The sequence below is a fragment of the Nelumbo nucifera genome, chromosome 2 (genome assembly GCF_055504915.1).
Source record: "Nelumbo nucifera cultivar China Antique chromosome 2, China Antique-T2T, whole genome shotgun sequence".
In the NCBI taxonomy this organism is placed as follows: domain Eukaryota; kingdom Viridiplantae; phylum Streptophyta; class Magnoliopsida; order Proteales; family Nelumbonaceae; genus Nelumbo; species Nelumbo nucifera.
Window position 1 is genome coordinate 40,519,778 of NC_142650.1, and position 72,089 is coordinate 40,591,866.

The following is a 72,089-nucleotide window of genomic DNA, read 5'->3' on the forward strand; positions in this document are numbered from 1 at the left end:
TTTTGGGCACAGCTGTAATTTTATTCTTCTTTCCCTTTCTCTTTTTTCTCTTTTTTTCCTTTATTGGGGCTCAAACTGTATTCGGAAGATAGAAAGTTTGTCTTCCTAATTGTAATTTTTATTGAAATTACATAATGAATTGTGTTATTGATCAAAAAAGAAAGATTGGAGAAAGGTTGAAGAGAAGGGTATTTTTGGAATTTAAAATGTTTTAAGGTGCATATGACATCATGCTATCAAAATAACTAATGGACTACTAACAGTTAGACCTAAGTGTATATTTTCCAAAGTTTAGGGTACTAAGATGTCAAACTTGAAAGTTTGGGCCCTTAAGTGTCACTACCCCCAAAGTACAGGGTGCTTGTCTATGATTTTCCCTTTTTGGGGACTATTTTTTGTCTGTCACTGTAATTCCCTGACATTATACTATATCAGAACATTCACTTGAAATGCAGGAATAGAAGAGGCTTATCTATGTTACAGTTGTTGGTTTGTATTATTTATATCTATGGACTACTATAAAAAGTGTGAATAGACCTTGTGTTTCTGGACCTTTTCTTGACTAAGATACCCCTATTTTAGTATTTAGTCCCTCTATTATGAGGGAAGAAAATGTAATGTGGATTGCTTTCATGTTAGTTGTTACTTAGATATTCCTATTTGTCTCCATTTATTCATGTTTAAGTATCATCTCTTTTTCAGTCTTGTATCTCTATCACATTCTTTTAGGGATTTTATCATTTTAACCTCTTGAGCTAATGCAGGATAGGAAGATATAAGAAGCCCGTAGAAAACTGGAAAATGGAGCTGAGTACCATAAAAGATGCATTTGATCGTGTTGCAAAGAAACAGAGGCTGTCTTCTTCCAAAGCCCAAGAAGTAATTGATCAGGTTGGGCGAGAAATTGAGCAGGCACTGACAAAAATGCACTCTGTTCATGACTCAACTTCCTCATCTGATCAGAAATCCATCCTCATGGAACTTAACAGTAAGCTGAATGAGATGGGCCCACTCAAGCAGCTAGAAGGTTCACAGAAGGAGTTGAATGTAGCATTGAGCAAGTATGCAAAATTGCTTGAGAAATCATTCAACCCTGATATATCCAAGGCATACAGGAATGTAGATTTTGACACACACACAGTAAACCAAATTATTGCAGGCCATTTTTATCGGCGAGGTTTGTTTGATCTTGGGGATTGTTTCATAAATGAATCTGGGGAATCAGAGGCCACGTATCTGAAATCTCCATTCCTGGAGATGTATCAGATACTTGAGGCAATGAAGTGTAGGAACCTTGAACCTGCACTCAATTGGGCTACCACCAATTGTGAGAAGCTCATGCAGAACCGATCAAGCCTCGAGCTGAAACTTCACAGGTTGCAGTTCGTGGAGATACTGCAAAAAGGAACCAGAGCTGATGCACTTACGTATGCTAGGACTTACCTTGCTCCTTTTGCTTCCAGGCATATGGCTGAGATTCAGAAGCTCATGGGCTGTCTATTATGGGCTGGAAGACTTGACTGCTCTCCCTATGCTGAATTTTTGTCTCCCACCCATTGGGAGAAGCTGGCTGAGGAGCTGACCCAGCAGTTCTGTTGTCTCTTGGGGCAGTCCTTTGAAAGCCCCTTGAGTGTGGTGATAGCAGCAGGGGTTCAGGGATTGCCTACCTTGCTGAAGCTGGCAAACGTGATGGCTAGTAAGAAGCAGGAATGGCAAGCAATGAAGCAGTTGCCAGTTCCAGTGGACTTGGGGAGCGAGTTCCAGTTTCACTCAATTTTTGTTTGTCCAGTTTCCAGGGATCAAGGTAGTGAAGAGAATCCACCAATGCTTATGCCCTGTGGTCATGTGCTTTGCAAACAGTCCATTGTGAAGCTGTCAAAGAGCAGCACACGCACCTTCAAGTGTCCATACTGTCCACTTGAGGCCACGGTGGCAGTGTGTAGGCAGCTCTATTTCTGATACATGGTCACAATACAATTTGATGGGGGTATGAACACCTCTCTCTCTCTCTCTCTCTCTCTCTGAACTGAAAGGAAGTTGTGTTTTGTATCTGGTTGATGATGTATTGGTGGTGGTGACAAGGGTGGTTGGTGTATGTATGCTTGTAAATAGAAATTCTTTCTAGATTCTTGTTGGATGCCCCTAATGCATAAATAAAACTTTTTTCTTGTTTAGTAAAGTCTTGCAAATGTGATGCAGGGTTGGAAACCCTAACCAATCAAGATTTACGGTATTTACAAATTACAAGTATACTCTGATAAATAGAGTTATCATGACCCCCAAGTATTGCGAGAGCATCTATGCCTGGTTTGGTTGCTGAAAGATATAACCTGGTTTCTGCTGTTCCGATCAAGTTGAGCATACCTAGTGGCTGCTCTAACGCTATAACCAAGGGTCGAAGAAAATTGGATTTTGTGCTCACAAATTGATCGTCACACCATCCTCACAGCACTTGCTGCCGTCCATTGGGAACATCTTGTATGCTTTAATTCATGGGAAGATGTTCCCAATACAAGGCTTAAATGTTGAGTTGGGTTGAAGTAGGAAACATGGATATCCAGGCAAGCTCATAAAATCTTGAAAGTGCGTTACTAACACTAACTAAAAGACTTGAATGACAATATCATTCAAGTCTTTGATTTAGATGACACTACCAAAAAAAAAAAAAAATCTACCTCTGATGCAAATTTTGCACTCAGTTCGGTTTTGCTTTTGCATCCTTTTGCTTGTTTGTAAGTTGTAATTATATGATTTTGCACGGCTGCAGATGCAAAACCCAAAGGTAGTCTAAATTTTTCATCACAATAAACGACGACGATGTAAAATTGCAAAACCTTCCGTCCTGTCTCAGTTCACTTTATCTATGGTGGCATCATCTCATTTTACGTTCTAATTCTTATCAAGGTTCGAAGTATTGATATGAATTGCATTATCGTATTATATATATAGGCTTTTTTAAGTTTTAAAATTCTGTTTTAGTTGCAAAATCTGAAGTTGTCTCATGGGTTGCACCTCTAGGTGCTAACCTCATCCATCTCATCTTAAAATGGAATCAAATGGAGCTCATTCATCTACCCAGGTTTGCCCCAAAGCAATCTTTTCTTCCTTTGCTATTGTACCTTCTAACTTTTTGGTTTATGGTTGTTGCCATTTCTCTTTTCTTTCTTTCTTTCTTTCTTTTTATTTTGAGTCGGCCTCTAGCCCTCGAGGAAGCCGTTGGCATCTAAGGAATACTTTTGATGCCCAAAGGTAGTGTTTGGTGGCTTCTCAACGATATTGTTCACTAACATATAGCTGCTAAGGAAGACGGTCCTTGAGGGTTGGACCATCATTATAACCTGACTCATTTAACATAACTAAGTTGGTTGTTTTAATATGATTCGGTTTGATCGGGTTTGATCAATCTCAACTATATCCATTTAGTTCTCAGTGATTTTGTTTATGCTTGTTAAAATTGTATTGTTTAATAACTAATAAAAATAAAATTATTAACAAAAATAATGATAATCCATTGAAATTCCGTATAAAAAATGAAAATTAATACAAATTTATAAGCAGTGGTATTATATTTCTTTCTGAGGGTTCCCATTTATCCTATACCTCCCAAGTCATTTCACAAAGTTGGACTAGAGTTTTCTTTCCCCACTTATTCTATCAAGCCTATTCCCTTGGTTGTGGTATCACTTGATAATAGATAGAGACAATTGAAATCTTTTTAATCCATTCATGCACATGAATAATTGGATAAAGAGGCATTTGGTTACCATAAGAGTCATAGCTACTTCCACTGTTTACTAATGTTTGATTGAATTTCTTTACATTGACATTTAGAGCACTGGATTCCAATCATATTGTATTAGCATCCATAGGGACCATTGCAATGCTTTGTTTTATTTAAGCAATCGGATTCCCCTTGTCATTATTAGTCTAAGTTGATTGTTCAATGCCCGAGCAAGGACTCCAAGGGAGTTATTCCCAATTTGTTTCCCAACCAACACACTGTGACCTATTCTTGCCACGGAAGCAACTCGAACAATTCATTGATAGCCAACAAGTTCGAGACTAGGATCCCTATGCCTAGCACTTAAAGTTTATGGATCCATTTTCTGACTTCCTTGCATATATTGTAGCATTGACTAGAGGATGTTTACCATAGAGATCTGATCATGATTGGCACTTGGATCTCTGGAATTTCAAGGGTCACTAAGGGGCACATTGGAACACCAAGCAACGTGCAGTGCTCATTCGGCACTAAACCCTAAACCCTACCTCCAACTGAGCCAATTATAGGATGTAAGTTGTTAAAAAGTAAAGATAACTTTTCTTGGGGCCCGCATTGATGTATCCAAACTCCCTAACCTTGCCATTAAATGTCATGCCTTGGTTTGGGAATTTTAACATAATTACCTTTTGAAGCTTGTATTGCCCACGCTGTCTAATGAGTGTGAGCTAAACAATACAGAACATCCATTTTGAGGGCTAGATGATTTGGTAGGTGAGTTATTACACACTCCTTTGCAAATTTTGGCTTCTATGGCTATACCCTATTGCCTTAATTAAGTGATACACTTTGTGGGTTCTAGGTTAGCACATAATTAAGCACCCTAACCTAGCTTTTGAATCACCCCACATCATCGGTTCTTCTTACAAAAAATGCCCCACTTAGTGTTCTCAATTCCATGGCATGGCTCATTAGAGTTGCACCTCCAATGCCTCTAATCATTGACTTTACCGGATAGAGTTCACACTTGGGCTCTAGAAATTTTGAGGGAAGCTTCGAAGGGAACCAACTAGTAGAAGGTTTGATTAGTCTTTTTCCCTTATACCCAAGTCAAATGAATGATTTGCACGCTAATATCGTTGCAGGCCTCCACCAAAATTCAATTTGGCTTCACCACACTCAATCATAGTTCACCATCTTTCGGATCTTAACAAACATGCTTTTTCTCAAACTCTTCTCAAAAGATCTAAGTTAATTGGTTGTCCAATGCATGAGGGGATTCCGCCAATCAACTTCCTTGCATCTTACAAAGTTTATTCACCCATTGATTCATGCACATTTTAGGCTTCTTGTCCATGTTTCAAGATAGGCCAAATGGGGAACCAATAGGTATTGAGACATGCCTAGGGTGTGTGCTTCCTTCCATGGTCACAACATGTCTCATTGAGTATAACATGACAGTTTGAGCTCAGGGCATTGTCACAATCGCATCAGTCTACTCCTCAAGCCAAGTGGCACACTAGTTCTCCTCATTTCGCATTTGACCATTGGGCATCTTTGGCCTCCATCTAATTCCCTCCCAATAATTTTAAGCAGTATTTAATTCTATTTTCAAAGTCCTTTCATCTTTCTCTCATGGTACTTATTCCCTGTCGACCTCTTATTAGTATTTAGCTTTGGGAAGAATTTACTGCATTCCCAAACAATCTAACTCACCAACAATGCCTACTTTATATTCTAATCACCGAGGTGGTGTAATTAGGATGTAGCCATTGGCATGCCACATATAGTAACCCAAAAGAATGTCCTGAACTACAGAAATATATGTATACTTCCACTTCAAGGAGAGGAGAATTGCGATTACCTACTACAACATTATAATGATTAATATCAAGTCATAAACTAAGGGTCCGTTTGGTTTGCAGTGAGAATCAGAATTGAAATCAGAATCAGAATTAGAATGGTCAATTTCTATAATCTGTTTGGTTCATACAAGAATGAGAATAAGAATTAAAATCAGCAGGCATGGAATTTTATTCCCAAGAGAGAGACAGAGAATGGCCATTCCCTCAAATGGGAGAATGTCATTCCAGCAGGAATGAAAATGAGATTCCGATTCCATCCAACCAAACAGTTGGAATCAAAATGCCCATTCTGATTCCAATTCCAGACCTTTATTCCCGCGAACCAAACTGGGCCTAAGGTCAGTCACTAGTGTGTTTGGTAGGCAGCCACGATCCCTACAAAAGAAGTTGTTGCAAACTCATGGATAGATGGCATGCATTCTCTATAAAAGCTTTTAGCAACTGACACATGGTAAGATCGTGAAGGGGTGACAATGACAGCCTATGCAGGCCAGTAGTTGGTCCTCACTTCGCAATCTGACGCATGTTCCCGTTCACTTATAAATAGAGATCTAAGCTTAACTACCTTAGGCATTCCTCTTCACTTATAAATAGAGACCCCTAAGTTGAAGAAAGGGGCCCCTTTAATTCATTCTTTCCCTTATCCTTCTTGAGTTCTGAAACCTTAATCCTTTTTGCACTGCTCTCCTCAACTTCAGGGCCTACGTCTCTATCACCACGACCTTACATTTAGGGTCTCCGGTTATGGTAAGAAGATGCCGCTGAGAAGATACACTTGGGAACTCGGGCGGTTTCACAAAATCAGGACCGGTTCATCGATTTTCCGGTTAAATTGGCCGGTCAGCTGTTTTTTGTCAAATGTGGTTATTGGGACATGACTAGACTGGTCAAGGTCCCAAGTCATGATTTAACCGGTCCGACTGGCCGATACAGTCTGATTTTCTAAACACTGGTCAAAACTGTTAAAACATAGTTTGTCATATCAACATAAAAAAAAAAAAATAAATAAATAAATGAAAAAAAGAGAGAAAAACTGGGGTGAAGCATGAAAGGAGACATTTATTGAAAAATTGAGGAAAACAGCTATATCAAAACAACTTGAGGGATTCACCTTAGAGATAACATCTGCCCCATCGTCTGGAACAACCAACCCATATACGTTTCGTTCCATTGTGAAGTCCTCACTAATCAAAGAGGCAATATTGCTTATATCGACAAAGTCAATGTGAAGCATTTCCCTACCCTAGGCAAGAAAAGGAGTAGAGTGAGTGGAGAGAATTTAAACAAAAATGAGCGTAGTCTGAAATGGCGAAGTGAAAGCCTAAAAGTACCTACTGAGTAAAAACATCAAATTATGATAAAAGAAAATATCGCCAGCTTTGATGAAAACCTAAAATGGCTATAAGGTGACACCCAAACTTGGTGAAAACCTTGCAAGGAGGTCTTAAGGGCAAAAAAGGTAAAAAAAAAAGCGAAAATAATATTTTTCCCGACGCTGCCATGAGAGCCTTCAATTCAAACTGGATGCTAAATTCAAGTGTCTTGTTAACATCCCTCATCCTTACTTTTATCTCATTAACCTTCCTATTCTATTCTGAGAGATTACAGACGCTGGGTGCATATGCAGGCGAGTTCACATCTCCTCTCCACAAGGGCTGCCCCACAACGTTTTACAACACATCCTCGCCATGTATTGGGAACATTCTTCAATGATGACATCATCGGTTCTGATATTATCATTAAGATATGTTTTCGATACATGGCAGGGATGTGCTGTGGGACATTGTGTGGCAGCCCCTTGTGGGAAGGAGATGCGATCTCTCATCTCTATGCAGGCACCCAGATAGATCATGCAAACCCCTCATGCATGAAAAACGTGTCCGGTGGAAACTCCATCGGTTCAATTGAATTGACGACCCATAATTTCAATAACGATGGTAATAATACTGGTAATGACATAAAAAAAAGAAATAAGAGAGTAAAAAGGGGTATTACCTACTGAAGTGCAAATATCATTTTGTTTGCATTTCACAGTAAAGAAGACGGGGTTACAAAAGTATACTAACTCGGCTGAACCGGCCTGAACCTGGATTAGACCATACTACAAGATGTTTTTGAAAAAAGGTCTAGCCAACCTCCTGATTTCTCTCTCTCTCTCTCTGTGTTTTGCAATGTCTTCATTGACATTAATATATATGATGCACGTGAAATCACATGTAAACAGCCCAAATGTTTTACCAACCGAAAAGTAGGCCACTTGATAGTCTTAAGTAATTTTGGAAACCACAGGGTATATTTAAGTAATCTGCCCTAAAATTAATACTTATTCACAAATTAATAAATAAATTTCAGATGTTGTATGTTCAATATAGCCTTGGTTTCAACTCTCACAGAATCTATTTTAAAACCATTTTATTCGCAGCATACAATATCAGTCATTTTTCAATTCATTTCATTAATAATATTTTATTGAAAAACTTTCATTAATAATTTTAACGAATACGATACATATTTAATCCCAACATCACCAATCAAATTTTGATTTAGGTATATCCTATTTGATCCAATCCGTTTGCAACTGCAGCTTAGGAAAAGGGTGCTTATCATTTGCATACCCACTTAATTTAACCAAACTACTAATGTATTACGGAATAACAAAGTTGATAGAAAAACACCTGGTCACAGGCCCAGAACGAAATACTATTCATAAAAAAATATCAATGTTAAAGTAATGTGGCCACAACCCCAGAGCACTGATACATAGAACGGGTGAAAAGCGGTAATAAGAACATACAGATTTTGCCCCATTCTAATGCTTTTTACCATATAACAGATGAAAGTGCATTCAGAAATTATATCCAACTTAAAAAAAAATATTATATCCAACAAAAAGACTGGGTAAAGTTTGCCCCCACGATCGCAGACCTGAGCAGAAAATACAGTCCATAGCAATACCATAGGCTGCTGTCACCTTACAGTTAACATGAATACCCCTGAAATGATTATCACCATAGTTGCAGAAGGCTTTTTAACTTGGAATAATATGATCAATTGGATGAGCTTCTTGGAACATTAGAATGACTTATAAACACATCTGCACAAATTGTCAGCTCCACATCCACCTACGTTTGCAGTTTCTTGCACTTGTTAAGCCTTAATGGATACCATGAGAGCTTTGATCGCTATAATGTACTAGAGCTTTTGTTGGCCCTATCTCTGACCATGGTCTTAACAAAGAGCTCCCCCGCCCTGTATGATGACCGAACCTAGAAAAATGAAACCATCAGACAAAGATGCAGTAGTCTGTTTTCTTTTTCTTTTGGGTTTTGTTTGTTTGTGTATTGGGAGGGGATCATAATGGTATACACAAAATGGGGTTACTATTGGACCATGTGGCCTATGGCCCTTGATGTGTGAAGCCTTCGCTTGTTCGGACAAACTATGATCACTGATAAAACAAAAATGGATGATAGTTTACGTTGCATGTTTGCACAACACTACCACGTTTTCTTTGTTACTATGCTACTATTTTTCTTTATTAAACAATGGGTTTTCTTGCAAGGTTCCCTTGGCCACAAGTCTATCCAATGTCTAAATGTTTAGTACACAACACAGTCCGGTGATTGAGCAGAACTGGGTCATCCTCACCAATGTCTTATCCTGTTGGGAGCTCAACAAGAGTGAATATTGTCATGAAACTTGCGACCTATTCAAAAGAGCAGAAAAATAGAAGAAAGAGATCCAAGGGCAAAAGAGGGGAGGAAAAAATATAGAAAGAAGAGTGCGGCAAGAAAACATATCATCACCGGTGTTCAACTAATATTATACTATGAAGCACAAAACAATAAATAAAATAAAACTAACATTTATACTAAACAGTCTAAAACAGGAGTACAACTCAAATGGCAAGACTATCCCTCCTAAGCAATTAGAGTAAATGCACAGAACTGCTCTACTGCCTACTCTATTACATCATATTATACTTCTCCAGCTTGTTATAAATGTAACCTATTCTACCTTGACTCAAGATTTTAATAAATATATCTGCTAGTTAATATTCAGACTTGACATAAGGTGTAGATATGTCACCATTCATAAGCTTCTCTCTCACAATGTGCTAGGCTACTTCAATGTGTTTCATTCTCTTATGAAACAAAGGTGAAAAACATGGGAACCAGATCTTTAGCAGATAAGAAAACAGAGAGAAAAGAGGAGACAGGAGAGAAAAGATGAGAAGTGAGAAGAATCTCCAATAGAGTGGCTGGCGGTGTTCCGCTCTTATTTTATTAGGGTGGCATAATAAAACATGAAATTACTAATATACCCCTGCACCTATAAAAAGTGCATACATGAATACATTTCAACACTCGCCCTCAAGTTGGGTCATAGATGTCAATCATTCCCAACTTGTTACATAATTTGATATGGCACAAGGATCTTTTTTTTTTTGATCAATAACACTTTCATTAATTCATCAGTAGAAAATTTACAAGTGGAAGACAAACACACTTATCTTCCAAGAGTCACAAAGAACTTCAAGAAATGAGAAAAGAAAATACAAAGATACAAAGACACCAACGTTACAGCTTAGCCCAAAACAAAGAATCCCTTTCTGCCCCTTGTTTTGCTAAACCGTCAGTTAGGGAATTAGCTGATCTTTTAATCCAACATGTCTTAACTTCCATCTCCCGCACCAGCCATTTGAATTTCCTCTTCTCATTATTATACTTCCATAAATCATTTTGATCTTTAGTCAGCCACCCTATCACCACCTCTGAATCCTCTTCAATTATAAGTTTCTTGATGTTCAATTCCTTAGCTTTCCGGGCTCCTTCCATAACTGCACATATCTCAGCTCTAAGGGAGTCACCCACTCCAATTGGGCCTGAGAACATAGCAGAGATGACCCCATTTTCATCTCTAAAAACACCCCCGATCCCCGACTGTCCCGAGTTTCCCCTACTGCATCCATCAAAGTTTAATTTCAAGAATCCACTAGGTGGGGGGGGGGGGTCCAAGCCACACTCATTACTGACTTGGTCTGCGTGCAGTTTGCAATTTCACCCCACTTCCTCAACATGTCATCCATAGTGTACTCTGTGAATATTTCCAAAGATTTCAGCCACTGTACTGCCCTAAAATGTATGATAGCCCTCAGATCTGCTGTTCCTCTCTGAGTTTCTGAGAAAATCCTAGAGTTTCTTTCTTCCCACAGTGTCCAACATACTGCAGCCCTTAGTCCTCTCCACATTGTCCTTCCCCTTTTTAACCGCCACCTGAAAAAGGAAGGTGAGAAAAGGCCCTGCATGTCTGATGGGGGATTCTAGCTGCATCCAAATAAGGAGAAAGCCCAATCCCACAATGACCTCGCGAAGTGGCAAGACACCATTAGGTGAAAACCAGTCTCCCCATCTGCTTTACACAGAACACACCACTGAGGTGACAAGCAAGTATTGGGTCTCTTCTTTTGGAGTAGATCACCGGTGTTGATTCTTTCCAGATAGGCTTCCCAACAAAAACTACCAACCCTAGGAGGTATAGCTCTGCACCAAACCTCACCAACAGGGAAAGGGGGAAAGGTAGGACTGGTGGGCTGACTTAAGAGTTTTGAAGAACGAAGCACAAGAGAAAATGCCATTGGGGGTAGGTGTCCAAATTCTAGAATCCGCCCTAGTGGGGTCTAAGACAACATATCAAGAAGTGCAAGAAGGCTCGAAATACAGTCGAAGTCTGAGTCCCTCAAATCCCTTCTTAGACCCAAGTTCCACCCAATCCCAGAAGTGGAAGAGGACGGGGTGGTGAAAGACGAGATCGACTCATTTTTCAAATCAGAAAGAGCATACAAAGACGGAAATTGATCCTTTAGAGGGGCGTTCCCCACCCAGGTTTGTTCCCAAAATTTTATGGAGTTACCGGAATTCAAGTCATACCTGATATTAGGAATGAAAATTGGTAGCAGGTCATGAATGGCTTTCCAAGGAGAATTGTTTGTGATCCTAGCTCTGATTCCAGCGTCCCATCCATTGTGCTCCAACCCATGAATACTTGCCACTATTCTAGCCCATAGCTTCTCCTTCTCCATAGGAAACCTCCACAACCACTTCCCCAGTAGAGTCATATTCCTTCTCCTAATACTCCCAAGCCCCAAACCACCACACGACTTACTCCTACACACTATCTCCCAGCTAACTCTATGATCCCTCTTCTCTTCTCCCAGCTCCCACAGGAAATCTCTCATTATCTTCTCTAATCTGTTAGCAATCTTCACTGGAATTTTAAACACCGACATGAAAAAGATGGGTAAGTTAGCAAGCGTGGCCTTAATTAGTGTAATTCTCCCACCAAGAGAGAGGTAATTCTTTTTCCTGGATACCAATCTTTTTTCAAACCTTTCCATCACCGGGTTCCAGAAACTCTCTCTCTTGGGATTATCACCTAATGGTAATCCTAAGTAGTTCAGAGGCCACCCCGAAACTTCACACCCCAGCACTTCAGCACTCTCCCTCCTCCAAATTCACCCCCACTACACAGCTTTTCCCAAGGTTAACCTTTAAATTGGACATTTTCTCAAACAGTTGTATCATCGACTTTAAGTTCCTGATAAACCTCACATTACCACCTTCACAAAACAGAATCGTGTCATCAGCAAACTGTAAGTGAGTGAGGGGGGTTTCCACCCTCCCAACCCTCCAGCCTCTAATGAGCCCCCTAGAATCTTCTCTGTGAATCAGTTTCCCCAAAACCTCCGCAATTAAAATGAACAAGAAAGGAGAAAGGGGGTCTCCTTGTCTTATACCCCTACTGGCTGGAAAGAAATCTACCACTGTCCCATTCACTAGCACTGAATAATGACAATTCCGGACACAACCCATGATCCACTTACACCATCTAGCCCCAAACCCGAATTTAGTTAAAACTTTCCTCAAGAACTCCCAGTCCACCAAGTCATAAGCCTTTTCCAGGTCCAGCTTACAGACCACTCCCTTCTTCTTATCCCTCTTAAAGTTCTCCACACTCTCATTAGCAATTAAAATCTGGTTTGTAATTTGTGTTCCACTCACAAAAACTCCTTGATAGTGTGCATTGATATCTGGCAGTACCTTCTTCAGCCTCAAAGACAACACTTTTGCAATGATCTTATACAAGCTATTAACCAAGCCTATTGGCCTAAAATCCTTCGGGTGGGATGCATCTTTCTTTTTTGGAATTAAGGCTATAAATGTAGAGTTCACACCCGGATTGACAATTCCTCTCCTGAAAAACTCCTCAAACACCCGCAAGAGATCATCTTTCAAGATATCCCAACAATCCTGATAAAAAGCCATTGTAAACCCATCCGGCCCTGGAGCTTTTGTTTTATCCATATAAAACACAGCCTCCTTGATCTCTTCTATATTAAAGCTTATTTCTATCCTTCTCCTGTTCTCCACCCCTACATCTGGCCAATCCAAACCTTCTACCCACACCCTTCTACTCACAGGCCTTCTTAGAATAGATTTGAAGTGCTCCACACAGGCCCTGGCAATCTCCTCTTGCTGTACTAACTCAACTCCATCTACTACCAATTTGGAGATAAAGTTCTTCTTTCTCCTGCCATCTGCTAGAGAGTGGAAATACCTAGTGTTTCTATCTCCCTCTTGCACCCATTTACACCGAGATTTTTGCCTCCAGCTAATTTTCTCCTTATGCAGGCAGTCCTCTAACTGTCTTCTCAATTCTCTCCTGAGGTCATTGTCTTCCTCTCCAAATTCTCCCCTTTCCTCTTTAAAGTCAAGTCTTTCAATCTTCTTCATCAAGTCTCCCTTTCTTTCTTCTGTCCTCCCGAACTCCATCAAATTCAACTCCTTGATTCTTGCTTTCAAGAATTGTAGTTTCTTATGGAATCTCATCCCCTCCCACTCCACCAACGGGTTACACTCATGCCACCACTCCCTCACTTTGTTAGGAAACCCTGGATGAAGTAACCACATATTTTCAAATCTAAAGGGGGTAGGACCTCCACACCTTCTTTCCTCCTTACATAACACTATGGAACAGTGATCCGAGGTCACCCTTGGGAGAGCTCTAGCATCCAAGGTTCCCCAATGTTCTTCCCAATCCAAAGAGAACAGGAATCTATCCAGCTTAGAGCAAATGGGTCTATATTGGAGATTTGACCATGTAAATGCCTTATGTGCTAGGGGAATCTCTTTAAGCTCAAAGGCATCCACAAAACTGTTAAACTTCCTCATGCTTTTTGTCACCCTCTGGTTAACCTTGTTGGACTCTTCCGAGAATCTAATCACATTGAAATCCCCACCCATGCACCAAGGCCCATCCCACAACCCTCTAACATCAGCCAGTTCCTCCCACAACTCCTTTCTCTCTCTGTAGTCATTCGGTCCGTAAACATTTGTGAGCACCCACATATAATCATCCTCTTGCTGCTTAAACTTCATGGAAACTGAGTACTTTCCGATCAACTCCTCCAGACCTTCAACCACATCCCTCTTCCACATTATTACAATCCCCCCGTAAGCACCCCACGATGGAGCCGCCACCCAGCTAATCCCCCTGGCTTTCCATACACTCCTTGCCCATTTGTCATTAAACTCCATTCTCTTAGACTCTTGCAGCAGCACAATGTCTGGGTCATACTGTCTTATTACCTCTTTTATTGTTGTTCTCTTCGCACTCCCAATTCCCCTCACATTCCAACTAAGAATCTTCATTCCGCTTCTTTTTGCAAACCCCTTGCGACTTACTCACTACTTTCCCCCTTTCCTTCTATCTCCTTTAAACTCGAGCTTCTTGTCTCCTTCTACATCTCTCTTTAATCTCTCTACTTCACTCAACCTCCTCTTCTTTGTTATGATCTGCATCTTCCTCTTCTGTAAACTTTCTTTCAACTCGTTCAAATCTTCCAGCCTACAGCCCAGCTTCCCTACAAATTCTGCTATCGTGTCTTCTCTCCCCGATTCCACCACCCCTACCCTTCCTATAGAATCCCCTTCATCTCTGTCCACCTACCTTTCCTTCCTCTCCTCTAGTCCCACCTCAGTTCTTTCCTCTCCAACCTTCCTCCCCTTAATGTTACCTCCCTCCTTCCCTGCTTTCTCCCCGTAATCCTCTCCATCTCTACCCTCATTCCTTTCCCTCCTCTCCACTAACCCCTCCTCTCTTCCTTCCTCCCCTTCCCTCCTCCAAATCAGCTTCCCTTCCACATCCTTAAACACTCTTTCAATGATTTCCCACACTTTTCCACTCCTATACCTTTCTTCCCGCACCTTCCCACAATCCTTCCTTCCCCTCTCCCCCTCTCCCCCTCTCCCCCTCCTCAAAGAACCCGCCTACTAGCTCGGCTGCATATTCATGGGCTACAGGACATAGTACAGGAACGGAATCTGGAACCAAAGACACATGAGACACATTAGTAGCACAAACCGAAATCACATGGTTACCTGGGACTGATGGACAAGCTAGAATAAGACTGCTCCCGGCCTCCTTCTCTTGTTTCGGAGGTTGGTAAACAATTATCTTCCTGAGTTGGTTGGGAAGTACTTCTGCCCTTTGGTCAACCTGGTGATCTTTCCACTCTACCCCTAGGTCACCCCTAGATGGCGTATTCCTGCTCTGCTTCCGGTTCTCCCGATTTTCCCCTTCTGATAAACCTTGCGCACTCTGTGGTCTTGGGAGTGAGATAAGCCGATTGCAGTCTTCACCCTGGAATAATCTTGCAGTATTCCACCCTTCCATATCACCTCCATCACAGCTGCCTTCATCATTTACACTGTCCACGCTAGAGCCATCAATAGAAAGGTCCTCCGATTCATCATCGCCTTCACCGCACTACACCCATCCTTCAAACTTCTCTTTCTTCTCTTTAGTTCTTCCCCTAGTGAAACTTGGCTTCGGCCTCTCTGAGAAGCCTCGCACGGAGCTAAGCTCCTTCAAACTTCGTCGGGAGACCCACTGTAACGCCCTCTTCTTTTCTGGTTTCCGGCGCTGCGCGCATTCCTCCTTTTGGCTCGTGGCTGGGGACGATGATAGACCGTAACCGATGTCTATCATAGTCGAAACCCCAGTCACGTGTTTCATTAAAGGCTCACGTGCCTTTTTAACAAGCTGGGTTGGGCCCACTGACCTGTTTGGGCCTTTAAAAATACCATTAGCAGCCCACATGGGCTTTTGCTTTGGCCCATTCTTAAACACCCGCGAGCTCACATGACTTTTAAGGTCACGCACATCCAACCCCGGCCCCGGTTTGGTTTTAATAGGTCTATATTCGGTTCTTCCTTGGACCAACCCCTTTTCCTTGTTCAAAAAAGTCTTGGCGCCGGTTACAACCTGTGCAAAGGACCTACCACCCTCCAGACTGTTCACTGCTTCCACACGCGAAAATCCCACCCCCTGCCTGCTACCCTTTTGTTTCTCCAGCAAATGTTTTTCCATTTTAGTGAAAGTGCTTTTCTTGTTTGAATCCTCCAACCCTTTCTTGCCACGCAGCTCTTCTTCAACCTTCTCATCTCCCTCCCTACGAGCCTCTTTCCAGAGCATCGATTCAGTGGATGAAGCCAGCCACACTGAGTAGCAATGCCCTTCGACTAGCACCTCTATCTTCCGAGGAATCTCCTCATGTTTTACTCCATTCAATAAAATGGAAGCTGAACGAAGGTCTCCCCAAAAGGCACCTCCTAGTGATCCTCCACACATCAAAGCAATGGCTTCAGCAGTTTCTTGCTTCCACAGGTGAAAGGGAAGACCTAAAAGACGCACCAACACTCCATCTTCAACAAAGAAATCTTTGGAGTTTGATCCCGGACACCATCTTGATACTGTGAAATTTCCAAGTTTAGCTTGGATATTTAAAGCCTCAACTTCTACTCTGTTCTCAAGCAGATCCAGCAAAGCCTTGTCCTTCTCAAAAGGTGTTAAAATAAATGTGCTCTTCAACTTTAAACTTGCTGTTAACAGATCTGCAACTTTCCCCCAGTCAAGAATGGGAGCTGAAGCTTTAACTATCAGTTTACTTTCCCAATCACCTCTCTGTATGTTTACTCCCATTCTGTATTTACCTGCCCCAGCTATCACTAAAAGAGTCTCTTGCTTAATATTGTTCACCATACTACTAGAACTGCTTATCTTCCTTTTTACTATTGCTTCTCTTTTAACACTCAGGCGTTTCAGCAGTTCACATAAGGCGCCATGAACTGCCTTCCAGCCCTGATTCTTCCTTCCTTCTGGAAAGCAGATCATCTGCTTTCTACCCTTGCCACAAAATTCTGTCAAGGAGATAAAATAACCTTTAAGGTTTCTCTTACACTCTACAACAACCCTTCTTCCATTTTCTGAGAGAAGCTGTTTCCAACTATTTTGCTTGCCTTTGTTACTTGCACCTTCCACAAACTCCTTGAGCTCTTCAATTACCCCCACCCCTTCTAACAGCACCATCCCTCTCTTTGCTTCCCTGATTTTCAAGCTCAGCTGACCATTTAATCTCAGTTCCTCAAATAGGAGCTCCTTAGATTCAATCTTCAAAGCTTTTTTCCAACGGCCTACCTCCACAAATTCTCCCATCTCAGTTCCTCACCCTCTCACCCTCTCACCAGCTCAGACAATGGCAACAGATCCTCCCCATGCTTTCAGACAATGGCAAAACTATCACCTCTCACCCTCTCACCATCTCAGACAATGGCAACAGACGAAAACACATGGCACAAGGAATTTACACCCTTAGTAAATGCATCAATTCAGTTGATCCCTGGAGTTTGTACAAGTAATACACACTTCTCCCCTTTCAATCTTCTATAGAAATGCTTGTCAACCTTTATGTGCATGCTCTGATCATGCAAGAGAGGATTTGCAGCTACTCTATAAACTTGTGTCAATCCCTTTGTCACCAATCTAGCTTGTATCTTTCCACCGAGTCATTAGCCTTATGCTTAACAGTTAAAAACCATATGCACCCAACTGGCTCCTTCCCCTCAAAAAGATCAACTAACTCCCATATATTATTCTTATGTAGGGATAAAATTTCCTCCCTCATAGAATTTGTTCGTTCAGGAGAAACCAGGGCTTATGTTACGTTCTTAGGGATGGAAACATGTGAAATAGCTATTAGGAAAGAACGGAATAAGATAGATGATTACATGAGGTAAAATGGGCAATGAGGTGTTTAGTAGTACACAAACACCCTTATGGTTATAGATGACAATGGGAACATTTAACCTCTTCTTTAGATTTTATTATATAATCATACCTTAAGGATTCTGAGCATAGTCTCTGTTCATTCAATGCCTTGGAAGCTTTGATGGTCCCAGTAGCAACAAGAGCAATTACGAGCAAAAACCTAAAGAGGAAAAGAATAAGGAATGGGAAGAGGGAGCTGAACCTGTTGTACCTGCATATCTAAGATAACATTCCCCCCTTGAGGAGAGACATGGAAGAAGGGGTGACTCTCAAAGAAACAACATCCATGGAAATCAAGTACTGCTAGGACTTAGAGTCAAAACAGTTATATCCCTTCTGTAAGGAAGGATACCCAAAAAACACTTAAGGGATAGACCTAGCATCAAGCTTACCAAGAGATGGACAAAGGTTATGGACAAAAAACAACATTCAAAGATACATAAAGGAATAGAGAACAAGATAGACTGAGGGAAAAACCACTAATGTGGGACTCGTTAATGTAGAACCTGGGAAGGCATCCTATTGATCAGATAGGTAGCAGTTAGCATAGCATCCAACTAGAACCTCTTTGGGATATCAATATAAAGTAAAAGAGTATGAGAATTTTTCAAGATGGCAATGCTTTCGTTCCATAATACCATTTTTTTTGTGGTGTACAAGGTCTAAAATATCGACACAGACCGATATGCTGGTAGGGGCATATCTGCCTGTATTGAAGCACACTCTCCTTTTTTTTCTTTGAAACTGGTTCAGAGGGATTGGTCTAAGGCTGGTCTACCCCCTGAACCAGGTCACACCCCAATACGACCCCCGTAGGGGCGTATCGTTAAGCCAACAACACGATACACCCGATATGGGATGTATCGTATCGAAATTTTGAACCTTGGTGGTGTATTTGGGCATGAACTTCTATAAATGGAACTGCAAGATGCAAAAAAACTTCTTCAAATATTCTTTGGCACTATCTGATTGAAATATTTTTATCTCAACATTAAATTGTGTAAAAACCATGAGATAAAAATCCCGAATAACTTTAGGAACTTCCTCTCTAGATTTTTTTTTTTTGGATAAATCTTCTTCCTCTCTAGATAAAAGTGGATAAATCCACATGTACCAAGAGTAGTCATCAATAGAGCTAATAAAATACCAATATCCCCCTTTAGCTACAATAGAAGCAAGGCCCCATACATTAGAATAAACAATTTGGAAAGGAGAAGATGCTCTTTTACTATTTTGTGAAATTGGTTCTAAAGTGCTTACTAAATTGACAAGTAAGCAAGCCTCAATACATCAAAGTAAACAATTTAGAAAAGAGAAGATGCTCTTTTATTATTTTGTGAAAAAATTGGTTCTATAATGCTTGCTCAATTGACAAATCTGACAATAAAGAAATGACACACTAATAGCCTTAAACAATTATGGAAATAAAACTCCCAATGACTTAGGACAAATGACTGAGATAATGATGATGCCAAACAAAACATTATCTTTGTTAGAAGGAAGAGAGACAGGTCCTTGACCAGCAATGGTAGAGAAAAGAACCATCAAACAATCTGACCTTATCTTTACTAGATAACTATAGGAGGAAAACAAGTGGAGCTTACCAGTCATACGAGTTGAGAGACCCCCAAGTTAATAATCCAAGGGGGCTTAGTAAGAACTGATGACCAAGGATCAAAGTATTGGTATCGAATATAATATCAGATAACTCGGATATGTATACAGATACGGATACATTTTGGAAATGCATGGATATGGACAAAAATTATGGAAACGCTTGTATATATTAGGGAAATGCATACAAATTCCATAAATATATTAGTTGTCAATCTCACTTGTATAAATTCAAAATAAAGCAGAGAGAAAGAGAGATGGAAGAAGATAGAAGAGAGAAAGTGTAGAAGAAGACGGAAGAGAAAGGAAGAAAGGTAAGAAGAGAGCCAACCGAACCTCTCTCTAGTTCCCCATAATGATCTTTTATTCTTTGATTGTAATGTAAATACAATTACATGAATACCCTTAGTAGGGCGGCCAGCACTAAAAGCAGTACTTTTATTTGTATAAATTTCTTAAGATTAAAAATCATTTTTTGATATAAATGTTCATTTGATAGATCATTTATTCTAATAGTTTATGAAATATTAACTTTGAATACTTATAAAAAAAATACCAACTTTGAATATTATTCTTTTCAATTTGTAGTTGGAGTTGTTGAATATAAGTGTATGTTATTTATTTGGATTGCATGTGGACATTAAAGTTAATTTATTACATTCATTATCATAAAATGAAAGGTGCAAAGTGGTTAGGGACGAATTTAAGTCTTGGGCGCTGGGTGACTTGGGTTCAAATCACACCGGTGCCTCTTTTTTTTTCATTATGGAGTAAAAAATGCTTGTTGTCTGATACACCTCTGTATAGGTTCATACACCGCATCAGCCGATACTGTATGATACGTACTGATATGATGGCATATCAGACCGATACGCATGACTAGAAGGATACACCTCTAGTTGTAGTGTATCCCATATTGGTGTTTTCCGATACTGATACGATACACCCCATATCGAGAATATCGTATCGATATTTTAAACCTTGCTGATGACACATAAAAAGCAGCCAAGTTACCTGATGTAGTCACAAATGATGTGGATGGAGTGATAGACGTCTCCTAATGTAGCACCCTACATACTACTCAAGATGTTCCTTTAGAACAAAGAGGCAGACCCAAATAAGTGGAAGGTAGTTTTCCCACCTGGCAACCTAACCAGTTGGTCAACCCTATTCTCTTGCCCCACCATCATTAGCTCACTTTTGCTTAGATTAATTCTCAAGCCAAAAATCACATAAAGCCATCTTAATATATACTCCACATAAGTTACATTATCAACTGTAGTGTTGCAAAAGAAAAGAAAAGTGTCATCCGGAAACTAAAGGATAGGGATCTATTCCAAGTTTTAAACCAGCCTTAAAACCTTGAATTAGTGTTTTAAAAGGCGTGAGAGGTGTACGCCTTGAGGCGCGCCTCCAAGCAAGGCGCTCCCAAAACGCCCTGTGGTGTATGCCAGAGGCACAGACACCTCTGAGGAGTACGCCTCAGGTGCAAGAGGTGTAAGCCTCATGCGTTTTTTTCATGAGGCATGCTAGAGGCGTATGCCTCATGCACATCTTATATAAATAGACAGAAAAAAAAAAAAAAAGAAAAAAGAAAAGAAAAGGAAATGGAAAGGAAAGAAAAGAAAAAGAAAGAGAAGAAAAAAAGAGAAAGAAAAGGAAAGGGAAGGGAAGAAAAGATAAGGGGAAAAAAAGTGGTTTGCCCCCTGCCCCTTCGGCTGGGGGGATTCGCCCCCCAGACCCCCCCCCCCCCCCCCCCCCCGCCTCCTTTTCGATGCATCCCAATTTGTTTTTTTGAGTTAGGAGGGTCTTGTCACACCCCTTTCAACTAATGTTGTGCATCTTTATTCTTCTTAATATAAAAGATTTTTATTAAAAATAAAGAAAAAATGAGATCCCTCATTCCTCTTCATCCTCCTCCTAACCCCCCTCCTCTTAAGGAGGCGCGTAAGCCTCCTTGTGTTCGGGAGGCTTACGCCTCTTGCGTTCTAAACTATGCCTCAAGCCTCTAGGTAGTGGAACGCCTCGCGTCACACCTTCGTGTTTTAAAACATTGCCTTGAATAAAGCCCCCCCTTCTACTATTCTATAAGTCATTTTGCTAAGTGCTTCCATCACACAATTGAAGAGGAAAGGAGAGAGTGGGTCTTCGTGCCTTAAAACTCTTCAGCTTTTGAATCTTCCATATGACAAATCATTGACTAAAATTGAGAATGGAGTTGAAATGCATACCCTGACTCAGTTCCTCCACTTTGATGGGAAATTCATTTTTGAAGCCCCCCCTTCTACTATTCTATAAGTCATTTTGCTAAGTGCTTCCATCACACAATTGAAGAGGAAAGGAGAGAGTGGGTCTTCGTGCCTTAAAACTCTTCAGCTTTTGAATCTTCCATATGACAAATCATTGACTAAAATTGAGAATGGAGTTGAAATGCATACCCTGACTCAGTTCCTCCACTTTGATGGAAAATTCATTTTTGACCAAATATGGTCTACTAAGCTCCAATTAACATGATCATATGCTTTCTCTAAGTCAGTCTTAAAAAGGACTCCATCCCCTCGTTCCCTTTGTCTAGAGTCAATTAATTTATTAGCAATAAGAACCCATCTAAAATTTGTCTTCCTTTTACAAAAGCACCTTGAGAAGATGAAATAATTTTGTCCATAACTTTCCTCATTCTTGAAGCCAAAACCTTGGAGAGGATTTTATAGACACTACCTATTAGGCTTATGGGTATAATCCTTTATATTCCCCTTCTCTTTTCAGGTGGCGGATAAAAAGGGGAAGGACAATGTGGAGAGGACTAAGGGCTGCAGTATGTTGGACACTTTGGGAAGAAAGAAACTCCAGGATATTCTCAAAAGCTCAGAGAGGAGCAGCAGATCTGAGGGCTATCATTCATATTAGGGCGGTACAATGGCTGAAATCTTTGGAGCTTTTCACAGATTTCACTGTGGATGACATGTTGAGGAAGTGGGGTGAAATTGCAAGTTGCACACAGACTAAATCAGTAATGAGTGTGGCTTGGACCCCTCCACCTAGTGGATTCGTGAAACTAAACTTTGATGGGTGTAGCATGGGAAATCCGGGACAATCAGGGATTGGGGGTGTTTTTAGGGATGAAAATGGGGTCATTTCTGCCATGTTCTCAGGCCCAATTGGAGTGGGTGACTCCCTTAGAGCTGAGATCTTTGCAGTTATGGAAGGAGTCCAGAAAGCTAAGGAATTGAACATCAGGAAACTCTTTATTGAAGAGGATTCAGAGGTGGTGATAGGGTGGCTGATTAAAGATCACAATGGCTTATGGAAGTACAATAATGAGAGGAGGAAATTCAAGTGGCTGGTGCAGGAGATGGAAGTTAAGATACGTTGGGTTAAAAGATCGGCTAATTCCATAGCTGACGGTTTAGCTAAACAAGGGGCAGAAAGGGATTCACTATTTTGGGCTAAGTTGTAACTATAGTGTGTTTTCTTTCTTTTTTTCCTTTTCTTGAGGTTCTTTGTTGTTCTTGGAAGATAAGTGTGTTTGTCTTCCTAATGTAATTCTTCTATTGATGAGTTAATGAAAGTGTTATTGATAAAAAAAAAAGGTATAATCCTTTATATCACAGGCATAGTCTTTCTTGGGGACCAAGGTAATAAAGGTGGAGTCATGGTTTAAAATGTCCACAAATTTCCTTATATTTCCACTACATATTTCCATTTCCATGGGTACCACACAAAATATTATTAGAATCGACATATTCCCCAATGAAAGCCATTGGTGCTATATGGATCTCAAGAGATATTATAACATAAGTTGGTAACAATATTTTAGATATGTAGAATAACAGTTTTATTGTCCACCAAATGCACATGATTCCCACTTTAAGCCAGCTAAAAGTTCTTTTCAAACATGAAGTCAAATCTTAGTTTTTTTTTGTATAATAAATTATTTGAGTGATCTATGCACTTTCTATGAATTTAAAGTTTGCTTGAACTCCTCTGTCATGTAGTTTTGATGATTTCAAATAAGATGATAGTTTAGACGGATCTAGCATGCATCTTTTATCATCACATGAAATAGCATTCAACACTTTTGCATATTTCACAATGTTTCCTCATGTCTAAGATTTTTACAATATTTCCATAGGACGCTTCCAATATTTCCAACATGTTTCCGGTATTTGGATGACCATTATTTCCACCAACATTTTAAACCTAGGATGGAGTAAAGGCACCTCTAATGCTACTTTTGAGTGAAACCCATCAAACACCTTAAATTGATCCTTTTTAAGGAAATTCCAACCTGCTTTGAAAATTTGCATTGTGAAACCATCGGGTCTGGTGCTTTATCTCCCTCTATCTGCTTTACTGCTTCCCATACTTCTCTGAAAATGGTTTAACCAACTCTACCTCTCCCTCATTAGAGATGATATTTAGGTGCAGCCCATTCAACTAAGGTCTAAACTTCCATCTCTTCTTGAAGAGGTTTGAGTAATAGTCCACAATTTCTTCTTTAATTCTTCCAACTTCATACACCATCTTGTCATTAACTTTTAGGCATCTTATGCTGTTCTCTTCTCCTTTCCTAAGGAGAAACTCCACAAAAAATTCTTCAAAAGATTTTCCCTAACAAAATTGCATCTTATTTTCAAAACTTCAATTTGGTGTGCTTCCATGAATTTTCATTATCATCATTTCTACATTTCCCTTTTCTTTCTTAAATTCATTCACCTTCCTATCTTTTAATGTTCAATTTTCTGATAATTATGGTCATACTCGAGTCAAGTGATTCAACTTTCAAGTGAGTCCACCATACCCAATATTAGGCTTAAATATCAATTTTTTTTTTATTTTCTTAATTCAAAATAATTTCCTACTATAGTTATCAAAAAAAAAAAGTTTCTTACTCAATGCTCCTTTCTCTTTTGATGCAAACACAAAAACAAGGAAAATTTCATGAATAAAGATATCAATTTTCACCAATTTCTTATCAAGTGACAATTTTGTAATTTTTATTGATTTGAATTTTGTTTTTTTTTCAAATTTATTCTTCAGCTTATTAGTGTCTTACAGATTAGGCTAATCATCCTAAAAGGTCAGAATGGTTTAAAGAGTCTAACTGAAGGGTTGTTAGCTGAAACCATGTACGTTGTTTTCTCAATCTATTTTTCAATAGTAAATGTTTATTGAATTATTGAGCTATTACTTATTAGATAGGTTATTGAGTTATCTATCTAATAAGACCAAGATCTTCTAAAACCGACACATTTAAGGGAGTTACTGCCATTTTAACTACAAAGTGTAAGTTTTTAATGAGATTAGTTGTTTGAGGTCGATCTTGTAGTTGTTTTAGTTTGTTTAGTTGTAGTAGAATTATTACGTATTATTAGGAAAAATCTAAATCCTTGTTTGAGTGTTCTTATTGGTATGGTTTTTCTTTAATCCTAAGCAATCAGGAGTTGTATCTATTAGACAATGAATGCCCTTAGCTCCAATCAGATTGATGTACGTAAACATTTATTTGTAAATGAATAAAGTACATTATTGTTTCATGTTAATATTGGTATGTTTCTGTGTATTACCCCTTAAACTGGACAATTAAGAGACTCATGTTAGTTTAGAATGTTCTCAACCATTGGATAGACTTGGGGAATTTATCCTGACAAGGCTGACATTGGTGTGCTGCCAAGGAGTTGGAGCAGCTTGTCTCAACTACTAGGGTTAGACCCCAAGCACAGCCAGTGGGTGTTTATTAGAAACACTGAGCCCAGACCAATTTCCAGTTATGCCTTGGACCTTGGAGATAGATAGGCAAAACTACACATAACCCCAGATTTAATTATGGTATTGCACTAGGTGTTGGACTGGGTTGTCTTTGATATGCCAACCAGTGAAATCCATTAAGGGTCAAATACCTGGGTATGTTGGGGTAGTCTAAGAATTCACCTGAGTGGGTGATCATAGTAATAGGATTGGCACCTTTGTCAGACAAAGTAAATATCAGGGTTTGCACTCTCTCTAATGGAAACCTAAACTACCGGTAGTGGATTTCATCTGTGTTTGAAATTTGGCTTTGCAAAAGTATTTATATGTTATATATACTACTATTTTATGAAAAAAGTTTGCAAAAGGTTTTAATCACGGGATCCATCCGAGTAGAGAGTGTGACACAACACCTTGCAACCAGGGGAGAGGTCCTTCCCTGTCGGGCAGTGTTTTGATCATTATGGGCCGAGAGGTTAAGTATAAGAGACCATTACAGGGTTGATTACTTGATGGGCTTTGTCTTACATGAGTCCATTATCCTTGGGTCTTCATAGGGTGGCTGAATCTAAGGATCATTTAGGTGTAAATGTTGGGCCCAAACTGGACCAATGCTGATTGGGCCAGGGGTTCACTGCCCTGAGCACTGAATTCGGCATAGCCTCTTTCAAAGGTTAGGTCGAACCCATGTGGGCTTGTGTGAGATCATTGTGGGGTCCCACACATTATAATATCAGGCCTAAAGTGGCCATGCAACACCTTGGGTCGCGAGCCTTTGAAGTAAATGGGCCTAAGGCCCAAAATTAATAAGATTAATTAAGCTGTTGTTGTCATGTGCTCTGGGTCGAATCTAGGTTTGGTATTGGGTATGGAGCACCTGTCCTCTTAAGAGGATAAGGTTTATCTCTTAATAGAGTCTAGATCCAAATCAGGTTTGGATAATCTCCTAAATTAGATTAGGAGAGTGCTCCATAATGAGATAAAAGAAGAAGAGGGCAAACAATACCAGAACACCTCTCTCTCTCTTGTTCTCTCTTCTTCTCTTTGTCTGCCAAGAAACCCTAACTCGACCTAGGCTTTCAAGAACTGAATTTTGGTAAGTTTTTCTTCAAGTTTTTGCAAGAAAAATGTTGAGGAAGATCAGGCTCATTTACCTCATTCAATCCAAGCAAGTTGGATAGCAGATTTGCTGCAATCAAGTGCTGTTGAATCGGTTCTCTATACACTGCGCCATTTTTAGTTGGAGAACGGTTTTGGGTCTGATATCGGGCGTGAACTACCACCTTGGGAGCTGCAATTTGTGGTCTCCGTATCAGGTATATTCTCCCTTCCTTTTGGTTTCAAATCTGGTTCAGTTCGATGCAAGAATGATCACCGAGAAATTGGTTCCCGAGAAGGTTCGGATTTTTTTTTTTGAAAGTTTGGCCAGTCATCTTGCATGGCTGGGCCATCCATCTGATGGATTCTAACCCTATTCCAACAGTATCTGGTTATTTTGAGTCTAAACAAGAATGTATAAAGAAGACCCAAACCCTATTGTTTAGTCTCTTGGGGTCATGCTCAATCTAACCTCCCCTAGACCTTTTCGCTTTCCAAACCTATTTTATCTAAAAGATCTTCCCTTTTTCAAATAATTGTTTTTGTCAATCCTCTCTTAACATAGAATGAGATAACACTCTTATTATTTCTAAATGATTAAAAGAATATATTGAATCAAACTCACTTGACCACATCTTTTTTCAGAACTCTAACTCCTAACCCTTCTCTTCTTTCTTGCATACCATATTACCATTTGAAGTCTTTTTTTTTTCTATTTACTACTTTTATTTATATTTGGGTGGTCTGTGTCACTAGAATTCCTTAAGATTAATGGTGACTCATTTTCTTTTCTATCCCTTGTGAGTAGTATTTAAAACTCATAGTACACTTCGATGCACGAAGCAAAAGGTTCATGATACTTGAGTGCCTCGGCACATTTTGAGGATGCTTGCACAGAAGCACACTTTTAAGCATACACCTTGTATGTATTTTAATGCATTGCAGGAAAACAATTAATTATTATGACAAGGAACAACTAGGAGTTGAGCTGGGATGTACAATTTTCCTATTCTCAACTCATAGAGAGAAAGAAGCCAATTCACTCTTGATTCCTTCAGGCTCTTGAATAGTGTTAAACCCAGTATATAGGTTAAACAGGTTTCTTAATCCAATTGTTCTAAGTTATCTTACCTTCACCGAGGACCAACAAGGTTTGCAGTCAAGAACTCAGTGAGCATATATATTTTTTATAAACCTAGAGCCAAATCATGAGAGAACTACACTTTTAGTAACTGATCAAGCAAAAGCTCAATTCAATCCATGATTATGTTGGCAAGCTGGTGAACTTTTGGATAAAACTTAATTGTTTTTATGAGGCTTTAGTTTCTAGCTAACACATTGATCCATTTAATTCTTTGAAATAGACTAGTCATGCGTCCAGGCTTTGTTTAGTTTCAAAGATAACTTATGTACACTTCTATCCTAGTTATTCAATGACTTCAGAAGACAAACTATAAAAAGAATAATTTGAGTGGAAAATAGTAAGGAGAATTTACCAAGGGGCCACTGGCTACATAATGAAAACCAATCGATTCTCCATACTCCTTCCAGAAATCAAACTTCTCAGGGGTGACATATTCCTTAACAGTCAAGTGTAAGGGAGTTGGCTGCAACAAAAAAAAAAACACTTATTAATTAAGATCAATAAATCATACAAATTCATTATATCTAAGAGTAAGTGGGTAAAATCTGTTAGATCATCCTGATGGGATGGGGAGTCCTAGAGTGTTAGAAAGAATTTTTCAGTACTGGCCAGACTCCAAAAACAAATCATCATATGGGGTCAGCTACATGAATGATTGAATCCAGTGATTTAGAATGCACTCCTAGGCACACAGGCAAAGTGCATTAGGGCCCAGGTGCAGCCCCTTTGAAAGGGCATGTGCCGGGTGCGTCTTGCACATTGCACCTAAGCCCATGCGCACCTTGGCAAAATGTCTTTGCTAATGTTGTTCATTCATACTTCTTAATGAAGACATTTTTCAAAACATAAGGAACCATAATTAAAATTACAAAACCAATCTTTTATGTACAGGTTAAGAATTTAAGACCCTAGCACAGACTCATTTGGTCTTGCCTCAAGGTGTTTGATACAAAGGCAGTTTGTAGAATTAAGAATGAAACGTGTGATGTTTTATATGCTTGTAGAAGTAATGTGATTGGGAATAAAAAGATTGGAAGTTTTATATGCTTGCATTATTGATTGCTTAAATATGTTTTATATATTATGCTCGATTCTTTTTTTACGTTTTCACTTTGAACATGTTTAATGTATTATGTTTATTCATGTTAAGTTAAGCCAATAAGCTTTTTAAAACATTTAGTTTGAAATTTAAGTATGCATTTTTTAATTCATACTATTTTTAATATTTTTATTTAGTTTGATTTTTTTTGCATTTTCTGAAGTTTTTAAAAATGTTGTGCCTTGCTTCAAAAAGGTGTGAACCTTGCCTTGCATCTTGTGCCTTGGGCACAAAAAGCCCCTTGCACTTTTTTTTGCACCTTGCACTTCTAAAGCACAACACAAATCCTCTTTCACCATTCCATTCTGTTCAAGCACAAAAAGGCAATTGAGGATTCATGACGATAAGAGTTTCACAAAACTTTTAATGTTGGCTAACAATGTAACACAACCTCCTTTATTCAGGCATGGGACAGGCAGCACAAGACAAGCTCACACTAGCGGAGTCAACTTATCATCAGTCTGAACAAAAAATTACACCACCCAGGCCTATGAGGCCCTACTTGACAAAATGCCTTGCTTTATCCAGTAAAGAATTTACAAATTAAGGAACACTTAGGTTTGGACTTTGGAGACCAAGAGAGAACTCAATGTGACTTCTGTTACCTTGTTTCAACAATCCAAAACAAGTCAAGGGAGAGATTTAGGAGGATTTCACCAATAGAATTAGAGCAAATTGGACAAAATGGAGAGGTGCATCAGCTGTCTTATGTAATAGGTCAATACCACATAGGCTAAGAGGAAAACTTCCAATAGGTGACAAAATGGGGGAAAGTAGAACAAAATGGTTTGGTCACTTGCAGAGAAGACCATCTACAGCACTTTTAAGAAGTGATCTTTTACAAGTTGAAGGGGCTTGAAGAGTCGGGGCAGACCAAAACTGACGTGGATCTAGATAGTAGTAAAAAATGATTTATTGGCTCATAATTTAACAATGAATATGACACTGAACAGAATGGAATGGTGAAACAGGATTCCTGTAGCCAACCCCATATAGTTGTGACAAGGCTTAGATGATGATGATCCTGTCAGTTATCACTGAGCAGGAGACATTCAATTGATCTTGGCCCAATTAAAACGTGTCTATATTGCATTCCTAAAAAGTAAACAACAAGAAAATGGCTTTTCTATGTCATGTCACCTGTAAGTACTGTCCAAGTGTCAAAATATCAACATCTATTGCCCTTAAATCAGCCATAGCTTCCTTCAACTCCTCGTCAGATTCACCAAGGCCAAGCATTATGGAAGATTTTGTTATCACCCCCTCTTTGCAGAACTTCGCATGTTTCAAAACAGACAAACTCTGCTCATACCTGATTTATCAACAGAGAAATTCTATTAAGACAAGCACCAGGAAAGTAGAGAGAAGTCAAAGACAAAGAAGAATGTAGAAAACAATGAAAGAAAAATCTAAAAACAAGCAATTAACTCAACAATGCAGACCCATCTTAATCCCAAGCCAAATGGTTTGACAGACCAACCATTCCAATTGGGCCCTAGGCCCTTTTGGGGACCATCCCCTCTCCTAAAGTTAGCTGGCCTCCTATCCCAGTTGAAGATTGCAGCCAACTACAGAATGTCTGATATTGATGGATCCAGAAGAGAATATTTTAGAAAGAAACCAAGATATTTTGTGTTTTAATTTTATTTTATTATGCTATTTGACTAACAAGTAGGGTAGTATAAAGGTTTCCTTTCTCCACATAATAGTTTTACTCTCTTTCATTACAAGGTGCATAAGCTAAAGAAATCTCTATGGGTCGAAGTAGTCACCTCAAGCTTAGTTTGAGAGATTTCATAACACCCTTTTTATATTTGGTTGTGTTCAAACCCAGTCAAATCATACCCTCTTTGTGAAGAAGAGAGATAGTTCGGTGACCATACATATTTTCTTTTTATCAATATGACCACACTTATTGTTTATGTTTATGATATTGTGGTTATTGGTGATGATGTACAAAGCAGAGTTGTTTATTCATCAAGCGGGAAAAAAAATTATTAATGTTCCATTGTAATATTTACACATTTATAAATTAATGGAGCATGACCCCCAGGTATTCTTTATAATTGATTTTTCATTTCAAAAAAAAAAAAAGAAGTCTTTGGACTTGTGTAGATTTAAACTAGAATAAACAAAGTTTTCTAAGTCTGGCATATTAATAAGACTTGAAATAGCAGTAGATCTAAAGAGAGTCGAAGTAAAAGTGGCATAAACAGGCTAGGTTTTTCAAACCAAGATTAAGAAGTAACTTAAGTAAAGAAAAATACACTGACACAAAACCAATTATTAGATGTAACAGCTATAGAAAGATTAGTAAATGCACTACCTACCCAGCCCGAGGATCTCTAACAATTCGCTGAAGCCGTTTCACAGTCTCAATGTTGTGGGCGAAAACATCTAATCCTGAGTGCACCAAAGTGGTTACAGCATTTAAATCACCCCGAAAATCAGAAGTCAAGCACTCAACCATGATATCAGGTTTCAGTTTCTGCAAATGAATCATGGGAAATTAAATGGAACTATAAATTAAATCAGTCTACATTTTGGGTATAGAAAATTTGGCAGAAATTACAATTAAAGGCTAGAAGAAATATATAAACCTTCAGTGCTTCAACTGTGCTTGCAAAATGGCTGCTACCTCCATCAGGTAAGTCATCACGGTCAACACTTGTCAGAACAATATAGTCTACACTGCAAAAACAAACACAAAAAGTGTAAAAAATACTACATTAGCCTTCTTAAGCTTTGCTGAAAGTCTAAAAGATATCCTTAAAGGTTTCTCCACTTGAAGTTATATAAGCAATGGACATTCTCAGCGTTGCAATTAAGTGAGAAATGCAACAGAGGTGCAATGCAAAACACAAGTGTACATGTCAATAAAACGAGGTGCAAAAGAGGAAACAAAAATACAAAAGCAAATAAGAAAACTTTAGAATGCATAGGGAAGCTAATTGTGCATTTTTCTGTTTGAATGCCCAGATAAATTGTGATAAAATAACATGTTATGGAATTCTTCATCATCATCATCCATGCCTTATCCCAGCTATATGGGGTTGGCTACATGAATCCTGTTTCGCCAATCCGTTCTATTTAAAATCATATCCACTAATTTTAGTGCTTAAATCATTTCTTACTACTTCTACCCATGTCCTTTTTGGTCTACCTGTCTCTTCTAGCTCCTTCCACTTGTAATAAATCACTTCTTCTAACTGGAGCTGCTGGTGGTCTTCTACACATGTTATGGAATTCTTGTTTATGCAATGTTTGATACAATGTTACGTCAATCATTTTTAATTCATAGATATGTCAAAAGTAATGGTACAAGCCTCTTGCTTGTATCATAAGATAATCAAAAAAATACAAGAGGTGACCATTGATTTCAAAAAAGATAACTGTATAAATTCTTACAATCAAAAAATGAATATAAATACTTGGAAAATGTTCATCACATGCACAAGACTGCCTTCTAGAGTAATCATATTGAGTTCGTCAAGCATCAGTTGTGAACCTGCAAAACTCCCACACATTGCCTAAGACCAATGTCTCTTAAGCATAAATATGTGCATATACATTGCTCAAACTAAGAAGTTATTGGACCAAAAAATTGAAATAATCTCAATAATTAGAATTTACTCAATCCCCTAAACTTTCCATAAAGAGATCCATAACTTGATCCAAGATCGTATTAATTTTTTATCTTGGGGATATCATAGGAAAATGTGATTCATGGACAGAATTCTTGTGCTTAAGGATCTCTGAACACTGAAAACAAGAAGTTCCATAACAAGTACACCAAATAAACCTATCATTTTCAGGTACAGCTTGAAGAAAAATAATGTTAAAAAGCTTTCAAAGACCAACCCCCAGCTTGCAATAGCCTTAGCAGTATTTTCCGGTTCCATTGGATCAGGTGGTTTTGGATTTCTGCTTGTTTTCACAGCACAAAACCTACAACCACGGGTGCAAGTATCCCCTAGAAGCATGATTGTTGCAGTTGCAATACCATCTCCACCTCCATTCCAACACTAACATAGTACAACAAAAACACACAAATAATTAGAAATAAATTGATATTATTGAACCTCAAATCTCTAGATGTCTAACCAACCACCATCTAATAATCAATCTGTTGTTTTATACTAAATCATTATTCTTATAAATATGAAGTAGAAGATAATTTTTTTATAAGTAACCATCAGCTTTTCAGCTTTGATAGTTATAAAGAACAAATATGTAATGCTTACATACACCCTTTAGAGAGTATAGTCACTACTACCTCTCCCCTTACATTTTACTTTACAACTAAGCCCAAAAGTTAATTATCAAAAAAAAAAAAAGAAAAAACAGATTCCTAGCCAACCCTTGTTTTGCTAATGCATCAGCGATGCATTTAGCTGAACTTTGTACCCATTGGGTTTTCACTTTACAAAATTGTCTCAGTGTTCAAGTTCAACAGCCAACCAATAACCACCTTTGAGTCACCTTCAATGAGTAATCTACTCAAATTCATATCTCCTGCCCACTGCACAGCCTGAACAACAGCCATAATTGTTAGACAGTGTATGCCCTTAGCTCCAATCAGCTTGATGTACATTATGACATTTATTGTAAATGAATAAAAGTACATATTTGGTTCATATTATATGGTGTGTTTCTGTGTAATACCCTTAAACTGGACACTTATGAGACTCGTGTTAGTTTAGAACCTTCACAACCATTGGATAGACCTGGGGAAGTTTATCCTGCCAAGGCTGACACTAATGTGCCGCCAAGTGGGTTGGGGTGACTTGTCTCAGCTGCCAAGGTGAGACTTGAGGCACATACGGTGTGGGTTTTCTTGAAACCCTAAACCGGACCAAATTCCAGTATTGCCTTGGACCTTGGAGACAGATGGGCAAAACTAGAATGTTACACCTGACCCCTAGACTCGATTATGGTACTACACTAGATGTCAGATTGGACTGTCTTTGATATTACAATATGTGATATCCTTAGAGGGGGTCAAAACCTGGGTATGTTGGGGCAGCCCAAGAATTCACCTGAGTGAGTGATCATAGTGACAGGATCAGCCCCTTTGTCAGACAATGTGAATGATCGGGGAATGCACTCTCTCTGATAGAAACCTAAGCTGTCGGTAGTTGATTTCAAACTTGTTGAAATTTGTTTTTGCAAAATATATTTATATAGAGATATATATATATATATAATGGTTTCACAAATTGTTTGCAAAAAGGTTTTAATTCCCGGGATCCATGTGAGTAGAGAGTGCAACACTGTAACTTGCAGCCAAGGGATAGGTCCTCTCTTGTCGAGCAGTGTATGATCATTAAGGGCTGAGAGGTTAAGTGTAAGACCATTTAGGGATAATAAACCTTAAGGGTTAATCTCACATTTGCCCACAATCCTTGGGACTTCATAAGATGGTTGGACCCAAAGATCATTTAGTGTAAATGTTGGGCCCATTAAGAGCCCATACTGATGGACTCAAGGGTTCACTGTATTCAGCAGTGAATCTGGCTAGGCCTTGTAACAGAGGCTAGGCTGAACCCATGTGGCTTATGTGGAGATAAATGATAGGGTCCCATGCCATACAAAGAGAACCAAGCTAGCCAACATTAAAAGGAAGTGAACCTGAAAGCTTAATGGGCCTAAAGCCCATTTCGAACTGGGTTAATTGGATTAATTAAATAGAGGGTGAATTTGGGTATGGATCAGGGATCAGCAGATAAGGATAAGAGGATAACTTCTAATTGGATTAGGAGAAGTTGATCCTGATCTGCAGATAAGATAAGGGATAAGCCTTATCACTTAAAGAGTCCAGATCCAAATAAAGATTTGGATCAAGAAACTCCTAATCAAATTAGGAGATTGACTCTTTAAGGGTTATATATAAAGAGGAGGGGAATGGAAAAGGGTTACACAGTTCTACTGCTTTCTGCATTCAGTTCTCTCTCCCTCTGCTTTTGCCGCCCTACCCTATTCGATCTCCACCTCTTGGAGTGATCAAGATTGAATCTTGATATTGTTTCTTGGTAGAAGAAACAATCTTGAAGTTATGCTCACATCCCTACGCAATTCTTACTAAAGAATTGGGGTTCTTGCTGAAGAATCCACTTGCTGATCCTACCTCACCCTAAGTTGTGTCATCTTCAGTGGAGGAAGGATTTGGTACCCTCTTTGGGCGTGAGCACCTACGTTGGGAGGAGCTTTTTGCGTGGATTCCGTATCAGGTATTCCTCTCCCTAATCTTGGTTCAGATTTGGTCCGGTTTGTTTCAAGAACGAACCTTGAAAAATGCAATTTTTCTAAATCAGGGAATGGGATTTCCAGATGGGAGAATGAAATTTTTGAAATTTCGCCCAGCCACCCTACATGGTTCGGCCATCCATATGATGGATCTCCCATCCCTTCAATAATATCTCTCCTCAGTAGAAGAGAATTCTCAAGATGAATGAATTAAGTAACCAGTTTCTACATTTTGCCTCATCCAAGTCCCCATTTACTAGAAAGACCATACAAATCATTAAAAAGGAAAAGGTAAGTCAAAAAAATGATTAACAAGAAAAAAGGAAGAAATAATGAAAAAAAAAGACACAGAAAAATATGATTAAAGCAATTGGTATTTCTTTTCCAAATTATGAAAAAGAAAAACCTATTACACTAAAAATCATGATCAACTGAAAGAATGAGGTTTTCTCACTCATTCTTTTAGTGGTAAATTGAATGAGAGCTAACAGCGTAGTGAGGGAGGTGAGGCTTCTAGCAGATTAATTCGGAGTCAGCTTCAAATGGATTAGAAGAGCAGCAAATGGCCTGGCTGATACACTTGCTAAACAGGGGATGAATAGGATATAGGTGTAAGGGAACCTTTTGCACTTTCCTGCAGTGTAATTTCTTTCAGGTTTGATTGAATTAATAAATTTATCAGTTAGGGGAACAAAAAGAATTAGTAAAAGGCACTTAAATTACCTCAGACTATGATGAGAGAGGAATAACAATTTTTTCAGTAGTCTTTATTAGAAAAACCCAACATTATAGCAAAACGAAATTGAGAGAATATGGATGAAAGGAGGATGTTTCCTTAACTAGAGTAAACCTGTCTACAAGGGAGGATTCCTCCCTCAATGCAGGATTCACATCATTAAACACATTATAGAATAATCTTATTGTTTGGAACCACAGTGATTTCAAGGGTTGATGGTAAGAATACGATGCTGCAGGCTCAGACTTGAACAAAGAGATCCCAAAGTGGTCATGAGGTCAAAGATCACATTTAAATGGTAGTCTTCTTGTCTTAATGGCATTCACTTTCAGTGCAAATGCACGAGGAATCTGTTAAGAGAGACATCTAATTAAGGGTAATATAGTCAAAATATTGTTTAAGTCTATTGGAGGGTATTTTTGTAATATCTGTACTCATATAAATCATATCAGAAAGGGTTATGCCCAAGATTGATCGGATTCTTCCAACTTTCTTTCCTTTTCTTCGCCTTCGTCTTCCTTCTTTCTCTCTTTTCTTCCTTTTGTTTTCTTCTTCTTATTATTCTTTATCAATCTGTTCTAGCACAAGTTGGTATCAGGCAACTACTGACATGGGATAGCTGTTGGAAAATTCCAAAACCCCTCTTATCCAAGAATTAAGAAAAAGGAAAGAAATCTGATATATAACAAGATTCATTCCCATGTAAAGGGGGATTCAACCATTTCTCTCTCTCTCTCTCTCCTCCCGCCATCTCTCTTTTCTACCACCAGAAGCAAACTTCCGGAACTACATTCTGCCCGATCCCTCTCAAGAAGGTACATCAAGCAGCCAGTGTCAGGGTCCAGCCATTTCGTTTTTCCACCTCCAGCCAATCCTTAAGACCTTCGAAGGCCAGACCATCATCTTCACCACACCCATGTTCAAACAATTGTTATACCTATGCATGACAGGCCTAGTATGTTATGTCCTATACTGTTAGCATAATCAGATTAATACATATCCCGGCCTAGAGTACATCATTCAGATGCAGTTGAATGTATACTATGCTATTTGAAGAAAAATCCATGCAGAGGCATCGTTTATAAATAACACAGTCATCTCTGAGCATGGTGGCGTGAGATAGCAAGGGGTTATCCACCCTTTCCAACCTTGTTTCTTGCAATAAAATCAAATCAATCTAATTCCCTCTAATTCAATTCCTCCTTTAACTCCCATCTTCTCCTACTCTCCTCCAATGTTAGCTGCCTAAGAGCTTCTTTTTAGTTTAATTCCTTGATTTGATTTGAGAAAACTTCTTTTCTTACCTCCAGTCTTCCAAAAGTTTCTCTATGCCACTCCTTCAGCCTTTCCACCTCCCCTCAATTCTTTCATCCATTCACATAGCTATTAAACAAAGGGTGCATAACCCACATGGCCACATGTTCTTCAATCAGAAAGGAGATCGCCCATTTGTCAAATTTTTCAGAGTTAATAAGATAAGGCAATGGTGCAAGATAAGCCTAGGCAATGCTTTACAACTTACCCCACTCCAAAGGTCCTCCCAATTGATGGTAGCAGTGAAGGAAACCTGGGTCCTTTAGGTATTGGAGGAGTATTCAGGAATGAGGAAGGGAAAGTTATTGTTCTTTACTCGGGTCCTATTGAGTGGGTGATTCTTTGAGAGCTGAATAATGGCCGTTTTAAAGGGTATTCAAAAAGCAAAAGATTTGAACATCAAGAAGTTATCAATTCAGGGAGACTCAAAGCTAGCTATTAGATGGCTGCAAAAGGAAGAGGAAGAGGAGTGGAGTGGCTGATGCAAGGCATGGATGTTACTCTAAAATGGGTTAAAAGAGATGCTAATTCTTTCTTTGGCTAAACAAGGGGTGGAAAGGAATCAACTGCTTTGGGCATGGTTGTAATACTATATCCCTTTTAGGGAGAGCTAAGAGAGTTTGTCTCTCCCTTTATCTTAATTGTAATTATTTCTTTGATAATTAATGAAGTATTGGTCTAGGAGGTCAGCAAATGCTTTATCTGACAGCCTAGCAAAGCAAGGGGTGAATCGGGAGGTTTTGTTTTGGGCAGTGTTGTAAGTTGTTTTTGTTCAGGGGTCACCTTTCACTTTAGTAGGTGACAGTTGTACTTCTGGTTTTTATCTAATGAAAGTTACTGTTTCCTATCAAAAAAATTAATGAATTATGTTACTGTTATTGATCAAAAAAAGATCATCCCAATCTATGGCAAACAAAAACCTACCAAACTTTAAGTAAATGGAGGTTTCTTGGAAATTATCTGTTGTTTATAGCTAGCAATACAAAGGAAACAGAAGCAACCATGGGAGAGACAATATTTTCTGTCTAAACACGTAGCATTCTCTTCTCTTCTACTTCTTCTTCTCCTCTATCGCACTACTTATGTCTTTCCTTTTTTTTTTCTTTTTCTTGTTCTAAGTTTTCCAAGTGACTCCAAACAGAGTCATCCATCTGTTGACTTAATATCTTATAGAACCTAACCCATTAAACCAAATGATTATACAGAAGTATCTTCAGTTGATTATATAATTTAACTATGCAGTAGAAGTATCTTGAGTAGAAGGACAAGTTCAAGCAGGGACTCCATTTTGAAGCATCCAATGGAGGGACATTTTGGCAGTTGGTACTTGGTACTTATGGTTCAATAAGTGATTGGATTTGGATGATTAATTGCTATCCCCAAACCCTGCCATCTTCCTCTTTGCAGATTCTTTGTACTTTAATAATGTGATCGTGTTCATGTTTGGTGTACAAATTGAATAGATTAAGTTTGATATACTCAAAAGTGCATCCACATCCTTTGTACCAAAAGAATGTTATCAATTGGGTAGGGATCAAAACATAACATAACATAAATTTGCATAGTGCTCATTAGTATAATTTTGGCATTGTTTTAGACTTAAACCATGTTTCAACAGTGACCATCCTTTTTATGAGCAACTGTGACCATCCGATATTCAATTAATAACATATTTTTTATTTTAACTTTCATCAAAATATTTAAAAAAAAGAGATGCACTTTTACTAGTTCTAATTACTAAAGAAAAGGTATTACCAAAATTTTACATTTTAAGACTCCCATTTGCACAAAGGCTCAGAAAACAAAAACCTTAATATCCATTGATTCTACTATTCAATAACAGAACCTGTAAATCACCAACCCAAAAAGAAATTATGAATGTGGAAATTCCCCAAACCCAAACACCATAGGGAAAAAATTAAAACCAAAAGGAAAGAAACAGAGAAGTGAGAAAAGAAAAGCTTATTGTCTTTCTTTTTCTTTATCTTTTCAGTTTCACCAATCACCCTCCAAAACCCAAAACCTCAGCTAAATGATAAAACAGCAAAATCATCCTTCAGTTTTTATCACCTAAAACTCAGAAAATCCCGAAAGTATAAACCCACAAAAAGAAAATCCCAACAAAAAAAAAAAAACTTGAAACAAGAAAAGTTCAACAACTATTACTACAAAACCCGAAAATGGAGGAACTTAGGAAATATAGAAAGCAAAGAGATTGATTGTCACCTCTCCAATATTGGGGCATTGTGCTTCTTCACAGACAGTGTTCAAATTCAACTTTGACAGCGAGTCCTTAACCTCCTGAAACCTCTTTCCATGGGGTGCTCTCTGCCGCAACCACTCAGGCTTCTTCTCATTCGGATCTCTGCCAGTGTAAGGCCCCAACCCATTTCGGTAAGGCCCCTTGGATGAAATCCCATCAGACTCAAGCAATTTATAATGCAACGAAGAAGGTGAAGTACTAGAATCGGTCATCCTTGATGAATCTACGACTTCTGATCGAATTCTGGGCCAGCAATGGAAATCTAGGAACTTGGTTTTTGGACATGGAACAGAGATCAAAGAGGTAAAAGGCTTCGGAATGGATTGATGAATCATTTTACCGACAAGAACAAAAATGAGGAGTAGAAATGGCGCCTAAGAGTGCTAGCGGGTAGGCTCTCAAATAAGAGAGGGAAAGGTGGTTCTATTTGTGGAACGTCGAACATGGAACTTTGGATTCTTCGCCCACCGGCCCAGTCATCAGCCCTCGTTAGAGACCGGCAGGGACGTGCTACCAACAATACCAACGCAATCCAACATTCCACCACGGCCCTTCATTGCAAATAGGGCAAATTTCTTAAATTACCCCCAAAGTTTATAGAACTGTCGTCATCGGAAAAAAAAAAGAAAATGTCAATTTTGCCATTCACTGATTCTCAAATTTTCAAAATAAAACTTAACTGCTAAAAAAATTTTACCGCCACCGCGATCCTATTCCTAATGGTCGGATCTGAAGAGGAAAAATGTTGCCACTATAGTACGCATCTAGCGGCATTGAAGACGGATGTTGCTATATCCGTTGATTCCTCACTTTCTGATTGGCCATAAGAAGCAGAAATTCTAGAAACTTACATGGAAGAACTGGTCCTCTGTGTTCTCGAGTGCAGTTTTAGCTACATTAAAGCTCTTCATTTTTGCAATCGCTACCTTTGTCTTCTCCAACTTCAAGAGCTCTAAACTGAACCCTGACGTGGAATCTCTTTCCAACAGCTCCTTGGGCTCTTTCCGTCGCTCATTTTTTTTGCAACCTTTGCTCCTGCAAGCCCTACTCGCCGTCACCATCAGCCACCTACCACCATACCCGAGTGTGGTGAATCTGATGCCTCCGCAGTTGGTTCAGTTGGTCCTATCGCTTCTCCATCTTCGCCTACATTTAACCTTGTAAAGTGTGTGACCGAGCAAAAATCAAGCCAGGATGCTGTTGTAGGTCTCGGAGGGATGAGCTGGGACGGGGATCAGAGTTTGAGCTCGAAAGCGAAAGGGTGAAACCTTGGGAGGGAGAGAGGATTCACGAAATAGGAGTGGATGATCTAGAACTCACGCTTGGGAGTGAAAAAACTCGGAAACTTAGTGGGGGATACTGTCTCGGAGGGATGAGCTGGGATGGGGATCAGAGTTTGAGCTCGAAAGCGAAAGGGTGAAACCTTGGGAGGGAGAGAGGATTCACGAAATAGGAGTGGATGATCTAGAACTCACGCCTGGGAGTGGAAAAACTCGGAAACTTAGTGGGGGATACTGAAGATGTTAAAAACGAAAAGAAGAGCTTGTTCCATTGGTAGCCATTTCACCACCCAATGTAATTGGATGTTGGTTTTGTTCGGCTAGGTGTTGGCAAGCACCAGAACCCTTGTGTTCGGCCATTGGTAGCCATTTCACTCAATATGTTCTGGGATAAATGACAGTGCCAGCGCTAGAACCCAGATTCAAGACCCATTGGAGGATAATCATCAACAGTCCTGGTTACCGAACAGATGGAATCCATCTCCATGTTTCAGGGAACTACTGACGGCTTTCTAAATGGCAAGGAAAAAGGGGAGTGAGGTGGGATGCTAGAGCTACATTTTTCTTCTTTTCTTTGAAAGCTTAAATGTAGAAATGGACTATATTTTTACTTAAAAAAGTTATAGAGTTGCTAGACTGAAATTGATTTCGGCGAGTTTCCTCAACCTATCTCCAATTATTCGTAACCTGTCAGCTTCGTTGTTCGATAATGGCGGTCATCTTGATTCCAGAGGGCTTGCCTGCTTGTTCTTGCTCAACGGGGTAGAGAGCGAAAAGGCTGACTGAGATTTCCATTGCTAAAGCCTAAAGCTACCAGACGATGGTGTTGATGTCAAAGAAGTGACGGAATAGGGGAAGGGAAGAAACAATAATCAAGTAGGAGTAGAATTAGTCAATTAATTAATTTTAGGGAGACCTGATCTGCTCTCACTTAGGGAGCCTGACACGTGCCTCAGACGCACATCCTACCATCCATTAGAACATCTCCCGTATTTATAAATTATTTTTCACGGGAGATGCTCCGAATGTGCGGAGACTGAATCTGCTTCTCACACCTGGCGCCTCACACATACATCCTATTATACATTGGGAACATCTCCCATACTTATTTATTATTATTCACGGGAGATGTTTCCAATACACAGTGGATGTACATGTGAGGCGCTCATTTGTGAGGAATAAAATCCGTCACCGCATGTGAGTCGCCCAAGTGTCGGAAGCAGATCCCGTTCCTTATAGGAAATGTTCCAATAATCCTAAGATTCGGAATCTTCTACTTATAAGTACTCACATTCAAATTACCACCACCATCTATTGTGAACATCTCCCCATGAATGATAAGGAGATATTCCCAATGCGCAGTTGTCATATTTCGTGGACAGAATCAGCATCTAATGCCTGGGCGGTGTAGCTACCGTGGTCTATTGCGTGTTAGGAGCGTCTAATTAGAAGTAGATCTGAACTCATTAAGGACGACCGGACGATTGTAAATTGGCGCCCCACATTCGCATGTCAGCATGCATTGGAAACATCTCTCCTATTTGTCATTAGCGATGCTTCCAATGCACCGTTGGATTGTATTGTGGGGCGGGTTTGAGGAGCTTTGTAGGGTGCCCATGCAATTTGTTAGGGAACGGGATCTGCTCCTGACACTTGGGCGCCTCACATGCACATCCACCGTGCATTGGGAACATCTCCCGTACTTATAAGTTATTTGGTTTTCACGGGAGATGTTCCCAATGCATGGTAGGATGTTCGTGTAAGGCGCCCTATGTGAAGAACAATGCATTGGGAACATGGTCGGATGTTCGTGGTAGGATGGTCGTTGTGAGGCACCCACGGTTCAGTTCAATTCGTAGGAAGACCAGATTTGTTCTTCACATAGGGCGCCTCACAACGACCTCATAGGCACATCCGACCATGCATTGGGAACATCTTCTATGAGGTCATTGTGAGGCGCCCAGTGTGAGGAGTAGATCCCAATTCGTTCGTAGGCCTATTTTTGAAACCGAATCGGTATTATCGGTTTTGGAAAACCGGTAATTAAAACTGAACTGAAGTTGATCAGTTAACTAGTTCACTAGTTTGGTTCGTCAATTTTTCTGTTTTTTATATTTATAATATATTATAAAAAATATATAAATATATAATAAAAACTATAAATATATGTATACCGGTCAGTTCGGTTAACCACCAGTTTTCTATATTGGTTAACCAAAACCAAACCAGTACCTTCAATTTTTTAAAAATATTGAACCAAAACCAAACCAAATAGTTCAGTTAACCAGACTTTTAGTTCCATTTCAATCGGTTTTTTGGTTTTTTCTTACTCACCTCTAGTTAGAAACTACCCCATTGTCTTCATTTAGAAAATTTTAAAGACAAACGCACTCTTTAACGGAGAAAAAAAAAAACTAACTCATGGGTGGTTGTTAGGAATCGGGATTTGCTCCTCACGGACTTACGCCGACCTCAGGTCCAAATGGGGTTATGAGATCGGTGTGAGGTGCACCCTGTGAAACATAATCTCACACCGCACATCTCATACATGGCAGGTCTCACTTTTATGGTGGGTCCCAATCTCATAATAAGACGTGTGGTATTAGATCAAGTTGGTAAAGGGTTGAAACATTTTATTAGCATAAGATCTCAACTCCAAATAGCCACATTGATTAGCCTTTCAAGGTACACGAAAAATACTCCTATTACATCACGTGATATATTAAGAATTTTTTAAATATCCAAATTGCCCTTCATTATATATTTCTGTTAGATCATCATTAGTGATCGTTAATAGAAATTATTCATGTAAGCGTTTAAGTATTTTATTCGGCCAAACTATTCTTTGAATGATTAGTCAACCTTATTAAATATTTTATGATAGAATTACCCCTAACTATTTAATAAGATTTTTTGGTCATTTAAGGGTAGTTTGGTTAAGTAAATTAATCAAATGCCTATGTGGACTTCTATAAATAATCAAATGCCTATGTGAATCGACAAAAGGTGAGCTTTAGGAAAAAAAAAAACTCATTAATAGGGGCTCTCTATAAGTTTTAAACAATCATGATGAGTTTAAGAGAAATGGATAAAAGTCATAGTGAATTTTAGAGGTGTATTAGAATCGGTCAACTTTTCTTGGTTACGAAGTCTGAATGTAAAGAATGTTGTTCTGAAATCTAAATGTTGAATTGCAAAAATAACAATTGACCATTTTAACCCTGCATATGAGAAAGTATGTTTAATTATTTAAAAAATTAGTCAGCGATTAATTATACGAACATAAAATAGTTTGTAAATAGTAAAATTAATAATATATAAGATAAACAATTACATGATTATTAATTATTGTAAATTAATAATTAAATAATTAATTTAATAAGCATATAACTAATCATTATTATTTATTTTAATAATTAAATAAAATAATTAATATTAATTAATATTAGTTATAGAAAAAATCAAAGATCTCAATGAATCTCAAAAAGCCTCATTGATCCCAAGAATTCATTGTGTTACCTAAGATAGTTTTGTTTGTATAGCTATATAAGCCTATTCAGAGGCATTGCATTTACCTATACTTATATTATTCATATCTTATTTGGCCAAACCTGAAACAAAATCTTGTATGTGCACTTCATTGTTATTGCCTTTCTTGATTTCAATTATTGATATTCTTTCTTTATACTGAAAAGGCATTGATTGGAAGGAAAACTTGTAGAACTCAATTCACCCCCTCTTGGATTTATTTACCTGGGCAACAAGATCTCCTCTATATGAGTCTTTTATAACTTATGATGGACTGCCAAGAATCTTTTCCTAATCTAATAATGTTTCTTAACATAATTAAGAAATATATGGAGAGAATCTTGATCTCTTAATTCAGCCCAAATACTAGAACCATTATGGTTAAGAGTCATAGTCAAATTTTATTATAACTTTGACTTTCTTGTAATAATTTGACTAGGCTTTCTTAAAAAGATGACTCCTGACCAAATTAAAACATCTATTGTTCTTGGAAATCTTCCTAATAAGGGATGCACTAGCTTATATGGCATGGGAACTAGGGGTGTAAATGGTATTCAAAAATTCGAACGAATTCGATATTCGACGTAATCGAATCGAATTCGGATAATTCGAATATCTAATTGGTCAAATTCAAATATCCTATTTATACCGAATAGTTAATCATATTCGAATTCAAATATAACCTGATTTGATTCGATAAATATTTGAATTCGATTGATTATTTAATTCTTATAAAAAATATATATATATATATTATTTTATATAATATATATATAATAATTAAATTATATAAATAATTTATATATTTATATACATTATATCAATAAAATATTTATTAATTATCAAAAATAATTAATTAATCTAATTGAATCGAATATTTGACTATTTAATCAGATTTAAATTCGGATATTAATTTTCAATATCCATCAAATATCAAATCGAATTCGGATATTGGATTTTTTGTCGGATTCGAATTCAGATATTGTTTGATCCGATTACACCCCTAATGGGAACCACTACTAAATATGTTAACCAACTTTAATCTCCATAAGCCCAATACTTAGCCTAGTGGGGCCAACTACTTAAAGCCATTCACCAATGTGGCTAATTTACCCTTATCAATTAGGGTCTTTAATGAATCGGTCCAATAAGTGTCTAAACACTTGATGACTTTGAGCCTTGCCATCCTAAATGTCTTAGTCCAATTGGTCCAACCCATTATGTGATTATCTAGTTAAATTAGCCCATATTATCACTTGAAATTAATCTCTTTGTCAGCAACACTTGAGGGCCGAGCTTGGGCTCAAGACCTAGGCCTGATGGTCGGACTGGGCTTGGGTTCAGGCCTAAGTGTATTATGTTGATACATATGCAAAGCCCGCCCCGCCCCATGAACAGGTCTATATATGGGGAATAGGAGGACTTTTTTCCTCTTAATCTTTATGACACAATGCCTAGCCTCCACATCCAATAGATCCTAATAAATGAATCATGTAATCTTACTATCAACAAATTTAGACATCCATCATGGGAAGTTGTATAGAGCATATTTTATCTCAACATCGTAGTAGATTCTATTACACTGATCACTAGGTGACATACCATTTTTTATTGACCTAACATACCTAGATATTTGACCCTTAAAAGGATTTCACTGGTTGGCATATCAAAGGCAACCAAATCTAATACTCAACATGATACCAATATCAAGTTTAGGGGTTTATTCCAACTATCATAAAGTCCAGAAACTCATTGGGTTTGGTCTAGTTCAATGTTTCTTGCAAATACACACCTTCACACTTTAGGTTACAACCCAAGCAGTTTTTCTTTTTCAAAAAACATAAGAAAATATCCTTACTACCCATAATAGTTTGTACAGGATGGCGATATACTACTAGCATATTGGGCAACTATACTATATTTACAAGCATTATATGCTAGTTAATGAGATAGTAGATTATTGTTTCTATTTATATGCTTTATACATATGTTACCAAAAGAGGACAAAAGATCCATCGCATAATCCTTTAGATGAGTCACGTGCCATACTTCACTATCCTCCTTGCTCACTAAGCTATTAACAACCAAAAGAGAGTGTGAAAGAAATAGGGTTGTTGATACGTTCTTCCACTCTAGAGCTTTTGAGAGTCCATGGATTATAGTTAGGGGTGCTCAACCGAACCGTGGGGTAATTTTCTAAACCAAATATAACTGTTTGGTTTTTTAATTTAACCAAACCGAAACTGAACCGATGCAATCGGTTAACCGCGATTCAATTTTTCATTTTTTTGTTGCCCTCAATATTTAAAAAAAAGGGGAAAACCTTCCCTGCCGATGGTCTGGAGAGAGTGAATATGAACAGAACTGAGACTGAGAGTGAGCAGCAGCATCGCCGTCGGCGGCGGAAACGAAGTTGGAAACACTGGCGTCGTCTCCCACGACGGCAAACAACAATCACAGAGGGAGAAGCAGAGGAGACCGAGACACCCATGAGTAATAATGCCAAGCCCCTGCTTCATAAACAGGTGAATATACCAGCGGGCTTGCGAGTGGTTCGTAAGCACCTAGGAAAAATCCGGTCAGCATCTTCGGCAGTCGCCGTCATAAAGCTAGTGGCATTTCAATCAAGGAGACGTGGTGATTCACTGTTACAACAGCAGATGGGATCCAAAGCGCTATTCTTCATTGCAAGAGATCGTTCCATGCTTCTAAAGGTAGCATTATTCTTCATTGCAAGAGATCGTTCAATGCTTCTAACTAAGATCTGGTCTACATTGTAAAAGAGACAAAAGAAAATAAATGCTTGAAAATTTTCGAAGAGACAAAAAAGAAGAAAAGCTTTAAAATTTTTGATTTTCGAGACTGAGAGATTTGCAGTCTCCAGTCTGGCACTCCGGCAGAGGCAGACTGCCGAAGTTGTTTATTTGATTTTCAAAAATAAATAAAAATATAATATTATATATATAGTCAGTTCGGTTAACCTCTGGTTTTTTAAATGGTTAACCAAAACCGAACCGAAACTATCAGTTTTTTTAAGAATATTGAACCGAAACCGAATTTGATTTTCAAAAATAAATAAAAATATAATATATAATATTATATAAATATATTACTGTATATATATATATCGGTCGGTTCGGTTAATCGCTGGTTTTTTTAAATGGTTAACCAGAACCGAACATAAACTATTAGTTTTTTAAGAATATCAAACCGAAATCGAACCAACCAATTTGGTTCACTGATTTTTAGGTTCAATTTCGGTCGATTTTTTCAGTCGGTCCGATTCTTCGTTTTTTTTTTTTTTTGCTCACCCCTAATTATAGCCCGCCATTTTGCTTGGTAACTTGATGAAGCCTTGATCCTTCTACTTTTTGTCCATAGAATAGATCACTCAGAGGATGAAATTATAACACCTGTACCTGTTTTTCCTGATGCTGGGTCAAAGGATCCACCCACATGTATATATAATTGTTGTTCTGACTTTTGAACATTCATTTACCTCAATTATGTGTTCTATATCATCATTCCTCAGTGTATATAAAAATGAATTACTTTTCACAACTAACTGATCTAGGCTTAGGATCTTTTGGTTATAGACTCTTGCATTTCGCATGTCCCATATTAATATTAAATAGTATCAAGATTTGATATTTAGTGGGCTTTAAGTTCAAAGTTCAATGTCCCCAATTTATTCCAAACCCAAGAAGACACAAATTGACTTAGATGCAAGGCATGTACTATCTTTGGATTTATTCCAATTTGAGACAATATCCATAATGCTTTTGCATAGTGACATTGAAAAAATAAATGTCTCCAATTTTCTTGTGACTAGTTTCATAGGGGACATACTTTGTCTGACTCTTGTAAGTGGTGTAATTTATCCCTTGTTTTAATCCTCTCCCACCAAGCCTTCCACATGAGGATTTGAAATCTAAATGGGACATTTGCTTTCCATATTAGGCTCCAGGATTCCTTGGGTTGAGTTTGGAAAGAGTACTGAGCAAATACATACAAAATAATGCAAAATATAAGGTTTTGCACTCGGAATATTTGCATTTGTACTCCTTACAAACTAAGCCTTCGGACCAAATGAAGATGGACACTTTTGTAACAATACTTTGTAACAAGATTGGGCACTATAAGAAGAGTTCTTAGATTGATTCTAGCCTTCCACAATAGTGTATTTGGTTTATAGGAGACAAGCGAGGGATCTGAAGGATAAGGTGAATAGTTTCAGCTTCAAAATATTGATGGAGAAGTGAAATATTCCATGATCTATCATCCTTAAGAAAGATTTTCACTTTTTCATTCCCCACCAACACTATTATTTATGATTTTAGATTTTAGTTTTGGGCGACCATTTGACAAAGATGGGATCCAAGGGTCTTGTATGTTTATTAGAGCCCCATTTCGCATATGCCAAAACAAGTTTCCCTTGAATTGATTCAACAAATCAATTGCAGATTTCCACCATTTTGAGTCATTTGTCTTCTTGTTTAGCATAAATATTGACTTATTCTTAATGTACTTTCTTCGAATAGCCTCCACCCATAGGCCTGATTGTTTAGTTAATAATCTCCATACATGTTTAAAAAATAATGCCTTATTGAATTCCTCAATCCTTCTAAAACCCAAACCTCCCTCTCTTTTTGTTTTACAAAATTTTTTCCCATGAAATAGTATGTAAACTTCTTTATTTTTTTTTCCGGGGAACACTCTCACCAAAAATTTCTTTCTTTGGAACTTTTCCATCTCTGTCATTGTTTTTTTTTTGGATGATCCTTGTAGACATTAAATATACAGGAATTGTCTGTAGAACAAATTTGACCAGTGTTGTTCTCCCAGCTTGTGACAACAGTTTTGATTTCCATGCTGCTAATCTGTTGTTCTTTTTTTCTATGGTCTCTTGATGGTTGTTATTGGACCTACCCCGAAAGCATAACCTTGTACCCAAGTATTTTTCTTGATTGGGCATTTGTCTCATTTGTAGGATATTGAGAATGATTTTTCTTTTCCTTCTATAAATCCCTTTACTAAAATGTACACTTGATTTAGCATAGTTAATTCTTTCTCTTGACCATTTTGTAAATACAACCAATACTTCCTTTATCTTTCTTAGTTGGGCAGGTTCAGCCTTGCACTAGATAACACAATCATCAGCAAATAATAGGTGGGATCTGACCATTAAGTTTAACTTTATTCAAAAAGGCATGATAAAGCTTGCATTTCAATTATGAATAGGTACAAGGATAAGCGATCCCTTGTCTTATTCCCTATTCTAATGGAAAAAATTCCTTCATAACCTCATTTATCTTTATTGAAAATCTTGGGGATTTTATGCAATATTTAACCATCTTACACCGATTTTCTTCAAACCCCATATCTTTCATCATCTCCAAAATGAAATCCCTTCTGATCCTATCATATGCACTTGACATATCAATCTTTATAAAAACCCAACATTCCATTTTTTTTTTTTGTTTTTTCATTTTTTCTACAATTTCCTGAGCCATAACTATGTTGTTCGTACCTTGCCTACCTTTCACAAAAGTTGCTTAATTAGATTCAATTATTTTCACAAGGATATTTTGCATTCTAAGTACCAAGGTTTTTGCTATGATTTTGCATGTTACATTGCAAACACTTATTGGTCTATACTAACTAATTTTTTTAGGGTGTCTTACTTTTGGAATGTAGACAAGGTTGGTTGAGTTTATTTTAGGAGGGAATTCTATTGTTTCAAAAAAATCCTGAACTATTTTACACACGTCCTATTTAATGGTGGGCCAGAACGTTGATAGAAGAAGGGTGTAAACCCATCCGGACTTAAAGTTGAGTGTGTCTTTAATGACTTTACAATTTGGTATATCCCTCTTATGATGGAGAGATGAGTAACTAGGTCACTTCCTCTTGAGAGATTTTTTTTTATTTATTAACCCCTGTAGGTCTAGATCCAAATCCCATTAGGAGTTACTGGCATGACAAGCATGGTTTTTAAATGCTTCATCTATCTCTTCTAAATTCTTTGCTTCCCCACTTTCCTTTTTTAAAAATTGAAGAGAATTTCTTCTTCTATTGTAATATGTAACTTGGTGGAAATATTTGGTGTTCTTGTAACCCTCCCTTAGCCACATTTCTCTTCACTTCAGTCTCCACAACTGCTCTTCTCTGAGTAGCCACTTGTCATACTCCTTCATAAGGCTTCCTCTTGTGTTCTTCATCACACATTGGTTTTCTCCTTCTAAGTTGTTTAACTCTCCCTCTATCTGCTTCAGTTTTTCCTCAGTTTTCCCAAAATTTTCTCTATTCCATTGTTTTAGAGCCAATTTACATGATTTTTTAGTTTATTTGGCAGGTTAGTCCAAGATGTGTTCCATCGTTGTTCAACTATCTCCTTACATTCATCCTCATTTGCCCACATGGGAAGAACGTGAAAATGTTTTGGACCAGATAGCACTTGAGGATTAGTTTCCAGAGAGAGTACATGATCAGAAATATGGATTGAGTGGTAGATATTCTTGCCTTTGAAAAGAGGTTGTACCACTAGGGAATTTCCAAACCTGTCCAATTTTTCTTTTACTGGTTTATTCCCCTTCTGACCATTTGTATTTCAAGTAGGGTGTAATGGTTAATTAGGGCCTATAAAGAACTAGAGTATCTATTTGTATTGATATTTGAACCGTAATAATCATTACTTTCCAACTACATCATTTAGGTCTCCTATCATCATCCAATTTTGTTTCCCATTGAGATTTTCTGCAAAAGTTTCCCTGAATATTGACCTAGATTGTTAATATGATGCCCATAAACCAGACATAACCACTAGTCCGGGTCCAAAGGCCCATTTTTAACATTTAGTATAATTATTCTCTCAGATGAATAGATTTTTCTATAAACATGTCTTTTTTCCATCCAACAAAAAGTCCCTCAAACAACCCTTTGGCTAGCACACCCCACCAATAGGGCCTAGCTTACTTGTTTTATCAGCATCCAGTTTGGTTTCAACAAAGAATACTAGGTCAGGATTTTGGATTATAATTTGTTTTTTGAGGTATCTATAAGTTTGGGGGTTGTTACAACCTCTGATATTCCAACTAAAGAATTTATTTTCATGTTGAAAGAACAAACAAAAGACCTACAATGATTAATCAAAAAGCAAGTATTTTTGAGGAACTAGCAAATGATCATTAGGGTAAATAAAGGAGAGATGATTTGTTTATTAACCTGGATATCGAGACTTAACAAGTTCAGAAATTTGCTTTGGATCCAAACTGTCAAGCCCTTCGGTCCCATTGTTGTTCAAGATTTCTTCTTTCATATCCGATGAGCTTCCCTGACATTCAAGGAAATCCTTCGCTATCTTCATCAGGATAACCCACCAATTTAGGTCTTCCACGCCCATCACATCTTCTTCTACAACATCTATCCCTTTTTTGCTTATCTTCTACAACATCTACAACATCTATCCCATCTGTTGACCCTATGTGCTTTGATGATAACAAATCCATTAAGAGTACTAATGCTTTGTGGGGTAGTTGTCTTAATTGAGCTAAACATGATTAACAAATGCTAAATGAAGCAAAGCCAATATGGAAGCATTGGGTAGTTGTCAGTTTTTGTTGTAAACCATAAGCTCAAGATGCACACATTAAGCTCAGTATTAACCAACATCCATAAACCTAAATACTAGAGACTAATGGTTAGAATAGGTTTGGTTCTTAGGTGTTCTTGAACTTAAAAGTTTGGTTAATCTCATTTTGAAATCCTAAGAAATATTTTTTTTTGGACCATTGAAATGAATCTATGCAAGCTTTTAAGGTTTTGAACAGTGAGGAATTGAATTCCCAAACTAATGAATTGACTACCTTTGACAACTAAGGCATGTATTAAGTTGACGCTATTCATGAGTCAATTGTTCATTTTGATGAGTTAACCGCCTTTAACAACTAAGGCAAAAAGTGAGATGTCACTATTCATGAGTCAACAACCTAAAATGATGAGTCAACTACCCTTTACAACTAAGAGTTGGAATCAAATCATTAGTCATCTAATTGAGTGGGGTTAGTTGACTAATAGAGAAAAATTATTCCTACTTGTGACTAGTAGTCAACTAGAAAAATTTATTAGTAATAGTCAACTAGAAAAATTTATTAGTAAATTACCAACACTAAAGATTTGATTGTTTGAAGGCTAAACAACTAGTTACATCCTTTTGGTATGCCTTTTATAAGTTGGGTCCAAGTTCTGAGCATTACCAAGAATGGCTTAGAGCCAACCCAACAACTTTCTAACGACCATAAGGTTTCAACATCTATAAAATGATATTTGAGGGATGAAGAGAGTGAACAAGATTTTTAGCAGTTAAAGTAGTACTTGTGCTTTTCATCATTGTTGATCAAGATTTTTAGCAGTTAAATTAGTACTTGTGCTCTTCCTTTGAGATAGTACTTTCCTAGAAGACTAAGCCAAAACTAGAAAAATTAAACTCGACTTCAATCAGTGTAAGGCCTGTTCGAACACCATTCGAATAGCCTTTACATCCTTGCATTGGGAATACCTCTATACCTATGTACTTTATTTCATGGGGAGATATTCCCAATGCATCGAATGGGCCTTGCATTGACTGAAGCCGATCTTAGAAAAATTACACATAAACCAACCTAGTATTACTTCATTTCGGGGAACCTGTACTGAAGATCTTACACTCTCCCTTATTGAAGTACCTCAATCCCGGTGAAGCAAACTATGTACTTCAATAAGTACACAAGGGGATCTATGATGACCACCTCAGAAGCTGGGTACTTGCCAACAAATCTCTTCAACAGGGGTACTTTTGGATAACAATAAAGCAAGACATTGCATGACTTGTATAGAAGTGTGACCATTGTTAGAGCATTCTAACGTACCTCATCATCACGTGCTCCCCCTAACACTAATCAGCAAACTATGGCCCATTTCCCAATGGAAAATGGATATCCTTGGTGCATTTCCTCTTGTAGTGAGACAGAAGAAGCTCCTCCTTATCATCGTCGGTTACTTCACAAAGTGGGTTGAAGTTGAGCCCTTGGCGTAGATCACAACTAAAAGTTCCTAAGGGTTCCTCTAGAAATCTATCATTTTCCACTTTGGCATACCTCAAGTTTTGATCATAGACAATGGTATCCAATTCAAGGACAAGAAGTTCTAGGAGTACTACCAAGAGTTTGACATAGAGCAACAATTTATTATTATCTACAATCCTTAAAGCAACGACTAGACCAAGGTCACGAACCATACTCCCTTGCACAAACTGAATGTGCCCCTAAATTGAGACAACAGAAGATGAGTTGAAGAGACACCAAGTGTTCTTTGGGCATACCACACCATGACAAGATGACTACCGATGAAACTCCCTTCAACCTTACCTTTGGTACTAAATTAGTGATCATAGTAAAAGTTGGTTCACCTACACTTCAGACCGAGCACTATGATAGCAAGTAACAATGAAGGACTTTGGGCTAACCTCGACTTCCGAATGGAAACTTGAGATTGAGCTCAAATCAAGATGACTGCTTATTAATAGTCTAGTTAGGTATTACAAGCAGGTAGTTCAAGATAGGAGATCTCATACTACGAAAAGTCATCATACCCGATCTTGGCATCAACGAGCTAGGACCAAATTAGGAGGGTCCCTATAGATTCCCCAAGGTGCTAAATCAGAGCTCTTACCATCTAGAAGACCTCAACAGGCATGTTGTACCCCATAATTCGAACTTGGCGAATATGAAAATGTACTACCAATGAATGGCTCCAAGCTTAACATTGGTTGAAGTTCTTGTACTTAAAATTATTTGTTAGCAATAAAATATACTTTTCTTTCCATTTAACACGTCTACGCCTCGATACATGGACATTACAGAGCACTAATGGCACTATGCACACCAAGCCCTAACCATGTATACATCAACCCTACCAAGCACTAATGGCACCAGGCATCGACCTTAAAAACCTAACCAGGGTTAAGCATGGTAGGAATAGCGTCCCAACCACTCATGGCAAGAGGATGACCAATCTAAACTACTAAGTGTGGCATCTAAACAACCTCATCTGGCTGAGGACCACAACTAGTCTATTGATGTCTCTGTACGGGCCCATAAAGGACCATGCCCTACCAAGCTCCCATACTAGACAACACCAAGAAATTATGAGCTCAAAAGTGTTATGGCCCTTGCACCTTGGATGCAATTCGAGCTTGTACAAAAATGAGAGATCTTGGCTATGTGAAGCCTAGTCACAAGAACATAGTCTAAAACCTTGGCCTAATGGGTCGAAAATCCTAGGTATTGCTAAGGACTTTGGCCCTTTGAAGCTGAGTTGAGCCACAATGTCATCAACAAACTTTAGCTTAATTGGTTGCCTAATAGCTTTGAATTGCCCAAACGAAAACAAGAGAGGGAAGAAAGAAAGATGAAGTAAATAGCCGAAGTGAACAATGTACAAAAAATCTTCATTATATTGATCCAAATGTTGTTTTAGGGCATGAGCTCAACATATTGATCTTTACACTTAAAAAAGGGAAAAACCAATTGATGCAAAATCGTCCAAAAATCCTTAAAGATCTTGCCATAGAAAGGCTCGGGGATTCACTACTCAGTTGGGGTCAACTATCTTGGTTTGCTTATTTTCCTTAGTCTAACTGGCTACCTTGGCTTACTACTTAGGCTCCTCGTAGTCAAATGCACCAAGCTTAACTATAGCCTCAACAATCTCAAGAAAGAACCTTAAGATCCTACTCTTACAATAATTGAAGCCAAACTGGTAGGAGTTTGTGTTGAAGTCATCCAATATGATCTTGAAGTCCTTGTGGTCTGAACTCAAGCATGGCCTTCTCTAGATGCTTCTTGAAAGAGGCAAGATTGCCTTTCAAGTCGTAGGCTCAACTCTTTATCTTTTGGTTCTCCTGCTCCTTGGCCTTGACAACATGTCTTCACCTCTTCAAGCTCAAACTTCAGAGACGCCTTGGAACTCTCCATTTTTTTTAATATATTTGCACGAACCGTGCATCCTGTTCACCTCTTGGGTGACTACACAAACGTTCTACAATATCAACACAATCTGTATAGGTCTGAGCTCTAAAAGTTTATCAAAGCATCAAGAGGATTACTCACCGCCATGACCGTGTGAATAGTCGACCTCCCAACACCCCACTTGTGTGGCTTGTGGTCTTGATTCTTATCTATGGGAGAAAGACCGTTTGAGCAATCTACTCAACCACTCCCTCCTTTAGAGTGTCCCAGTAACAGATGTTCCAATCTATGTGGTAGACATCGTCCTCGGCTTACTCAAAGTTAGGTGGTAGGTGGTAGCAATCTACTCAACCATTTCCGCCGACCTCTGTTCATTAGAATCAACGGCCACAAACTTGTCCTTGGATGTCTATTGCTTCTTTGAGGGCCTCATCACAGGGTCCACGGTCCGCCATGGAGGTGGGAGCAACATTGTGTCTGTTGTTGTTGCTACCTTCTTCTTCACTGTCGCTACCCTCTAGAAGTGCAACATTTGTTTCTCATTGGGATCCATATCAGTTCCTACACAACAACATCCGAGGTTAGTACTTGGATAAAAAACATTAAGAAACAAGTCTCAGTGGCTCAATGACCAACCAACCTAAGTTGGGCTCAATCCAACTCGAATTAGCTGGCTAAAGAGGTGTAATTCTTTATGTCCACCTAGATCTCGACTATCCTTGCCAATGCTTCACTATCCTCCTCAGACAAAGTTTGCAATTTAGGTGCCTTTACCTTGGTATTCAAGATGGTCAGCTCAGGCCTTAAAGGCCACTCATCCTTGCACTTCACAAAGAAAAACCCCTCCATCTAGTGATGGACTAAAGAGGGGTCCCAAAGAACACCTCCGTGTTCGGTTAAGTCGATAAGTAGTAATAGTCCTACTAATTCTTCTTGAGGTGAGGGAGTGTAGAAGAATGGAAAGGTCATCAAAATATTGTGGATGGTGCAAAAGGAAAGGGGCCCAAATAGGTACATAAAAGATTTTGGCATCAACTAGACATGCAAAATTTTGTGCCACCTCATCACGGACACCAACCTCAAATCCAAGGGGAATCTAAGTCCAACAACTAAACTCTCCTCATACACATAAATCTTTCCTGGCCGAGGTGACTAAGCCCTCTTTCCACTCCTCGAGCACCTAAGTTTAGATTTTGGAGGGATGCAATATACCTCCTTGATCTTCTACATGTCATCCTCTTGTAACATGCAAGGAGCGTTGCCAAAGTGATTTAAGGCCCTAGCTAGGACCTCGACCTTCTCGGCCAACACATTGACCTTGGCCTTCTTGGTCAACCCTTCAACCACAGCCAAAATGAAGTCCTTTTCCAACTCCTCTCAAACCTCGGACTTCACCTCAACTACATCACCCACAATCTCGACCTCCTTGGCGTCAGTCTCAAGGATCACCTCCTCGACCTTAGTCTCATTGATGTCGATCTCTGGTACCACTACCCTGGTCGCCTCTTGGTGAAATGACCCCAAACTTTGCTCACTATTCGAGCTCAAGCCACCAGGCCCTGAAGATGAGGACATAGACACTTCCTGAAGATGAGCTTTACAACAAACTAGAAAGCAACATATGAGGATGAGGACTGACCAAAATCCGATAGGCACTTTCATCCAAATGATAAAGGGAAATGGCTCTATCTGCCTCCTTATATAGAAACTTTCAATAGTCAAATTAGGATGATCAACAACCCAGATTGAACCCTGCACTCCATGCCAGAGCATGAGCTTGGGAGGATGAAATGTCGCAATCCAACTCCCCTTTATTTGAATTTTTTAAATTCATGTTTTACCACACAACCTGTTATCATTGGCTTGATTTGGACCAAACTATGGGTCAAACAGTTCAACCAAGATCAGATGAAATCACTAAGCTCTTTAGTTAAACACACAAAGAGCTCATCCCCCAAGCTCGTCAATCGAGCTCCTTAGCGGATCACTTAAGAAACTCATCCATTGAGTTACTTAGTCGAACACCATGTTCATCGATTTTAAAATTTGGGGCTTGTGATGAGGTTGTACCTCTCTCTAGTTGAACCACCACGTGGACATTAATGTGGACGGGGACCAAATCATGACCCCAGCCAGACCAATGACATGGAGCATCACCATTCATGGAGATGATGGTTACCATACATGCCATAAACCTCGAACATAGAGGGATACGTAGCGAACATTGTGCTCAACTTAGCCTCCCATGATGGAGAGCGTCAAAAACCAATGAATCGATTTGGTTGTAGGTTATATCCCTATAAACCGGATTGAAATTGAAATGAAGTAATAACCAATATTTAGGTTAAAATACGACGACATGGAACTTACGAGAAACCATACTTTTAACGGAAAAGTACGGACAGATCCAATGCAGATTTCTGAATTCCACGGCAGATCTATAAACATTCAAAATATCAAATACACCCACTCTATGCACCAATGTCTGCCCGTGAATTGACATTAATTCCGAGCTGACACCTATCCCAACTGTACTTTGGGCCTAAAAATTCCAACACTGGGCTGAACCGTCATTCTCCCTACTTTTATCATCTCTTACTTTTCTTTTCTTTTTTTTTATAATTAAGAATGTCAAATCTGTCACTAAGCCCTGCCTTATTAGTCCTAACATGTAACATCTCTCTCTTTCTCTCCCTCTCATCCCCCCTCCTCTAACGTCTCTTCCTACACTAACTGATGGTACAACTAACCAATTAGTTACCATCCTCTCTCTCTCTCTCTCTCTCTCATTTGGTACTTAGCTGATTGTACAATCCAACGTCTATCTTTATTTTGCTTGGTTAATCGATGAAACCGATTGAAACGTAAAAAAATTTCAAACTCGGTTTTATGATATTATTGGTCAGTTTCAGTTGACCCAACAACGAACCCAACAGTCTCGGTTTGGTTGGCACAAATAGGTAAAACCAACCCGTATACAGCCCTACCTAGTGCATACCACATGTCCCGAAAAGTGAGGAACACAGCAACACGCCTCCACGAGTATTTAAAGGCATGCCACTCAAAGTATTGCTCTCTCTGGACTCTATTCACTTCCAGCATTCTTGCTTTCCAGCTCTCTTGCCCTCAATCTCTGCTCAGCTACGACTTGCTCGTTCTCAACAGGTCGTTCTAGCCAACCTCCTCCTCTCCTTACTGACTTCGGCTTTGCAGGTTGTCAGACCCTCACTAGCTCATCTAGCACAGCCTAGCATAACTCATCCAACACAATTCGTCCGGTACACCTCGCCCAACACAGTTTGTCCAGCTTAGTGGGATTTGTATTTTATACTCGTACGTCCACCTCAATTTGGACAGCATCACATGTCTAATCAGCATGGTGAGGAATGCATTAATCAATATAAGACATTTGATTCAAAGCAAAACTCACCCCAGTTTGTTGCATGCGAGAAGACAGCTGAGAAAGGGCTTCATGGACACACCAATGTTGGATGGAAGCTGCAATGATAGTAGACCATGGGACAACATCCTTTTAGGCATTTCTTCAAATGGATTGAAAACTCTGATAAAGTCACCACATTTCACATACATATTGGACAGATTTTTGTGAAGGAAAACTCTGACAAATTGCTTTACAATGATCTAAGCTAAAAATTTTACCACATCTCTGCAGCAAATTACTGTATTTGTCCTCTTTCATTGACCAAGTCTTGCAAGGTTATCCATGTTGCATGAAGCATATAGGAAATTCTTCAAATCGAAAGGTACTCCAACTGGAAGAGAGCAATTTGACCGATCATTTGCTTTCGGTCTTCATACTTGTCTTGGCATGACTCTGATTGATCACATTAGTGAAATCAATCGTTCATGGTAGAGTAAAGCAACCAATTGGATAATGGGGGAAGAGGAAGAAGAAGTTTGCTTACCTGTATATCGTGGTAGAGCACTGGAGAATAAGTAACAAAATCGAACTGGACGGGGAACCGTTTTTGGGTCTGGATCCCAGGTTGAACGGTCTGACCGTCTGGTTTGAATGGGCAGACCGTTCTGACAGAAAAATTTTAAAAACCCAAAAACGGCCAAAAACCATTCCCGGGTTGAATGGTTCAATGGTCTGACACCCGGGTCAGTAGTTCACTGACCAGATCAATGATTTTTGGCCAAAAAACGGTTTTAGGGTTAAACAGAACCAGTGAAGTGACTAATTCCCGGTTTTTCTGGTCCGACCATCCGGTCCAGTTTTAAAAACATTGTAACATCATGGCGAGCGTTGCAGGAGGGCTTCCAACGAAACTAGGTCGATAATATCAATGGCATTTTTGTCAATTGAAAAATTAGTGGGATGCATTTGTACAAAAATAAGATCTTATCTCCTTTTTCTAATTCGAGATTTTTTTCTTTCCGGTTTGAAAAAGGAGTTTTAGTCCAAGATTAATTACCAAACGTAAAATATCTGGCTTATCTCCTTTGTTTAACCGGCAAGCAAACGTCAAACATCATGCTGTAGTGTCCAGTGGGAAGGAGACCAAGTCCGTATTAGTTATTAATTGCAACCCCAAACGCAGCCTAAGAACTTCTAGACAAGCCAAAGCTTCATATATGTACAAAATATCAACTATTGAAATTAAAATTTACTTATTAGAAAATGAAAAGAAAGCTTAAATAGCTGTGCATTTTTTTTTTTTTTTAATTTTTGTCGCTGTTTCGAATTGGAATTGCCTTACACTTTGTCCTACCTATATATTGAACCTTGTATCAAGTAGATCTTGGATTTTGAGTTAAATGTCCCTACTTCACACTTGAACATAACCTACACACTGATCAGCTGCCTGCAAGTAAAAAGCTATGCTTTCCAAGGTGTCCCATCGATATGCACCATGCAGATAGGAAAACAAACGGAACCTTGTCATCTTGTCTCAAGTAGATGTTCTTGTCTAATTGAAATGAAGAGGGTACCTGACCAAATTTGGAAGTTTTGCAAAGAAGCAGGGATTTGAAATGCCTGAAGGCTCTTAATTCATGTGGCAAACTTTTGAAGACAGATATAACCAGATTGTAACATGGCCCATACCAACCCAGTGAAGTAAGGAAGTAGATTACCACACCCTCCTTTTTTTTTTCCTTTTTGTTCTTTTTCCTACATCAATTCAGTGCGTGGAACTTAATGCAGAATATCATGCCAGAGTTTAGCAATGCAACACATTACACGTACAACAAATTGGAACAGAGGATCAAACAAGAAGAAATGTTTAAAGCCAGAAATATGCACTGAGGTCAGAAACGGAGTTTGGAAATCAGCTTCTGAAAGTATGAATGTGCTTTCTCTTGATGCATGAACCGGTCAGAAATTAGTGCCGCAATCCAATTCCCCCTGGTATTCACGTCCTCTTTTCAACATCCTCTTTTTGCCATACAGGTCACAGTAGAGATGACAAGTGATACACTCTACTACAAAAGGGAAAATAGGAGAGCACTGTAATGTTTGAGGTCCTTTGAAGTCCTTAGCGTGTAAACCTCTAATCCTTGGTGCAGTGAGCATCGTTTCCATGCTGTGTGCAATGATGGTAACCTACACTTCCAAGGAACTCACGGATCTCTCTCGCACTGCTATTGCTGGCTTGTAGGAGCCGCTCATCTTCCTCATAGATCAAATATGGGGCTTCGCCCTTCTTTCTGGACAAGAGCTTTGAGGCTCCTCTCAATACATGGTGCTCCCAACCTTGAACATCAATCTTGAGCAAAAGTACCCTTTCTGATTCTGGGATCACTTCATCTAGAGGAATGGATCGCACCTGAAGCTCAATTTCCTCATTGGACTTGAATGCCAACTTTGCACCAGTAGCAGAAACAGCGCTGTTATCTAGCCTCCCAACCAACTGATAAGACAAACACGGAACAACATTAATTAAAACATGCTGACAAATAGGTTGACGAACCAAGAAAATAACTGCAGGATGACATGACTTTTTATTTTTTATTTTTGTTCATCCTGTTCATGAGAGATTAACCAACAAAATGTTGTTTTTTGCCATTGGATTAACAACTATGAGTATCTATTATAACTAACATTAAGAGAGGGTGGAAGGGATACGTCATAATTCATAAGCAACACCTCATATCACTGAAACCGCAAAGACCAACCACCAAGCTGAACCCCCAAGCCTGGTAAAATCCTACAAAAATGCTTGAAAATCTCCAATTAACTTAACAAAAAAAAGGCAAACAAAAAAGCGAGCAACAGCCAGAGCTGAGCACCCACTTCGTTAAAGAATTAACTGGTTAATTTGGTTAAGCAGAGATCAGGGAGATGCTTCTCCATATGTATTTCATTGTGTATTGGCATCCGAGAAAAAAAAAAGAACAAGAAAAAAACACAATGCAGAATGGAGCTGAAGTCCAACTAGATGACATTGTTTAATTTAAGTCGAGAAAACTCCACCTCTTAGAGCAGGTTGTGGATAGTGATGTCAAGGTTGCAAGTCTCTTGGTCTGTTCTTGGGGAGGATTCTTTCTTTTAAAGATTAGAAGAAAAGGGTGGGACTAAGGAAGAGGTTGAGACTATCCAAGATGAATTTGGCAGCAATGTCTCAAAATGTGGAGACATGAATAGATGCACTGGGACTTTTTGATGTGTGAGGCATAAACCTCATGGTTACTGATTTCTAAGAACATCAAGCTAATTTAAGGAAGAGTACAGAAATATGCAGAAGAATATACTTTTTTATGTTGGACAAGCATATAAATGAATAAATGGTCACAAGTAAAGGATATTAGAAGATTTATAGAAAGCCATTGCATTCTTATAAATCATTTAATAACTAATATGAAGCTCTAAATGTTAACTAGTTCAAAATAGCTTCAAATATTTAAAGCATAGACAGTTAGACACAAGCACAAATATATACATAAACATGCATATGCATATGAAAAAAGGAAAAGAAAAATTCAAGCCATGGAGAATGCCCTTTATATTTTCATAAGTGAGCCTAAAATTGAGACTTGAAGCATTTTCCTTGAACCTCACCACAAGGTGAGCCTCAATGTCTTGTATGCTTTTCAAAACACTGATCAGAAGTTGAGGACTTGAATGATGATCTGTGTAACTGTTGTGCTATGAACATGTTGGAGCCTGGAGTTGCACAGGGTAGAAGGGTGTATGAAGCCGGAACAAGGTTCAGCTCAGGGGAACAGAAGCAGTAGAGGCAATAGGGGAAGGATGCAATCCTTCAATATTCATAATATCATAGGATTAAACAAGTTATGGTATCAAGGCAATGTTGCATGGACTCTCCTAGATGCATGACATGTATGTCAGACATGTCAGAGTCCAAGAATGTGATGTATTTTTCCAGGTTTTCTATGATTCCTTGCCATGTTCATTGTTGATACTTTCTAGTTAGTTACTTGCTCAACTAGAGATTAATATGAAAGAGGTGGTTGTTAGCTTGACTGCAGGCACTTTCGATCAGCTTAAGCTGCTAAACAGATGCTTGGTTGGATGTTTTGTTAACTTTAAACCAGACGTGGAAGAAGCATGGAATTGGGCAATGGTTGAATGGCAGCCAAGTAGCTCTTTTCAAGTTAGGAGGCTCAACGTGGGCTTTCTTTTTTACTTTAGCAATGAATATAAAGCTCCTGATATCCTTGAATGAGAACAAGATCAACTATGGGTTCTAGAGTTAATGTTTTTTTTTTTTTTTTTTTTTTTTTATGAGTAGTTCTAGAGTTAATGTTGGGGAGGTGGAACCCCCTTGTTGGATCTTTGAGAAATGTGGGGTTATCAGGCTTCGGCTAGATAAACATTTTTGGTATTCCTTTACATGCCTAGAGCTTCCAAACGTTTAGGGATGTCGGGGATGCATATGGGAGGTTGAAGTCGAATGGGCTCGTAGCAAAGGAAGGGCTGAAGGTTGAAGATGAGGGCATTTTGGGAACAAAAAATCAAATGATGATAATGGGGTTGGTGTTTTGGGGCTAATTGATTTTTGAGACATTGGGAAGGTGAAGAGGGAAGATTTGGGGAGATTGAAAAAGGGAGAGAGGAGTGGGGCCCACTTGAAGTCGGCTAAAGGAAAAATGGGGCTGGCCCGCTGGACTTAGCAATTTATGATGTCAAAGGGAGGATAGAAGCTGAGAGACATGTGATAGGCCAAAAGGAAAAGGGGTTGGGGTATGGAGAGGGAGATGAAAAGCCTTCAACGTTGCATTTTGAAGGTGAGTCTTGTGTTGGGAATTGGGAAGATGTTGGGGCCCACCTTCCAAAGGCAAACCAAAATATGTGAGAAAGACAATCGTCCCGCTCAGTCTAAGGGTAAATAGAAAGAGATTAATAACTTTTAAACATTCAAAGGATGATAGACGTAGGAGATCGAGCAAATTTTGATTGATTAGGGATTGAAGGGGAAAAGAAATAAGCTAGGAATGGGAGATCTTCAAATCCGATAGAGGTAAGCAAGAGAAGATCACTGTGAAATCAGTGGAGGGGCATAATAATCGTGATGTTGTCCGAAGCCTTGGCAATGGCAATGATACTCATGCTTGCTACATGCAGAATAGGGGTGAATCCGTGGAGGAGTTTGAATCTGCGACACTAATGCTATGTTTGGTTTGAAGGAAAAGGTAGGGAAACATATACAAGGTTTGTGAAGGTTTCCCTACCTTTCCCTACTTTTTCCTTCAAACCAAACACATCATAAAGGAAAACGGTGGTATGTCGTCTTCAGACTCTTTCTATTGTGAAAGAAGTTTTGTTTAATGTTTCTAGTGAGATCCACATAGAAGATGAGACTGGGTTAAGGAGAGGGAGAAGGATTTGAAAGGGGTCGTTGTTGCCAAATTAGGAGGAGATCGTAGTGTTGGTGACGAAGGAAGTGGCAACTTTATCACAAACTACTGTGTCATGCCCCAAACAGAGGGCGCTGATGCTAATCACCAGTTATTTGAGGAGGTGGTGATTGGAAGGATAGGTGTGGATTTGGGTAGGAGGGAGGCTAAGAAAGATTTAGTTGTGGCTGAAACAATGACCTCCAAAAAGTTTCGTGGAGCTACTGGAGTAAGATATTCACATACTGTTCACGTCAACAAAGTCTTTTCTTGGTTGAAACATAGATTGGTAGGGGATGGTCCTACAAAGAACTACAAGAAGGGGCAGTAAGACTACTACGCTGACAAATGAAGCTGCTAATGATGAGGATTCTCTGGTTGTATCTAATTCGGGTATGCAGTTGGGGACTTGCCATCATGAAGAATCAACAGATAGTGAATCTGTTTCTACTGCAAAAGATTTTAATAAAAGCCTTGAAGAGGTGGAGAAACCTGGAAGTATTTCTATTGAGGAAGCAGCTAAAAAAGATGTAGAGATTAGCAAAAGCTTGGGCCGGTTCTTCTGGGGTGGTGAGGAATTAGCCAGGAAGCCTTTGAAGAGTTCAAGAGGAAGAAGAGAGAAGAAAGCATGAAGAGAGGTGTAATTGGAGGAGAGAGGTGGGATGAAGATGATGATGGTCAGGAAGAAGTGTTTGAAGAGGAAGATTAGAGTCCTATTTCCTCTAGGCTAGGCTCATTTTGCTCATGCCGCAGGTGATCAATTGTGAAGCTGCCTGAGGAGCTGGTTCTTTATTTTGACAGAGTTTTTTGTAGTTTGCTGATGTTTTTGTGAAAGGTGTGTCTTAGTTAGTCTTCTCTTCTCTTGGGTGATATCTTATCACCTTCCTTTCGTATTATCTTTATATTTTTAATGGAATTTTTAGTTTACTCATAAAGGAAAAAAAAAGTGGTCTCCAAATGGTTAATAAGTCGGCCATATCTCTCAAACTTTGACTTCACAATTGCAAGTTGCTCCATAGCTGATTTCTCATCACCAAACCCTTTCTCCCCCTTTAGAACAATGGTCACATTAGCATTCCCAATCCTCTTACTGTTGAACCTAACTGGTAAAAGATGTGGATGTAATTTCCAGCAGGTATCCTTCATATGCTTAGGATTCTTGCAATGCTCAAAAACAATATCCTTCTTCACCTCCACAGCCTTTGTCTTTACCCAGCATATGCAAAATGGTTAATAGACGCTCCTTGGACTTGCACTTGTCTCTTACTCTCTTCACTACTAACCACTGTATAGTCGTCCCCTATGACAATTTTACCTCATCCTTAGCCAAAGACCCTATTTCCCTCCACCAACTTCCTGCAAGTTGGGGCTAGAAGAGCTAGGGGTAGACCAGAAAAGGACATGGCTAGTAGTAAGAAATGATTTAAGCACCAATAATTTAGTAGTGGATATGGTTTTAAATAGAATAGAAATGATTCCTGCAAGTTTCAGCATCTTTGGTTCTCTCCCACACAACTACATCAAATCCATTTCCTACCATAAGAATTTCAGCATACAATAATACACGATTAGAGGTCTCTCCCCATGTCTTAGATTATTCACATCATTCATCAGTTTGTATGCCCTAGCCACATTTAGTTTCTGAGAATATGTTTTAGCTACATTGTCCCATATCTCCTTAGTTGTATCCATTAACAGGTAATGCTGACTAATGTGTGGCTACATAGAATTCAACAACTACCCAACAACTGTATAGTTTTCCTGCATCAATTTCTCATATGTTGGGTCAATTTCCTCCAACTTCTTACTGCCTATGAGAGAGCCCAATTTTCCTCTACTACATACATGAATGCAAATTGACTATGCCCAAGCAAGATAGTTAGTCCCATCCAACTTGATTGTGGTCACAACATTCAATAGAATGTCTACAAACTCTATCGGACCAACCCTAGACTCTACATTTTGCTTTGGAAATAAGAGGTTTTAAAATAAGTAGGACGAAAACAAAATATAAGAGATTTTAATAATGGGAGTGCAAATCAAGGTACACTTAGGATTGGAGACTAAGAGTTAATTCAAATGTGACCTTTTTGGTACCTTGGTTTGATAATTCATAACAAGGGTGAGATTGAGGAGGATGCTACCAATAGAAATAAAGCTGGATGGGAAAAACGGAGGGTTGCATCTAGAGTTTTATATGATAGGTCAATACCACTTAGATTAAAAGGAAAACACTATAAAACAGTTGTAAGGCAAAATATGTTGTATGGAGCTGAGTGTTGGCTAGATATGGGTATGACAAAATTGCATATGTTAAGATGAATGAATGGAAAAACTAAAAAGAATAAGATAAGAAATGAAGTCATTTGTAGGAACTAAGGAGTACCTCCAATAGGTGATAAAATGAGAGAAAGTAGACTAAGATGGCTTGGATATATGCATAGAAGGTCATCAACAACACCTATAAGAAGTCCTCATGTGCCTCTCTTTTTTTTAATGAATCTTGGTTAACATTTCTCAAAAAAAAAAAAAAAAACAACACCTATAAGAAGTGATTTGATACAAGTTGAAAGGGCTAGAAGGGCAAGTGGTAAACCCAAAAGGATATGGGTAGTAGAAAGAAATTATTTAAGTGCCAATAATTTAACAATGAATATTGCATTAAATAGAATGGACTAGTGAAATAGGATTTATGTAGCCAACCCCATATAGTTGGGATAAGCTTGGATGATGATGACGATGGTCAAGGTTGGGTTGGGTTAAGTTGCTTAAGACCTCAACTCTGAACCTAATTTTCACCAATGTTTAGAAAATCGGACTGGACCAGCCAACTGAACCAATTGAACCGTGACCCAGGGCACTGGCCAATTCAATCATACCCTAGAAATTGGAATTGATAGAAAACCAGTCAAAACTAGCTAACCAGTCGGTTTAACCAAAAAGCCACTGAAATAGTCTTGATTTTATGAAACTAGCCAGTTCACTAAATAAGCCTAATTTTCACCACGTTCGTTTATCGGTAAATAAGAGGGGTAAAGTTGGTCAATGGGTATCATTTTCCCATTGACCAACTTTATAGTGTTCTTTTTTCAATAAGTATTGAACCCAACGGTAAAGTTAGTTTCATTTACCTGGATAAAACTTACCCATCTCCCAAGTGGTAGCCTATTTTAACATTGGCTTTTTATGGGTAAAAAGGCCATTATATTACTTACCTAGGAATCAAAAGAACATGGGTAAGTGAATTTACCTAGGTAAGTATTACCCAGGAGACATTTACCTAGATAAGTGCACTTACCCAAGTAAGTGACCAATTTGTAAACAGACAAGGCTCAAATTTCAAAATACTTATTGCAAGACTTGTACTGTGACCACTTATTTGTGTTTTTATTCAAAGAGTCGAAAAAAAATCATTAAAGAAAAAAAGAAGTCATACAATCTGAGGGGTGTCAAGATAACACCCCACTGTCTTAACAAAAAGCCAAAATACAAAATACATGAGACATTTAAGAGGCAAAAAACTAATCAAAATTACAGGCCTGTAACTCAAGAATATTATTTATGCGTATTGCTCAATTATCATTAATCCATTTCTTTATTTGTGTTAATTAATGATTCTTTATTGTATACATTACTTTATTACACACCATAGTTGTCAAGGCGACGCCTAGGCGACAAGGCGCCCTTTGAGGCTCGCCTCGCCTAATCGCCAAGCAGTTTTCTACTTCCTACTATAAAATACTTTTTTATTCATTTTTTTTATATTATAATTATAAAATAGACATTGTTAAACTAAAAAGTCTAAAATAATCATTTTATGCGTTTATATACTAATTTCTTTTTATTATTTTCTTAATTATTAGGGTTTAATCAACACAAACATTGCTAAATGCTTTATTGAACCCTCAAAGACTTAAAAACCTGAACCAATAAGTAAGGAAGAACTTAAAACTTTATCTAATCAACACATTTTCCTCTTCCATATATTCTTCTTCTACTTCTTCTTCTTCTTCTTCTACTACTACTACTACCAATACTTTTTATTTTCTTCTTTTCCTATAACAAAAATAAGGGTTCAGCCCCTATATTTTTTGAATTTTATTTTACTTCTTCCTTTTCTTCTCATGAATATGTTGATTTTCTATACTTGAATATGAAACTTACACTTTTCTTATGAAAATCATGAATAATTATTAAAGAAATATGGTTATGGTACCTAGGGAACTACCCTAGGATCTATGTTTTTAACATAAAAAATCCATTGCCTAGGCGACGCCTAGGGGCCCACCTAGGCGACTAGGCAACAAGGTGCCCCCCAGTCGCCTAGCCTCACCTTGGCACCTTGAAAACTATGTTATACATGTATTTTAAAGAAAAAATGAATTAAGAGGCTTGAACCTTGGTTCTTTGCTTTAAAAATTAAGAAACTTGCCATCTATCCACCACATTCAAGTAATGATATAATTTGTAAAATATATTATATAGTATTTATATGACCCATATATGCCACATCATCACAATTTGACCTCTAGTTTGACCCGATTGAACCTCTGACCCATGAACCTCTCTCTTTTTCGTTTCTATGCCTGGTCAGGTTCTCTAAACATTGATTTTCACCAACCTAACTCCTAAAACCACATACCAGTTGGGACCAAGATCTGGTTGGATTAGCCAGGTTTCAAATTGACCCATGCCAAGTTGCACCTCCACCCTTAGCATTGCTTTTTTTAAACAAAATTCTAGTAATAACCTAAGAGAATATCTGCATTGTATTATGTTGCTTCTCATTATAAATACCAGATGACTAATACTAATTGTGCTTTATCTTTCAAAAGGCCTAATCTGCATTGCTATCCTCTAGAGATCCAATCTGATTATATATGATTTGTCTTTACTTCTTTTCGTGTTTAAAATACTAAATTATGGACTGACATCTATCATGTGAGACCCTTGCAGTCAGATTCAGTATATCATCCACTGCAATTGAAAATTGAATCTGAATTGCTTGTTACCCTGTTTAATTTGCTTGGGAAGTGATGTATGACGGGTATGGGTCTTTATTAATTTAAGATCTGTTGGTAGGCTTTGTGGGGTGAATGAGCACAATATCATCTAGCCTCATTTCAAAGGTCTTGATCTAGCACATTAGAGAAATAACTTTTTGAAAGGGTTCCGCGATATATGTTCTTAAAATAATGTTGGATCTGTTTAAGCTTTTGATTCCATCTCAAGAGGCAAATTTTGTCTTCCAGCATGCTCTGTTGACTGGACTCGATGGGCCAGTGTAGGCAGAATTGATCCTCAAGTTGTGATAACCCATGGCTAAGACAACCATTAACCGGGAGTCATGGATGAGGTCCATGAGGATACATGTGGCGACAACCATTAATCATGGTTATAAAGAGGGTCAACCATCATTATCTTCTCGGCCACAACAGAAACTCAAAAAGGAAATGAAATATGTACCTTAAAATGCTTTCAAGTCTCCCGGTTTAGCAGAAACAAGTGATTTTAAGAAAGCTCGATAATAGTTAGAATGAACAACTATATTTACCGATGACAAAAATCGTACCTTATGGAAGGTGATATTTCCCAGACGATCCGAAGCAGCGGCTTCAAATAAAGTAACCCGATTCCCAACCCGATTCAAGAAGACACCATCACAGATTCTCTGCAAATTCTCAAACACCGGCTCAAATGCCAAAACTTTGAACCCCATCGCAGCAGCAGCAAAAGTCGCCATTCCAACATTGGCACCGACATCAACAATATAACCATCATTCTCACCACCACCAGTATGTCCCATCTTCTGCATTAGAACCTCTTGAATTGTTACGGAAATGTCAGGTTTCCTAAAGGGCTTCCCCTTGAGTAATCGAACGATATTCTTGTGGGGTTTGTCGGGGAGAGTACCTAGATCGGCGAGAGAGTAGAGGAACGGATAGCGGACGCCTTCGACAAGGTTAGCTATAACAGGATAGGACTGTGGGCATTTGAAGCAGTCAAAAGGTTCGATTGAACGAAATGGAATTGGGTTTTTGAAGGAGATCTGATCGCCGAGACTAGGAGTTGAATTTGAGCTTCGAAAAATGAATACGATGACGAAAATGAGGAGGACAGAGATCGGGAAGAACAATAGCAGGTTTCTAGGGGTGAGCAGTGGTGGGGTTTTGTCTCTTTTCCAGGCATTCGCCATTGAGAAATAAGAACGATTAGAAGAAGAAAAACCGAGATTCGAAGTTTTCCGGGACGTCGTTAGTTCTGTTCTTTCGGTTTATATTCGATTCCTTAATGCATTATCATTGGCTTGTTCAGGAGGGCTGAAGCGCAGCAGCTTCTGCCTTTCCGAGGTTGGCTACACGGACAGCCTTTAAGCTTTTAAGCTACACTAGTGGAGACCCGTGTATGGCAATCAAGACTTATAAACAAATTGAAAGAATTAAAATAACGATTTAATCAATTTGTTAAAAAACTAAAATAAATTATAATAAGAATGGCCAAAACAAAATCAATTGCATATTATTATTATTATTATTATTATTATTAAAATACTGTTAATTAAAGAAAATACTGTTAAAAATACAGTTAATTATTAAATATTGTTAACTAATGAAAATACTGTTAACTGTTAATAAATACTGTATTTATGAAATTACTATAATTATTGAAAATATGGTTAATTGGTAATGTTAATTAACAATATTAAAATAATGAAATCAATACTATTTTAAAAAGCATGAATGGCCTCAAGAATATTTCTGGAATTTTTTAAGGACAAATTTTACCCCTTTATATTTAAATTTATTAATAAAATAATGAGAGCAAATAGGGTAATCAATTCTTAATATTAAATGAGTTGAAAAGAGGTAATCTAAAGATATTCAATGCATTCAATTCTCTCTCATTAAATCCAAAATTTGAGTTATTAACTTGTATTCATGTTCATTAATTCATATATTTAAGTTAGTTTTGTTTCTTCTAATCATTAAGTTTTATTAATTGGATCCATACTTAATAAATTAATAATTCCAATAATATAAAAGCTTATAATTTTAAAATCTACCTAGCAAAAATAGTGTTTTCACCTAGTTGGTGGTAAGAAATTAAATCATTTTGGGTCAAATCGGTTAATCCATGTTGCCATGATTAAATAATAAAGTTAAAAAAATTGGAAACATTTTTTAACATACATATTAAAAATAATAGTTATGATAAATAAGAAATTATTTTACTAATGATGAAAATGGAATGTAAAATTTAAAACCAATTGGAAATAAAAATATTTTCCTATTCTCTCTCATTAAATCCTATATTTAAAATATATTTTTACATCGTTAAATTCTTGTTGTTAAATCCATAATATTAATTTTAATAGTATAAAAATAAATATTTTGAAAAGTAATTTGAAAACAAAACCATTTTCTTCCCTCCCGGTGGTGGGCAAGCAATTTGACCATTTGGGGTCAAATGGATTGATAAATAATGTTATAATTAAATAATAAAAATTAAAATAAATAACTAAAAAATGTAAGCAGTATTTTTATTAATGGTGAAAATGGAATGCCAAATTTAAAATCCACCTATAAATGAAATGATGCCATAATCAATTAATAAAATTTTTAATAATAGAAAATACAAAGAATCACAAAAGTATTAAAAAATGATAAAGAAAATTTTGGGCACATATCTAATGTTATATATTCATAAAAAATAAAATATTGGGTACATCTCTAATATCATGCATTCATTATATTGAACAAAAATAAGTTTTATACATAAGAAATAATTTTATCAATGATGGAAATGTAATACAAAAATTTAATGTCAATTTAGAAATCAAAATATTTTTCTTTTTGGATGGTGGGTTAGTGTATTGAGTCAAATGATACCAAAGACAAACAAAAATTAAGTGTGATAAAGTAAAAAATATTTTATATAATGTAAATGAAATATATAATTTAAAGAAAAAATTATGGTTAAAGTCGGTTGTATATTTAAAATTAGGTTGCAGGTTGGTCCAAAAACCAACAAAACTCTAATAACCAGCTCTACATTTCAAATTATAAAAACCCCTGCCATGTCATTGGAGGCTTATGTGGTTGTTGCCAACATGAGACTCTTAGTCCATGTTGGACACAACAAAAAACCAATATCAAAAATAGGTGTCCAGTTTCTCTCTCACTCCCTCTGTCTCATGATCTCCCTCCCTTCTCTCTCACTCTCATAGTGATCTCTCGATCTCACGCTCCCTCTGTCTCTCCCACTCTTCTAGCTTTAGTCTTTAGCCAAATCAAAACCTCTCTCTCATTTTTCTCCCTCATTCTCCCTCTCGGTCAATATCTCCTTCTCTGTTCCTCAATCTCTATCATTCTCCAATCTCTATCTTATGATTTTTGAACCATAAGTGTGTAAGAAAATTAAAAAAAAAAAAAGAAC

At 38.2% G+C, this 72,089-nt stretch overlaps 3 protein-coding genes and 1 long non-coding RNA gene across 9 annotated transcripts in view; 1 reads left to right on the forward strand and 3 right to left on the reverse strand.

The window, feature by feature from the left end:
• The window catches only part of LOC104599200 (LisH/CRA/RING-U-box domains-containing protein), a 65,624-nt gene extending 63,445 nt beyond the window's left edge, over positions 1-2,179 (forward strand). For all 4 annotated transcript variants that reach the window (XM_010261640.3, XM_088899004.1, XM_010261638.3 and 1 more), the window contains one exon: positions 765-2,179. In XM_010261640.3, coding sequence (XP_010259942.1) covers positions 802-1,959 — 1,158 coding nt within the window. In that variant the 5' untranslated portion in view covers positions 765-801 and the 3' untranslated portion in view covers positions 1,960-2,179. The remainder of the gene's footprint in view (positions 1-764) is intronic.
• Positions 2,180-8,246: 6,067 nt separating this feature from the next.
• LOC104599201 (Radical SAM superfamily protein) lies at positions 8,247-41,138 on the reverse strand. 2 transcript variants are annotated; one of them, XM_010261641.3, is made up of 8 exons: positions 39,714-41,138; positions 38,980-39,618; positions 32,319-32,482; positions 31,058-31,148; positions 30,788-30,945; positions 29,598-29,769; positions 27,711-27,821; positions 8,247-8,852 (listed from the first exon to the last, which is right to left on the reverse strand). In XM_010261641.3, exons 2-8 carry the CDS (start codon positions 39,349-39,351, stop codon positions 8,769-8,771), a joined length of 1,152 nt encoding a protein of 383 aa, XP_010259943.1. In that variant the 5' UTR covers positions 39,352-39,618; positions 39,714-41,138; the 3' UTR covers positions 8,247-8,768. The 2 variants fall into 2 exon arrangements, with proteins under 2 accessions (XP_010259943.1, XP_010259944.1); XM_010261642.3 differs by having other exon boundaries at positions 39,868-40,880.
• A 16,462-nt stretch (positions 41,139-57,600) lies between these two features.
• On the reverse strand, positions 57,601-58,768 carry LOC148802130 (uncharacterized). Of its 2 annotated transcripts, none has more exons than XR_016082004.1 (3): positions 58,491-58,768; positions 58,261-58,328; positions 57,601-58,173 (listed from the first exon to the last, which is right to left on the reverse strand). It is a non-coding gene; the product is annotated as an uncharacterized LOC148802130 (long non-coding RNA). The 2 variants fall into 2 exon arrangements; XR_016082003.1 differs by having other exon boundaries at positions 58,261-58,392.
• A 1,054-nt stretch (positions 58,769-59,822) lies between these two features.
• On the reverse strand, positions 59,823-70,006 carry LOC104599202 (FkbM family methyltransferase). Its single transcript, XM_010261643.3, has 2 exons — positions 69,226-70,006; positions 59,823-60,706 (listed from the first exon to the last, which is right to left on the reverse strand). Exons 1-2 carry the CDS (start codon positions 69,847-69,849, stop codon positions 60,347-60,349), a joined length of 984 nt encoding a protein of 327 aa, XP_010259945.1. The 5' UTR covers positions 69,850-70,006; the 3' UTR covers positions 59,823-60,346.
• Between the last annotated feature and the right edge of the window lie 2,083 nt (positions 70,007-72,089).

Bases quoted from the DNA above. Each gene is read 5' to 3' on its own strand.
- LOC104599202 (XM_010261643.3), bottom strand. From the start codon at position 69,849: ATGGCGAATGCCTGGAAAAGAGACAAAACCCCACCACTGCTCACCCCT. The intron at 60,707-69,225 runs GTACGATTTTTG...TTGTCTTATCAG, and splicing joins GAAATATCACCTTCCATAAG to TTGGTTGGGAGGCTAGATAA.
- LOC104599201 (XM_010261641.3), bottom strand. From the start codon at position 39,351: ATGATTCATCAATCCATTCCGAAGCCTTTTACCTCTTTGATCTCTGTT. The intron at 32,483-38,979 runs GTGACAATCAAT...GTACTATGTTAG, and splicing joins AATGCCCCAATATTGGAGAG to TGTTGGAATGGAGGTGGAGA. The intron at 8,853-27,710 runs GTAAATTCTCCT...TCATTTTTCTAG, and splicing joins ATGTAGCCAGTGGCCCCTTG to GTTCGGTCATCATACAGGGC.